Source organism: Dendrobates tinctorius, unplaced genomic scaffold (genome assembly GCF_039654945.1).
Source record: "Dendrobates tinctorius isolate UK_male_01 unplaced genomic scaffold, ASM3965494v1 ptg000116l, whole genome shotgun sequence".
NCBI lineage: Eukaryota > Metazoa > Chordata > Amphibia > Anura > Dendrobatidae > Dendrobates > Dendrobates tinctorius.
In genome coordinates, this window is record NW_027361784.1 from 25,777,078 (window position 1) to 25,838,025 (window position 60,948).

The 60,948-nt window shown below is 46.1% G+C and overlaps 1 protein-coding gene across 2 annotated transcripts; it reads left to right on the forward strand.

The window, feature by feature from the left end:
- The first annotated feature begins 5,657 nt into the window (after positions 1-5,657).
- Positions 5,658-60,549, forward strand: ZHX2 (zinc fingers and homeoboxes 2). 2 transcript variants are annotated; one of them, XM_073590278.1, is made up of 4 exons: positions 5,658-5,934; positions 36,093-36,169; positions 55,171-57,702; positions 59,479-60,549. In XM_073590278.1, the coding sequence occupies exon 3, from the start codon at positions 55,359-55,361 to the stop codon at positions 57,696-57,698; it is 2,340 nt and encodes a 779-aa protein (XP_073446379.1). In that variant the 5' UTR covers positions 5,658-5,934; positions 36,093-36,169; positions 55,171-55,358; the 3' UTR covers positions 57,699-57,702; positions 59,479-60,549. The 2 variants fall into 2 exon arrangements, with proteins under 2 accessions (XP_073446379.1, XP_073446380.1); XM_073590279.1 differs by lacking the exon at positions 36,093-36,169.
- Positions 60,550-60,948: the final 399 nt, after the last annotated feature.

A 60,948-nucleotide genomic window follows, 5' to 3' on the forward strand; every position in this document is an offset into this window, starting at 1 on the left:
TTCACCTTTCTTGGCGTTGTGGAATAATTCCCCTCCCCCCATGAGCTTCTCTTCCTGGAAACCCCTCAGTGCCATTACTTGACTGAAAGTGTCCGTGTAGGGCGAGCAGCCCCGAGGTGCCCATATTACATACATAATACATGTGCAGCACTCTGCCGGGGAAGTGATGAACAATACGTGTGTCCGCTACAGGAACATAAGAATATGAGGGGCGGGGACAGTGCTCCCTAAATTCACTGCTACCCTGACCCCCCCTAATACAACAGTCATTGCTCGGGGGTCTGTTAGGGAGAGTGTGACTGGCGCTGTTAGTGGGTATATGGTTGGCACCTTATCAGAGAATTTGTGGTTTCCATTGTCAGTGGCATATGGGTGGCACTGTTATTGGGATCCATGACTTGTGCTGATGATTGTCATGTGGTTGGCACCATTGGTTGGTAGCATTTGGCTTGTACTGCTAGTGGGCACTTGAATGATATTGTTAAGGGAGTGAGACTGACACTATTAAGGGGCGTGTGGCTGATACTATTAGGGGGCGTGTGACTGACACTATTAGGGGGCATGAGGATGTCTCTACTAGGGGGCGTGTGGCTGGCACTATTAGGGGGCGTGTGGCTGGCACTATTAGGGGGCGTGTGGCTGGCACTACAAGGGGGCATGAGGATGACACTACAAGGGGGGCATGAGGATGACACTACAAGGGGGCATGTGACTGATACTATAAGGGGCGTGTGACTGATACTATTAGGGGGCGTGTGGCTGGCACTATTAGGGGGCATGAGGATGACACTACAAGGGGGCATGTGACTGATACTATTAGGGGGCATGTGGGTGACACAATTAGGGGGCATGAGGCTAACACTACTAGGGGGCATGAGGCTAACACTACTAGGGGGCATGTGACTGATACTATTAGGGGGTGTGTGGCTGGCACTACTAGGGGGCATGTGGGTGACACTACAAGGGGGCATGTGGCTGACACTACAAGGGGGCATGTGACTGATAATATTAGGGGGCGTGTGGCAGGCACTACTAGGGGGCATGTGGGTGACACAATTAGGGGGCATGTGGCTGACACTACTAGGGGGCATGTGACTGATACTATTAGGGGGCGTGTGACTGATACTATTAGGGAGCGTGTGGCTGGCACTACTAGGGGGCATGTGACTGATACTATTAGGGGGCGTGTGACTGATACTATTAGGGGGCGTGTGACTGATACTATTAGGGAGCGTGTGGCTGGCACTATTAGGGGGCATGTGACTGATACTATTAGGGGGCGTGTGACTGATACTATTAGGGAGCGTGTGACTGATACTATTAGGGGGCGTGTGGCTGGCACTACTAGGGGGCATGTGACTGATACTATTAGGGAGCGTGTGACTGATACTATTAGGGAGCGTGTGGCTGGCACTACTAGGGGGCATGTGACTGATACTATTAGGGGGCGTGTGACTGATACTATTAGGGGGCGTGTGACTGATACTATTAGGGAGCGTGTGGCTGGCACTACTAGGGGGCATGTGACTGATACTATTAGGGGGCGTGTGACTGATACTATTAGGGGGCGTGTGACTGATACTATTAGGGAGCGTGTGGCTGGCACTACTAGGGGGCATGTGACTGATACTATTAGGGGGCGTGTGACTGATACTATTAGGGAGCGTGTGACTGATACTATTAGGGGGCGTGTGGCTGGCACTACTAGGGGGCATGTGGCTGACACTATTAGGGGGCATGTGACTGATACTAATAGGGGGCATGTGACTGATACTATTAGGGGGCGTGTGGCTGACACTACTAGGGGGCATGTGACTGATACTATTAGGGGGCGTGTGGCTGACACTACTAGGGGGCATGTGACTGATACTATTAGGGGGCGTGTGGCACGCACTACTAGGGGGGATGTGGGTGACACAATAAGGGGGCATGTGGCTGACACTACTAGGGGGCATGAGGCTGACACTACTAGGGGGCATGTGGCTGACACTACTAGGGGGCATGTGACTAACTATTTGGGGGCATGTGGTTGTCACTGATTAGTGGACACCGAAGCTGACATCTTTATGGACACACAGACTGCGACTGATGGGTGTATAATGTGTACAGTCATGTCTTTGTCCTCCACCACCTCAATACATCTTATATACACCCCTGACGAATGTGGACATTTGTGTAACATTGTTATATCACATGAGCGCTGCAGCCTATCAGCAGCCACTGATGGGCTGCAGCGCTCACACTTCTCTCAAACAAAATTGTTTTGGAGGTGAGTATATGATGTTTTTATTTTACATGGAGTTCTGTTTCATATAAGAAGGGGTTGTACAAGTAGCGGATAAACTCATTAATGAAATAAGTGTAAATAAGTGACGTCAGTGAGACCGCTGCAACCAGTCACTTGTGTTCTTCAGTATTGAGCCCAGCTAAAAAGACGGTAAGAAGTTTCTTGTTTTTTTGCCTAGTTGAAGTCACTGGCTCCATCCGTGGCACGTCTGAATGAGTCATGGGCGACGGCACATAGGTGGTCTGCATCCTGCCTTATATTGGGGGGGTACCCCTTGCTTATTATTGATGCCCCCTGATGTGGGTCTAGGCCCACGTGATACGGCGACTGCATGGCAGAATTATGACACTTTTAGCTCCTAACCATATAACGCATCGAGGGTCCGCGTGGCACAAGGGCACAACGTCACGGCGGCAGAAGAAACTTGACATCATTTTTGGATATTTGCAGGCGGCGCTGGGTTCTTTGTGTTCGCCATGAAGTCGGTGGCATGAACTGTGCCACTGGCGCTTCTGCGATGTGGTGGCAGGGACGGGCGCCGGGACTGAGCACTGACTTATTTATCAAGCAGTTGTTTGAAATGCCACCGGTGAGTGACAGCTCAGAACCGCCGTCCGTAAAAAATTGATGCCGCACTGGCACCTACTTCACAGCGCGGCGCCACTCGGGGGCAGTCGCAGTAATTAACGACGATACTCGCGCTGACATCTGCTGCGTCTAAATTAGTACATGCGCCTCATCGACGTCTCCACAAAGCGGGGGGCGCCAGGTAGGACCGCGTTTCACCAGCAATGTCAGGGGGTCAGCATCTCCTCTGCGCCCACCATGACTGTATTGATGATGTCATCACACCGTACCAGCGACTGCCCCCGCCCCTCCAGCCCGAGATCATGTGATCCGTCTGTGTGCCCCAAATCCAGTTAACCCCTTCACCACCAACTGGGCCAGGCGTCCTTTTTTAAGCCTTTCCGAATTTTCCATCCTCCCCGCATTGTGACCTAGAAGATTATTTAACCCCCGGCTGACCACGGCATTCTGGCTGCGACTCGCTCCGTGGGATCGCTTAACCATGTAACGAACGCGCAAAGCAAAATTGGTCATGTGGAAACGGAGAGCCCCAAATGTGATTAACCTCCTAAGCGCCAAATATTAAAGTCTGGTTACATTTTATACACAAGGCGCTCACAAGGTTAATCGCATTTCTGGGTCACAGTGGACATATTTTGTGATCAGGGGGATCCAATCAGCGTCTTGGGGGTTAAAAGGATGGTGAATCATCATCTTGGATCACTTAACCCCTAAGGAGATGACTGGATCCCCCATAATCACAAAATCGGTCCATTTTAACCCCTAAAAGCCCAGAGGGCCAACCAGAACCCGGATGCTGAACAGCCTTTAAGTGAGGGTTTTAACCCTCCGGTGACCAGGAAGAAGCTGATGGTCCGACGTCACGGATGCAGCACACGTGATTAAACCCTTAAACCCCTTGTGGGCCCACGTTCACGATCCAAGGATGGACCCCGATGTCCAGACCACCCGGGGGGTCTCCTGACCCAAACTCAACAGCATGGGATAAGCCAACGAGCCCAGGTTGAGTGACCCATGGCCGGTCCGGACATCGCGGCTCGTGAGTGTCGGACGTATGAAAGCTTGGAAAACAGCGGAAATTGTCAGCACGAAGCCCCCGGGTCTGGCCGAACGTGGACGCCATGAACCCCCGGTATCGGCCATCGCAGCGTGCTTCACTGACCCCCACGGAGCCCGCGGCCCCCAATGTTAGCTTTCACGTAGCCGCATCTTTCCTTGAAAACTTGTTAACCCCCCGATGACCACAGAGTCCGATCAATAAAAAAAAGTCCATGAGATCCAGTCTGTGTCACAAATTAATTTAACACCTTCACCACCAGCTCCGCTCCGGAAGGCAGCGAACATCCTGAAGACTCCTTCATATCAAGGAAGCCATAAAGCGGCGTCCATAAACAAGACGGTGCGAAGAGCAGGAGGGGGGATCCATCCGAACCCCAAGACCCCAGGAGGCCTCCACGGCGCTGAAATACCCCATTACGCTCAATAAAGAACCAGATAACGCTGCCATAATCATTTCGTTGTTTTTTTTTCGCAATTTGATTTCATCAAAAACTCGGCCCCGTAGCCGCTGTATTATTACACTGCCTAATGCTGGCTGCAGAGTGAGTCAACTGGGAATCTGACAGTGAGCTCGCTCTAACCGGAGCATTTGTAACTCTTCTCTGAGTGACTCCTGCCTGTTTAAGGCCGGATTCCCTCATTTGTGTTTCTTGGGGCAGGAGCAGAAGAGCCTATTTTGATCTGAGTGCGATCTGACAATACATCACGAATTTTGTTTCATGAAACCCGATCCGACTAAAGTCGCTCAACTCTATACATCACCAATGTTAGGCCGGGATCACACATGCGAGAAACTCGGCCGAGTCTCACACGTCAATACCGGGCACTTGGATCGGAGCGTGCGGCCGCAGAGCAATACACAGAGCCTGACGCTCCACTCCTGAGTGCGGGTATTAGCAGGCGAGACTCAGCCGTGCTTCTCACATGTGTGATCCCGGTCTTAGTCTATGGGGCTGTGAGCCGGTCCGGGGGGGGGGGAAATAAAATCGCTGCATGCCCAAGTTTGATCTGATATTTGGATGACACTTGGCCATGCTACTCAGTGAGTGCGTGGAAATCATTGGACTGCACTCGGATGACATCCGAGTGCAGTCTGATTCTCGCACGGTGACAGAATGGAGAAGACATTTTTTTTTCTCCTCATCTGAGAGAATCGGATCCCAGTCCCATAGCCCGAGTACAGACCACGACGCGTGGACCACCTGCCGCCCTGCGTCATGTCGCGATATACCCCAATCTTTGCCCACGTGATACATTTTTAACAAAAAAAACCCCTAACAGCAAAATGGATTTTTAGCCCTAAATACATGCATTTAACTAAAAGGGGGAGAAAAAAAAAAGAATGGACACCCCCTTTAATCCCCTCCACCAGTTAGTCCTCAATGAACCCGGATTGCAGGCGTTAACCCATTAGCTGCCTCAGAATGTATTCACTAACGATCAGCTCGGAAGGTTTTTTAACCCCCTGCCTCAGTATAAACACGCCGGGCGGGTCACGTGCTGCGCCCCGTCCCCCTCGTTAACCCCTCGCCTCCCGGAGCCGCTGAGCAGAGGGGCATTGTGTGCCATGTGCGCCCCCCACCCTCCCCTGCCGCCGCTCACACGTGCTCGGGATCAACAGTTTGTTGCTCGCACTTTGTTTTTTGTTGTTCTTCTTCTCCTTCCTCCGCGGCCGGTGACGCCCCGCGGGCCCGGCCCGCCCCCTCCTCGTCCTTCCCCGCCTCACAATGGGAGCTCAATGCAAATCACCAGTGCGCAACTTTGCGCAAGAACTGAGCCGCGATCCGGGGTGAAGTGCGGGTGGTATCGTATGCAAATGCGGCGCTGACGTCCCAGATCATGTGGGTTTCGGCGTAGATTCCCCGCTGATCGAGGGCTCTCTGCTCCGCTCCTGTGCAGTGTCCGGGGATCTATAGATCGCTGCGCCGCCTCCGATCCTTCCTGCCGCGCGGATACACTGTCGCCGCCGACGCCTCGGGATCCGCCCGCGGCCGCCGCAGGTAAGAAACTTCCCGGGCCGAGTGCGGCAGCGGCGGAGCCTCCGTGCGGTGTGTGCGGTGCCCGAGTCCACGTGAGAGCCGTGAGATCACCGACCGGCGCTGTAACTTCAGCGGCTCCCGCGTGTTCAGGGAGCGGGTCACGGCCGGAGGGGGCGGCGGCGCCCGGGGGGAGGGAGAGATGCGGGGGCTGCAGGCGGGGAGAGCCACCCCACACGGCGGCAACTTCGCCTCCGACCGCGGGGAGAGCACTTCTGAGCGGCAGCGAGCAGCGCTTCTCTACGGCGACATCAGCGGCAGAAAATATGGCGTCCGCTATCGCTAGGGCGTAACGTAGAGGGAGCTGCCGAGAGCCGAGCGCTCCTCACCGCGGCCTGCGCCGGCCTGCGAAAGTTACAGCGGGAGGGAGGGGGCGACGGGAGCCCCCAAATGTCCGGAGCGGGGGGTGCAGCTCCCCTCCTCCTCTACCCCCAACTGCAGGGAGGGAGCCGAGCACACCACGGGGGAGAGAGGAGCCGAGGCCACCACGGGGGAGAGAGGAGCCGAGGCCACCACGGGGGAGAGAGGAGCCGAGGCCACCACGGGGGAGAGAGGAGCCGAGCCCTCCACGGGGGAGAGAGGAGCCGAGGCCACCACGGGGGAGAGAGGAGCCGAGCCCTCCACGGGGGAGAGAGGAGCCGAGCCCTCCACGGGGGAGAGAGGAGCCGAGCCCTCCACGGGGGAGAGAGGAGCCGAGCCCACCACGGGGGAGAGAGGAGCCGAGCGCCACCACGGGGGAGAGAGGAGCCGAGCGCCACCACGGGGGAGAGAGGAGCCGAGCGCCACCACGGGGGAGAGAGGAGCCGAGCGCCACCACGGGGGAGAGAGGAGCCGAGCGCCACCACGGGGGAGAGAGGAGCCGAGCGCCACCACGGGGGAGAGAGGAGCCGAGCGCCACCACGGGGGAGAGAGGAGCCGAGCGCCACCACGGGGGAGAGAGGAGCCGAGGCTACCACGGGGGAGAGAGGAGCCGAGCGCCACCACGGGGGAGAGAGGAGCCGAGGCCACCACGGGGGAGAGAGGAGCCGAGCGCCACCACGGGGGAGAGAGGAGCCGAGCGCCACCACGGGGGAGAGAGGAGCCGAGCGCCACCACGGGGGAGAGAGGAGCCGAGCGCCACCACGGGGGAGAGAGGAGCCGAGCGCCACCACGGGGGAGAGAGGAGCCGAGCGCCACCACGGGGGAGAGAGGAGCCGAGCGCCACCACGGGGGAGAGAGGAGCCGAGCGCCACCACGGGGGAGAGAGGAGCCGAGCGCCACCACGGGGGAGAGAGGAGCCGAGCGCCACCACGGGGGAGAGAGGAGCCGAGCGCCACCACGGGGGAGAGAGGAGCCGAGCGCCACCACGGGGGAGAGAGGAGCCGAGCGCCACCACGGGGGAGAGGGGAGCCGAGGCCACCGCCACCATGGAGCAGGGCTCACCGGGGGGGGCAGAGAGGAGCCGCACAAGTCCTGGGGAGGGACCTGCAGCCTCCAAAACTTCCCCCGGACCCCCACAACTCTCATGGAGGTAGCAGAGCCCAGGCTGCACTTGACGCAACTCCCTGGTGCAGTTTCTCAGAGCTCCTTATTAACCCCTTCAGGAGGCAGCTACATTTTGTGCTCGCGTCTTTCTCTTTTTTTTTTTTTCATCTCTACTAAGATCCATAACTTTCTTTGTTGTTATTTTTCTTCCAACATAGGGCTAATTTTTTTTTTTTTTTATATCCTTCACTTTTTCATATAATTAAGCAAAGGAAAAAAAATGCAAATCTACCTTACCCTTAATAAAGATTATTATTATTTATATAGCGCCAACATATTCCGCAGCGCTGTACCATTCAAAGTTTTGGGGTTAGATTTTCAGACCGCTCATTGCAATGAAAAGTGACCCCGTGACCTTATTCTTCTCCAGGTCGGCACGCTTTACACAGAGACCAAACTTATTTTATTTATTTATTTTTATTTCTATTTTAGTGGCTTAATTTTGTATTGACGAGAAATTTCTTGCCGTTTTCTGAGGATGGAAGGAGATTAATTTTTCGGTCAATGCCCCGGTGTGAGGTTGTAGTTTTACTCGAGACGAGCTGTAGTTTTATCGGTATTATTTTGGGCTACAAATCTCGATCCCTTTAATTTTTTTTGGGAAGGGGGGGAGGTGCTGCAACCACAAACCTGTCAGTTTTTACTTAACTTTGATTGTATAGGTTAAATAACGTTTTTAGAGATCAGACCTTTATGGTTGCGGCCATCCCGAATGGGTTTTAATTTTTAAACTGTGTTCACTTGTTTGCACGTGGCGCCTGTACACACAGCCCGGCTCAGACCGGCCCATAGGGTAACGGAGGAATCTCCCGGGGGCCCCCAATCCCACTGTATGGGCAGTACTTGGCCTAATTCACTCTGTACAGACAATAAGCAATATATATATAATTTTATTGGGGCGGAATGACTATATATATATATATATATATATATATATATATATATATAAATTTTTATTTTTCTTGAGACCTCTTGGAAATGTTCCATATAAGTTGTAGACTTGTGCCCTACTACACGGCCACTCTTTTTTTTTTTTTTTTTTTTTATTGCATGCTCCTTGGTCACGGTCGGTCCCAATAATAACCCGCACCACTATAATATCAGTGCTTGACAAACAAGATGCTGGAGGAAACTTTGGGGCATCTTGTCACTCTGCCTCAGCCCCTTCCATGTGCTCTTCCTCCCCCCCCCCAGCTCCCATTGTTGCCCCTGTTTGATCAGCGGTCGGACCCCTGCTGCGAGCGCTGGGGGTAATGTATTTTAGTTTACCCTCTCTGCAGTGATGGATGAATGGGAGATGAGTGCAGCAGTGCTTTTCTGTAATGCTGCTCCACCTGATTGCATTGCTTCACAGTTGTTGGGGGGGCTGTGGTAGTCAAGTGTTTCCTGGGGGGCTTTTGTCTGCCGAGTGCTGAGCGGTGGGAATCCTGGGCTTGGATTTGTCACAGTTTAAATCAGTTAACTGGATGTAATAGGATAATGCAAATGTCTATAACGCGTCAGTCCTGTCTCTTTAGATGTCTATCCTTGCATCCTGATTAGAATATTAAGGGCGCCCCCCCCCCCCCCATCAATCAAAAATGGCGCAGTTTCATCCACACCTGTCTGTACTCCATCGCTCCCTATTTAAACGTTGCACCACAATGATACATTTGGAGCAGGTTACACCAGCGCGACTTTTCACACTTCCCGACGTCCCATAAAAGCCGGAGAGCGGAGTGTTAAATGTCTCGCGTCACCGCCGAATCTTCCCTCAGATTGTCTCTATGCATGTTAATTAGTGCACTTCCCAATATTAGAGAGCGAGACCAGTGCGCCAGATGCTGCACGTCGGTGTAGAATTCTGCGCAAATTGCGACACTTCCTGCCTGTTAACTATTTACGCCGTCGATGTGTTCCGTTTTCTTTAACACTGCCGAGACCTCTATAGAATAGGCAACTTTTTTTCCGCCTTCTAGTTAGGAATGCATTGGTATACTTCACACAATCCAATATTAAGTCCCTTGTTTTTTGTTTTTTTTGCTATGGTGTAAAATCCTCCTAAATATGGTGCGAGCATTTAGCAGGAAACTGCGCCAATGTTTGTGGGCACAATGATGGTGTGTCCGTAAGGTCATTTATTTCCCACTGATTCCTATTCGCACATGCTGCAAATCTGCGGCCGCAGAAAGGAAAAAAAAAAAAAATTTCCATACGTCCTCTGCTCACCGTCCATTGTGTAGTCCAATACCGGTTTTCCTCAGCTTCTCCAAGCTATCGGTCCTTTAAAAAAAAACTTTCTTTTTCATGGCCACATTCACTTGTATGAACGGGATTGGGCCAGAGTAGGACAGTCGTCTTGAGGTTTTAAATATTATTTTATTTTTTTTTTTACAATTTTGTGACCCATTGGTTCAAGTGAAAAAGCGGACTTATGAATAGGCCTTCAGACTATAAAAGGTACTTGTGCTTTCGAAAGCACATGGAAGCAAGGATGTGGAGTCGGTAAGCCACAGCTCCACAGCCCTGCATGGAAGTGTGAATAAGGTTGTGTTGACACTTCCGAAACGTGCGGTGAGTGGACGGCCCGTTATGTCCTGACCAGCATTGTCTCTTTGACCCCAATTTAACATCTTCGTCTACACCCAGGAGCCTGTCTGAGTTTGGGGGGAAGGACCTGCAGTGGGCCCGGACATCGTGGTCTGTACTTGGCCGTGCCTGTCGACAGTGTGAAACTGACCGAAGACCTACAATAATTTGGCCACCTAACTATACCGGACTTGTAAGAGGTAAATCTCTGTGGTTACACCGTGATCAGAGAAAGAAGGTTGTATTGAAGGTAGACGTAACATTCGGAGCTCGGTAAAGCTGGGTGATACTTGTGGACACTAGTTGTCACCGATTTTCCCTAGAAACAGACATGGACAAAATGAGAAAACACGTAGGCTGATACCGGGTTTGACAAATATTCTGCTGCGATTTGTGTCCCGGAATGAATTCTCCCATTATCTATGGAGGTGAACATCTATGACATCGTCACAACAGAATTGCTGGGTGAAGAATTAATTGGTGCTTCTGCTCGTGGATTTGTTAGTTGTGCTGCGTACCTTGGAAATTACAGTGCGTTAATGGGGTTGTTAGGGTTTGGGAAGAAAGATTCTGAATCCTTATAGTTGTGCGCATCGCACGCTGTCGGCATTCTCCGGTGGCGAGAGCGGACAGCCTAGTGACCGCAGTTATGTGATTTACATCTGGCCACATGCTGACTAGACGTGTGCAGCCTTGCTGAATGCAATTGAGTCGAGCAAGGCCGAGCACGTCTAGTCGGCACGTGACCGCGTATATGCAAATGGGAGAATCTTGACTGCACGCAGTGTGCACACTAAGGGTTCAGACTTTCATACGAAACCTGGGCAACCAAGTCTTTATGTAGAAGGCAGAGGTGGGAGGAAAGAACTGAAACAAAAATAAATACTTCCTGTCAAAACTTTAGCCCTTCCTTGTGTTGACCAGGCGGCAGTGCCTGCAATAAGACACATTCCTTTTTTTATTTTTTTATTTTTTTCTTCTTCTATGTGCATTTAACTTGTGCTGAACCTTTACTCTACTCCATCACTCCATGTTTGCCGAACCTTTAATGATAAATTTGGCTCAAATCATGCCGGCGAAAAATGTTTAAAGGGGTTGTCCAGGCTTGGTTCTTAAGTCTGTAGTCACTCATTGACCGCTCATGTTTAGTCTACATGTGACTGCATGTGTGCAAATCACATACTTGGGGGTCTTGTGCTCACCCGCTCCCAGCATGGACGAATCCTGACAGTGATTGCAGACTTAGACCCCAAGCCTGGACGACCCCTTTAAGCATATTTTAGTACTTTTCCCAATATTAGATAGAGCCTGAGACCAGTATATCAAATGTCGCACGTTAATGTAGAATTTCTCACTTAAGATGGTTGCAACCTAAATATATTTTGGTTTTGGGACGACTGCGACCTGTCAAGTTTATTTTAGTAGAGTTTTTGCGACTAATATCATGCGTCACCAAAAAGTTAACCACCTACTTTTTTAAAAAAAAATTAAGGTCCGAGTACGGACCAAAAAAAATTACATACGACTTTGATAAACTTGGAAAAGGAATTTATGACAGCAAAAAGATGCAAATTGTCTCAAATTTGGGGTTTAAATGCAAAGGTGAAGATTTTTTCTCATAACGTCTGATGACACAGAGATGGACGCTAATAATGGATTTCACTGTGAATAGCAAAACAAGTGGGGCCCGGTGGCTTTACAGTGGCAGCCATGGTGTACACATGGTGGTTACGGGAGGCTCCAGTCTGTCCAGCCTTGGGCCTTACTGTATATGTTCACGTTCAGACCTTTGCAGAACATCCTGTCCATGATGCAGGATGTGGTCAGTTTATGTATAACCGGTTCGTACCTTCTCGCCCTACAACGATGGACCCTATATAGACCATATACATAGTTGTAGGTCCCGGCCACACGATGCTGACCGCTATGGAGGCGCTGCTTTACATGCCTGGATCCGTTCTGTTATCGCACACTTGTAGACCAGGTTAGATTGCAGATATTTGCTGTGATAAGTCAGTCGTTAACTCATCGCCAAACTATTTTTGTGGTTAGTAAAGTTTTAGTTCCCAGTACAGAGACTCTGGCAGACAGCTCTAACCTCACGTGAAAGTCTTCCTGCTCGCGCCTTGGTCTGCCTTGCATGGGGTGAAGAAAAAAATAAAAGCAAATTTTCACTAGATCGGTGGAAATTTATATTGCTGTTGGAACAGTTCAGATTTCGGGTGGTTTACCTTTAAGCTTGACCGAGTTATGGAAAACTATAGTACGGAGGTCTTTTATAAACTGTGGAAAATCTGTACTGTGAAGCGGCATCTCAAGGTGGAGTGTCCCTACCAGTTTGGAAAATGTTATTTCGAGAGGTTGTAGAATCCAAATGTCCATTAGAAGTACCGTACCGTAGTTTCTTTTTCATCGAAAACTCTTCCAAAACGTTGAGAAACGGAAACCTCCCCAAAACAGTTTCTATTAGAAAAATTCTTTTTTTTTTTTTTTTTTTTTTTTACTACCACAAAACCTATACACCGTTTTATTTTTCTCTCTGTGTTTCAATTACTTTTTGAGTAGGAAATGCATGGATTGAAAATGAGGCCTCATTCACATATCAGTGTTTGTATGCTGAAACCAGGAGTGAAACTTGCGGAGAAAAATAATTGAATGATTGACACGTGTACTTTTTCTTGTAGACAGTCTCTTGGTTTTGGCATACAAATACTGATGTATGACTAAAGCATAAGATCCCTTTTCAATGACAGACTTGTATTGGTCCAGCTTCTTCTCAGATGAGCCTGTGCTGTTGGAAGTCCATGGACGTGGTTGGCCTTCAACACTTTGGACTTTTTCCGGTTGTATCCAGATGGCCGTGTTTGAACACCAGCTGTGAAGTTGTCTGTAGACTAAAGGTCCTCAAACACATCTAATGTTGGCTGAACATGCTGATAAAAGGGTTTGGCCGACTGACTGTTGGGGGAGAGGACTATCTCACACTTGTCCAGTTTCACACTGCTGATCATATTGTCGTCTTTAAGATAAGCCATTGGCCAACCTGTCAGTGTTTTGGGTTTTTTTTCATAAAGAACACAGGAGCACTCAAACAGCGTTTCTACGTTTGGGCATGTTGGTTGAATGATCTGCCAAAACATAATTCGGCAGTCAGCTATCTGACGTGTATGGCCGGCCCAAGACCAGGAAGGATTTAGCTCTTGTCTGTTACTGTAGTCCAGAATCTTTCACTAAAAAAATAAAATCCAAGAAGCTTAGTCTTCAATACCTTTTGACTTGTTTTTGGGGGTTTTATTTATTTTTTTTTTTTTTTGGTCTTGCTTGTATTGTTTGGACTGCTAAAAAAAAATCACTCAATTTATACCAAGTCTTCCAACCCCAGAAGGTACAGATGGATGTAGTCAACAAGTCCTTAGCTAGTTGTTGAGGAAACTGTTTTTGGTTTGGTGAAAAGTTCAGGAGGTTGTAGAAGGTAGTCTGAGTCTTTTAGGGCCTTGTCAAGAGATGGCTTTTGTGGAAGCCCTTATGAAAAGGTAATCAGTCACAAAAAGTCCATCAATAGAGGGTGAAAGAGGTCAATTTAATCTTGCACCATCACAAATTTAGATGCTTCCGGTGTTTGAGGATCAATTGTGGAGTTGTCCTGAAGAAGAGGTCAAGAAGGTTAAAGTATTTTGAACTCAAGGGTCAAATCCTTCTGGTTGGTTCCCATTGAATTTGTGATTTTTGGAAAGTATCCAGTGTTTGTTTTTTATGTCCCTCAACCTAGTCCCTCCCTTTGCAATTTGTGCAGATTCTTTTAAGGGTCTTTAACCAACCAAAGTCTCTATGGATTGTGCTTAACTTTACAGTCCTGAGTTTAGAACCAATAATAACTTAGTTGCGTTCTCCTCGGGCTCTTTCTTACGTTAAATTACGAGGCTTCGGCACTGCAGTGACTTATTAGATTCTGGGCACATAGCAGAGTTGGAGCTGTGGGAAGTTGATGCTGCAGTGTTTGTCAGCGAATAGACATGACGGGCAACAGGGAGGCCGGGGGTTTAAAGTGATATTAAAAAGAAACCTGTTTGAAGCATTTTATGCTTCCTTTAAGAACGATATTATATGATTAACTCAAGATCATGTTTTAATTACTTTTTGGCCAACCATGTGTTTTATATGTCGCAACATTATTGGATTTTTCTCGTTGGGCATGCCCATACAGATTGGCAAGCGGGTTGCCCGTATTGCTGCAATTACTAAAGGCGTAAGGAAGCTTGTCAATGAGATCACTGATCCGGTCACACGCCAAAAAACAATGTATGATCAATAGCGTCAGCTATTTATTGACCATACTTTTATGGACTTCAGCTGTCCGCTTAAAGGCTGGACTGTCGCATGCCGAACCCAGCTGCCCACCATAAGTTACGGGGTCAGGTACATGTTGTCTTTCTAGGTCTATATGGACCGGATCTGACTATTGCATGGTCAGCCATCGTAAGCAGGGCTGTGGAGTCGGTAAGCCAAACCTGCGACTCCAGCTCCGACTCCTCAATTTCCCTTACACCGACTCCAACTCCGACTCCCACACAGATTGCTTATATTTAAGTGAAAAATTTATTGTAGTACAATGTGAACCTCAGACATTTAATCATTTTTATGATCCAATAATCAAGATATTTAGATAGAACAGAATATATATTGGTGTACTACCAGGTTTTCATTCTTTTTGGTACAGATACGATATGGATAGACAGATATGGATAGATAGAGCAAATTTCTAATCTGCTTTTGCTGTTGAAAACATTATCTATGAGCTCAAAAACCTTTCAGGTGATGCAGTTTTTTAAAAAGCTGATCGGCTTTTGCAGCTGAAAAACGTATCCTCAAAAAACACAGGAAAAACGCTGTGTGTGATTGTAGCCTTAGATCAGGAATATAACAGCCATTTATAGGACATTTCATAACTTTCCCAAACTCCTATGAAAAAATATTCAGCACATCCTGCATTGAATTACTGTACCCAATTTATTATATATTTTAGGAGTCGGAGTCGGTCCATTTTATAACGACTCCGACTCCACCAAAATGAGCACCGACTCCACGACTCCGACTCCACAGCCCTGATCGTAAGGGGGTATATTGAACCCTTTAGAGAGTTTTATATTACAGTGACCAACGTCTAAAGATCAACAAATGTTATAGGTCAAACCATAGATTATAGTTTTTAAAGGGGTTGTGCGTGATTGGAAAAGTGGCAAACCGGCTGCAATTCTTGGTTCGAGTCTTCTTCTCATGATCCAAACTGACAGCATTGATGCCTATTGAAGCTATTGGCTTGGAGGTGAACAAACAGGTGCAATACAGTCTTTGGTGTCACGGAGTAAGAGAAGATTCGCTTTGGAGTCCAGTCATGCATTTTAAATATCGGGACGAATGCTAGTTTGGCCCACTGTAGGGAAAGTTTACCCACAATGAGAATTCTGGAGATTGTATGGGTTTATGCATGAATTATCCTCAGTGGATTACATTTGGGCAAATCTCATCCACGTGCTTCACTCTTCATGGAAAATATGTTGCCGATTTGTTTTTTTTTAAGGTTTGCCGCTTATCAATTTTTGATACAGACCTTCTCCCCACCCCCTCCCCCAAGTTCTTGCAAGTTTGTTGTGTAGAATCTCAACAAATCCAACCTGTGTGAATTTACCCTAAACCTGCACCAGGCCGAGCATTATTTGAATTTTTCAATGTGGAAAGAGGAATAGGTTAGGCTTTTAATTTCTCATACGAAGCGATGGGTCATGTTGAAATCTAATATGTCCGATACTGTCCTCCCTCACATCTGCCCCGAAACGGACCAATACGCTTCTCCAAAATTGATGCGCGCGGTCTACCTTTTATCTATCATCTGAGGTTTAGACAGAGAGATGGATCCATCCGATGAAGGTGGGCGACTCGCTGACCATAAAGGGCTCCAAAATGTCCCAACGATGCTTGTGCAGACTCCTCACTAAAAAGTTATATGCCGCCCAAGTTGAGAGAAGATGAACATTTTGAGTTTTAGTTTTAATATTTCGCACAGAAGTTTTACGTTGGTCTTGAGTTTGAAAATAAAAGGAAAAATCCGAATTTTTCACGTTTTTTGACCCCTTTTTTTTTTACTTTGATTAAAATGGAATTACCGTAATATGTCTCTACGGTGGAATGGCTCGTGTATTACGGCCGGGATATTATATAAATGAAATCTGGGAATTCCGCGTTATTGTAGTGAAGGCGCCTGGAGTCCCTGACAGCTGAACCCGGTTTCGGCTATTATCTGCGCCCTCTGTGCTGTGGAAGGTGTGAATGGAAAGCAGCAGTTATTATGATTGTTGATACGTTGATTGTATCAGACGTCTCTATTTATTCTTATGTAAACTGGGTATTGCCGGAGACGCGATCCTGTAATCTGTTAAACAATTCCCGCCGTCGCTCGCCGTGAGTGGCTTTATGAAAAGCAATTTGCGCCGTAACATTTTAGAGGGGATGCCGCGCGCCCTTATCGGTCCTTAAAGTGTTTTTTAAGGCGTTTGTATCAAAGCGATGATTAAAGGGTAAAGTGGAGGGCTGAGACCACTTACTGTAAAATACACGTTATATTAACCCCTTCTCAGTCGGGTGGGGGGCAGATTCCATGTGCGAATATACACCTGGAAACCACGAAAGTGACTACTTGCTGGATGACTTGCTCAGGTCCTGAAGGTGGTGGAGGTTCTGATAACTACTGGCAAACCAGTTTGTAACAATTAAAAGGCACACACCCCTTAAAGAGGTAAAGAATTAGAAACACAAGGCTGACTTATTTATTTTTCTCCCAATTTTTCCCAACCTCCTTTTAAATTTCAGTCTGCGGCATTTTGTCTATCTTTTGTATATGGGACCAAGTAAGCTGTAATACCAGGAAGAGCTAATGGTTAAGTGGTGCTGTTTTAGCATACATGCAGAGTCTTTTTGGACTTCCCCTTTAAATCGTGACACTTGCCTTAAATATGTTGGTTTTTAAAATCTGATGTAAACGCCGCTGTTCTCCTGAATCCGGCGATGTTTTTCTTTTGTTCCTGCGCCTCTCTATTCCTTGGATACATTTTAGCCAAGTGGGTGTGGCTCTCTTCTGTGGGCATTTTTGGGTGCACACCCAGTTGGCTAATATGATTGGATTTATATACAGGGAAGAGGAGGCCATATCTCGAGAACGGTGAGGCGCAAGAACAACAACAAAAAGTCTCTGGATTCTGGAGGATAGTGGCGTTTATGCTAGGTAGAAAAAATTGTATGGCAAGTTACAGGTTCCACATAAAGGTTGCAGTATGTGATTCTATTGCCACAGTTGGGTCCCATAGCCACTCCCTCTGTCAAGCCACAGGTGGTTGTGGATCTGTGGTGGTCTTCTGCTAGGCCTCATCTTCCTCTCCACCATTTGGAGCAATCATTTTCATATTCTGTAGCTTAGAAACAAGTCTGAGCTAAGGCGACTTTCACACTAGCGGTTTTTAGCGCTGCTCTTTGTGCGCAATAGAAACGCATCATGCGTTTTGCATACATTTGCGTTTTTTTAGGCGCATGTGTTTTAACCAGTTTCTAGCCATGTTAACTCTTAAAACGCATGCGATTTCGAATGCAGGTGCGCACGCCTGCGTTCCCATAGGCTGTAATGTGTTATCTTGTCACATTCCGTGCGCAAGCGTGCGCATGCGGTTTTTTTACGCCGTTGGACGGACCCAAAAATGCAACAGGTTGTGTCGGGCGCGCCTAGGCGCACACTACAAAAAAAAACACATGCGCACGAAAACGCATACGAACACGTTCAAACGCTAGACCATGCGCCCGCCATGTTAAACATAGGGGCGCATGATGCGATGCGCTAAAAAACGCTAATGTGAAACCAGCCATGATTGGTACTACATGGTGCTTCTTTATAAAAATACTAGCTGAAGGGCCTGGCGTTGCCCGGGCATAGTAACTAATTCACTATAATATCCCACATCATCCCGTCAGCCAGAGCCACCGGACTACTACCCCTAATATCCCACATCATCCCGTCAGCCAGAGCCACCGGACTACTACCCCTAATATCCCACATCATCCCGTCAGCCAGAGCCACCGGACTACTACCCCTAATATCCCACATCATCCCGTCAGCCAGAGCCACCGGACTACTACCCCTAATATCCCACATCATCCCGTCAGCCAGAGCCACCGGACTACTACCCCTAATATCCCACATCATCCCGTCAGCCAGAGCCACCGGACTACTACCCCTAATATCCCACATCATCCCGTCAGCCAGAGCCACCGGACTACTACCCCTAATATCCCACATCATCCCGTCAGCCAGAGCCACCGGACTACTACCCCTAATATCCCACATCATCCCGTCAGCCAGAGCCACCGGACTACTCTCCTAATATCCCACATCATCCCGTCAGCCAGAGCCACCGAACTACAGCCACTAATATCCCACATCATCCCGTCAGCCAGAGCCACCGGACTACTACCCCTAATATCCCACATCATCCCGTCAGCCAGAGCCACCGAACTACAGCCACTAATATCCCACATCATCCCGTCAGCCAGAGCCACCGGACTACTACCCCTAATATCCCACATCATCCCGTCAGCCAGAGCCACCGAACTACAGCCACTAATATCCCACATCATCCCGTCAGCCAGAGCCACCGAACTACAGCCACTAATATCCCACATCATCCCGTCAGCCAGAGCCACCGGACTACTACCCCTAATATCCCACATCATCCCGTCAGCCAGAGCCACCGGACTACTACCTCTAATATCCCACATCATCCCGTCAGCCAGAGCCACCGAACTACATCCACTAATATCCCACATCATCCCGTCAGTCAGAGCCACCGAACTACATCCACTAATATCCCACATCATCCCGTCAGTCAGAGCCACCGGACTACTACCCCTAATATCCCACATCATCCCGTCAGCCAGAGCCACCGGACTACTCTCCTAATATCCCACATCATCCCGTCAGCCAGAGCCACCGAACTACAGCCACTAATATCCCACATCATCCCGTCAGCCAGAGCCACCGGACTACTACCACTAATATCCCACATCATCCCGTCAGCCAGAGCCACCGAACTACATCCACTAATATCCCACATCATCCCGTCAGCCAGAGCCACCGGACTACTACCCCTAATATCCCACATCATCCCGTCAGAGCCACCGGACTACTACCCCTAATATCCCACATCATCCTGTCAGCCAGAGCCACCGGACTACTACCCCTAATATCCCACATCGTCCCGTCAGCCAGAGCCACCGGACTGCTACCCCTAATATCCCACATCGTCCCGTCAGCCTGGGGTCAGAACCAGAGTGCTGAGTGGAATAGTCCTGACTTCCATACGAATGATCCCTTTAATAGAAGCCTGGGGTGAGAATCAGAGGACTGAGGGATGTGCCCTAACTGCCATACCGGAGAGAGATCCATTTAAGAGGGAAGATGTGCCTATGGGATGGAGGATGTGTGATGGGTATATGGCCAGGGAGGGGGGGATTCATTTCTGTCATGTGCTCTCTGCTCCTTTCTGGGGGGCAGACGATGGTTGGAGCTTATGTTCCCGGGGATGCTAGATTTCTCCTACCCGGTCAGTGTCTGCAGAGGAGTTGTAGTGGAGTAGGAAAACTTGCTCATAGCAACCAATCACAGCTCAGCTTCTTTTAAACAGCTCTGGTGAAATGAAAAATACTTTGTGATTGGTTGGTGATACACACATACACACCACATACATTCAATTTTATATATATATAGATGGTGGACGTTCATGTTTCTGTATGTAGAATCTCAGCCCAGTATGATGGTCCCTATCATAGTTTAGGTACGAATGGAGATTCTGTTTAAAAGGATTCCAGTGTTACTCATCTGATAATTTGGGATAGAAAAGACTAACGGGATATTCAGACCATTGCTTATCTGGTTAGTGGAGGAGGTTCGCGTTTTGTTGTGTGTTCTGTATACGGAATCTTAACAGAAATGCGCAGATGTGTAGGAAGCTGCTGGCAGTGAGGACACCTATGGAGCATGGACAACCTTTCCCCTCGGTGGGAGGCCTTCCTGTCTTGGAAGAGGCTCGGTTGAGCGCTCCTTCGAGGTCTGCTCAGTCTTGCGTGTCTCTGCAGCGCCATTAGGGAAAGGCTGGCCTGGAGCAAGGAGAGGCCTTGGGAGAAGTCGCTGTGAAGTAGTACAGTCGTGATAATTCTGGCCTTCGTGTTTACTCTGCTCATGGCAGAAGATGAGTGACAGAGAAATGAAGATAATATGCACACAGGCCACCAGGAGTCTGTACGGCTACATACATATATATATTTTAGGTGTGTGTGTATACAGTATATACATATATGCCCCCGAGTAAACAATCATTCGTTGGCGTTGGGCCCTAAACATATTCATCATCAGGCAGTGTTCATTTTTCTTTTCTCCCGATAATGGAGCCAGTGCAGATACTAATTGAGTGAAGAATCCTGATCCGACTGTTTTGTAAACCAATATGAACGTTCCGTCACTCGGTCATCTTTGTTCAAAACAAATGATCGTTCTTTTCTCCAAACCAGGCGACGATCGATCGTTATAGTCAAAATCTACCATTTCATGACTTTGTCTAATGTAGTACAAAAACTTGGCACTCAAAAAGAAAAATTGATTTGACAAACTGTCAAATCAATTTTTCTTTTTGAGTGCCAAGTTTTTATACTACATTGTTAGGTGGCTGGATACCCGACTTGTGCACCTCTCATTGAGTGCTGTGTTTTTCTATTTTGTCTAATGTATGTAACCTCCCTACGGCGGCCGGGCGCTCACACTTTCCGGCATTCAGTGGGGCCCGGCATGTTTCTGTTTGCCTCTGTGATTCCTGTACTGGCCCCATATACAGCTGTCTGCATGGGGCCTAATATTGGTTCTACAGAGCCAGAACCTTCAGTAATGTCCCTTTATGATGTGTCATAAATTGTCCACAGCCCTCTGTGATACTATTCCGATGCGGAGTCCGGCCGGGCGTTGCGCTCGGAGCGCTGCTGCTGGCTTATATGGTACATTTCTTTACTGGAATTCTTGGCCTCATCTGTGCTGAGGATGATTTTTTTTTTTTTTTGCTCAATATAGAGCAAGCCTGGCTTTGCGCGTCTTTGTGGGATGTTGTTGCTCCCCTGCCAGGACTGACGTCACGAGATCTTCATGAGTCATTACCTCATTTTTACATGCTGCCTCCGTTCTCCATGTGTCTAAGCTGGAGACCAACAAATATGGCTGCCGTCACCGCCTTCTCACAGCTTGACACTCAGCTTTCCCATAATCCAGAGTGACAACGTGGCCCGAAATCTGCAGGAGTGGACGAGGAGAGAGTGCGCGATAAAAACCATTACATATAAAATATACATCTTGCCTTGAAGCATTTTTTGACATGGGCCTTCCCTCATATGATGCTGCTGTAGGCATTGGCTTTCTAGGTGTGTGGCCCCATTTTCTACATCACAGACCTGTGTAAGAGCTGTATATTAAAAGCCCTTAAAGACTGTCTTTTTTTATTTTTTTTTTTTTTTTTTTTTTTTGTGGTGAAAATTCCGCTGTTCTCCTGAATCCGGCAATGTTTTTCCTTTGTTCCTGCGCCTCTCCGTTCCTTAGATATGGCCTCCTCCTTCCTGGTATATGAATCTAGTCTTGTTATCCAAGTGGGTGTGATTGGTAGTTCTTTGTGGGTGTGTTCATGAGGACCACACCCGATTGGCTAAAGAGACTAAAAATATATACAGAGATGATGGAGCCCTATCTCCGGAACGGAGAAGCAGAGGAACAAAAGAAAAACCACGTCGGACTCGGGAGACGCTTTTACACCAGATGAAACAATTCCTTACGGTGTTTGGTACGTGACAGATCCTGAACTGATAAAATGGAGTAGAATCCTGTCCTAAACTTTACTTCTGTGTACAGGGTCTAATTTCATTATATTAGATGGCTGTTGATAACTTCCCCTCTCCCCCCCCCCCCGACCGTGGAAAGGTTGGATTGTGACCACTAATGTTGGCGTCTCCATCACACGACCACGCTTTGCATCTGGCTATAGTGTCAGCAGGTGGCGGCACCAGTTTGTCTCCTCGCGCCTTCACTTAATTGACCATTTATGTGATGCTAATGACCAAGAGCCGTTCCCCCCCCCCCCCCCAGCCTCTCAACCTTCAGTATGCCGCTGCTTCCATGTTGGCAAAACTGTTAATCTTAAAAAAAAAAAAAAAAAAAAAAAAATTGAACATTTCCCTCAAATTTTGACAATTTATTAAAAGAAATGTCCTATTTGTCAGCAGAGCAAATGGACAGAGAGATCCCTGATGGAATAATCTATTCCGCCGCTGTGACTAATTATAGTCTCGGGAAATTTTTAGGCAACTGTTGTAAAAACAAAATGGCTGCTGTTTTCGTCGCGCGTCGTGGTCAGAGCAGATGCAGCTGAAGTTCTTCTTAACCCCTTCAGACCAGAGCTTGACCCGATGAAAACAAAGCCGGCGTATTAAAATGGCTTATAGTCAGGCCCGAGCCGAGATGGCGCAGCGATCAGGAGTTAATGAGCGGTGCCGTCAACGAGGCCCTAAAAAGAAAAACTAAAAGCGTTTTAATCAGTATTTTTCCACAGCCTTAAATGAAACTGCAGCATATGGCCGCGCCGTATTCTCTGGCAGAGAACGGATTTGTCATGTGGGACCTTGCTGGCATTCACTGCATGAAAGCGCAGTTCAATGGTCAAGTGATTTCCTGTGCAAAGCTCAGTTTCTCTTTGTCAAGTTTAGTGGGCCGGATCCTGTTTGTTAGACTCTCTGCTTGTCTTGTGTTTTTGGTTTTTGTATGTGTTGGGTTTTTTTTGTTTTTTTTTTACTCTTAAAAGCCCTTCTTTTTTTTTTTTTTTTTTTTTTATTTTATTCTTAATTCTGTTGGTGTTATTTTCTTTATAGATTTTTTTAAATTTTTCATACTATTTTTTTTGTTTTTGGAAGTTACGGCTGTGTGCACACGTTGCGGATTCTACTGTGGATCCGCAGCGGTTTTGGCCCTGCGGTTTCTGCTGCGGTGTACAGTACCATTTAAGTCAATGGAAAATGAAAACCGCTGTGCACATGCTGCGGATTTTTCCGTGGTTTTAAATCCGCAGCATGTCACTTCTTTGTGTGGATTCCGCAGCGGTTTGGCACCTGCTCCATGATCAGGTGTCAAACCGCAGGCTAATCCGCAGGTCTTTTGACCTGCGGATTTCTGGAAATCCGCACGGACAAATCCACAGCAGATTCTGCAACGTGTGCACACAGCCTAAATGTTTAGAAAATTTATAGAGCACTGTTTAGAGGTTTGCTTCTGTAAAAGCTACTAAAAAAAAAAAAACTATTTGGCATTAAAATGGCATAATCACCAAGAAGGAAAAATGGTTTACCGTAATAAATGTTAATCACAGTATGGACAGACATGATACTCATCTGTAAATGATGGAAAAATGGAAATAATAATTTCAAAACATCTCGATTTTATCCATTATGGAGTTTCGGTGCGACATGCAGAAATCTGGGCACTTGCAGCCTCGGCTGCTATCGGTGAAGTTATTAATGGTCGTCTGATGAGGGTTCTGCCACACTGAATGCAATTGGATACGAAAATCATCAAGTTCCACTGCTGGCAGCTCCTGTGTAATCACTGACCAATGACGTCTCATATGTGCTCGATGGGAGACAATACCGGAAACGCTGCAGACCATTGCATCCAAGACAATAGCGAGATTCATTGCTGATGAGGAAAGGCCTCCATTGATCTGTTCCAGCTTTCGGTCTCCCAACTAGAGACCATGTGGGCAATGCCACGAATAGGCCTTCAAAGGAAATGTCATACTAGTCCTACTTCTGGGATTATGGTAAGGGGTGGCATAATGTACAACAGCCGGACCCTCTAGTCTTGATTCCAGGTGCACTAACTGCTCGACTCTATATTAACCTTGGTGGTGGAACCAGTGGTGCATCCATTTTTCCAAAGAGTCCCAGGAGCAACACTATGGCTGGTCTCATGTTGCTAGTGCTACCATGGCCTGCAGAGTCTCTGGACTTGTCTCCTATCCCGTCGCAAACCTGCATAAGGAGCTGCCAGCAGCAGATCTTGATGGTTTTCCCCCAGTGCATTCAGCGCGGCAGAACCTTCCTTAGATGATCATTAATAACCTCACTGATAGCAGCCGAGATGTTTTGAAAATATTGTTTCCAATCTTATGTGCGGATAGATCAGTAACATGTCTATAAATCCTGTGATTTCCATAATTTCACAACTTTTCCTTGACACTGCAAGTTCGGTGTTGAGTGTATACAAGACACAATGGGAAAAAAAAAATGTAAAAAGGTTGAAGTTTGTATAGTAGGCATATTCCCTTTATGTTCCATTTTTACCGTAGTGTTTTTTTTTTCTTGGTGCATTTTTGGAGCTATGTGCAGTCTCCCAGACTTTTTCTAAGCTGAGTTTGCCCATAGGACCACTATCATGCAAACACTTGTTCAGTGTTTGAAAAATAAGGGAACAAAGATATTGGTTCTCTACTAATTATAACTTTGAAAAAAATAAAAATTCACCTAATATTCAATTATTTAAAAAAAAAACAAAAACCTCCCAAAACCATTAGGATATGTGCACACGTTGCGGATTTGTGTGCGGATTTTTCCGCTCGGAATCTGCAGAATCCACAGGTCAAAATGCCTGCGTTTTACCTGCAGATTTTGTGCGGATTTGGCCTGCGTTTTTACACCGGCGGATTCCTATAATGGAATAGTTGTAAAAACGCTGCGGAATCTGCACGAAGAATTGACATGCTGCAGAAAATAAACCTCTGCGTTTCCGCTCGGAATCTTCCGCAGCATGTGCACAGCGGTTTTTATTTTCCATTGCCTAACATTGTACTGTCAATCACTTGCGGATCCGCAGGGCCAAATCGGCAACGTGTGCACATACCCTTAATGTCGGGGCACCGGTTAGTCGTTTTCTGGAGTCATCTGCAATCTGTTCATTGTGGGAAACGGCCGTGATTCTAAACTAAAGGCGGATTGTGGGAATAGCTGCAATTTTATCCTCCCGTGAGTGTCTGCATAGGCGGGATGTCTCTGATTTGGAGGTAGGGAGACTGGCATCTCGGATGGGTGGAAATGTGTACTTTGTGGTTTTTTTGTTTTTTTTTTTTTGTGTGTGTATATATCAAATTTTTGTATTATCAGATCCCAGATCAAAGTGGTTTCATGGACGCAAACGAAACCTTAAGCAAATTAAAATATATAAAATTTTTATTTATTTTTTTTTTTTGTTTGTGACCATCAAACCACTTCGATCTGATGATTCAAAAAGTTCTGATCTTCTGAAATTTATTTGAAGCCACAGCTGAGAAGAGAAAAGATCAAATTTAGGAAAAATCCTGCTATTCTGTCTATGGATGACGGCTCTGTTCACACGTTGCGTTCTGTACTCAGTTTTGAGCCTGTTCAGCTGGAGGTTGGAAGTGTGATCCGAGACGGACTACCGTCTTGTACTGGATTGTTACTTGACAACTAGTTGCACCATGCCGTTGCCAGCTTTAGGCCTCTATCGAACGTCCTGTTTTTTGTTTTTTTTTTGTTGTGTTTTTTTTTTTTTTTTTTCATATAAAAAATGGTTGAGCATTTCTCAGCCTGCCGGAACAGATTAATTTTTTTTTTTTTTTTTTCTGACCCTTTCTATTTTTATCTTAACGCAAGAAAAAAAAAATTGTGAATGTCTCCTACCCGTAAAGTTTGAAAAGAGAAAACAAATTGCCACCTGTTGTTTTTTTTTGTTTTGTTTTTTTTGTGGCCAATTGGTCATGTAAATAGCAGACGATACCAGGTGCCTGTACCATCTGTGTGTGTGTGTGTTAAAAGAAAAAAAAATCAGCTAAAATACAGATGGAGCATGGACGTCTTAATAAGACCTTAATCAGAGAGGTTTGTCAGAATAAAAACTTAAATTTTTTTTTTTTTTTCTTTTCAGACTTCGTAAAACATGCATGACAAATAAGTGGGGGGCAAGTGACCAGATCAAAGACCACGAATGCCAAAAATGTATTTGTACTGCATTTCAGATCTTGTCTGGAAAATGGAGAGTACTGGTATACTCTCCTTCTTCCGAATGAGGCCTCAAGCAAATCCCTCTTGCGTTGGTTTCAGTGGAGAAAAATCTGAATATTTAGAACTTGTCGATTTTTTTATTTTTTTTTTTATTTTTTTTTCCTCAGCCGGATCTCGGGGCCACTTGTCAGTTGGGATTTGGTGTCTGTACAGATTGATGTAAGAGGAGATCCGAGGCCTTGTTCCCAGGCAGTGGAAAATGGCTGCTTCAGAGACTGCTTAAAATCCCCGTGAGCTACAGATGAGTTTCTGCTTCAGACCTCGAAATCGCGCTGCTGAAGACGCAGCAAAGGAATAAAAAACATAACAAATCTATAAAACTAGGCCTCTTTATTAAAAAGGAAAACCAAAAAAAGCTTGGACACTTAAGAGATCGCTAAACGGGGTTGGCCACCAGTTTAGGACATTTGGGCCTAGTTTTTCTTTTCAAAGGTATTGACTTGATTTGGGTTGGGGTCTGTGAGGGACATTTTTTTTTTTTTTTTTTTTTCTCCCCCTTAAGCTGATCTGAGTGTTACTGAATGGATTCACACTTGACTTCAGTGGGGATTTTCACCGGCTTTATAGTGCTAAGGAGTCTTGCGGCTAATTAACACATCAGAGACCAGACAAATGGCTGAATGTGGCGGAGACGTGGGGGAGGGATGGAGCCTCTGCTATCTAAATCTGAAGCATTCCAATCACCTGAGAAAAGCAAAACAAGTTTTGAAAAGTTGTTGCCTGTGTCAAATGGCAGTGCCTTGAAGGTAGATGTGAACAGGGCCTAAACGTTACACTCCATCTCTCAAATTAAAGTGTAAGGCTGGAGTCACACATAGCAACTCACCAGCGATCCTGACAGCGATATCAATGTGTCGGGATCGCTGGTGAGCTGTCACACAGACAGCTTCACCAGCGACACTCAGGGCCTGGCGTCGCTGTGCACGTTAGTAACCAGCTCCCTGCATCAGCGCGCTGGTATCTAAGGGACGCACGTCCCTTGGATACCCGATGTGTACATTAGTTACCAGCAGATCGCTGGTCTTCCGCCTGTCACGCAGCGATGTGTGGTGGCCAGCGGGAGACCAGCGACCAAAAAAAAAGTCCTGGCCTTTCCTGCAGCGATACCGACAGGGGGGCCGGTCGCTTATCGCTGTCACATATAGCGATCTCGCTGGTGAGTTCGCTGTTGTGTCATTAAAATTGTGACTCAGCAGCGATCTCGCTAGCGAGATCGCTATGTGTGACGGGGCCTTAAAGGCCCCATCACACATAGCGACTCACCAACGATATCAACTTGTCAGGATCGTTGGTGAGTCCCTACATGATTGCTGGTGAGCTGTCAGACAGCTTCACCAGCGATCAGCACCAGCGACGCCGAGCGCGCGGCGTTGCTGTGTACTTTAGTTACCAGCGCGCTGAAGCAGGGAGCTGGTAACTAAGGTACACATCAGGGTTTCTAAGGGGCATGCGTCACTTAGAAACCTGATGTGTACCTTGGTTACCAGCTCCCTGCATCAGCGCGCTGGTAACTAAGGTACACATCTGGTTTCTAAGCACCGCCCGGTGCTTAGAAACCCTGCGTTTGCCTTAGTCACCAGCGCGCAGATTGCTGGTCTCCTGCCTGTCACACGCAGCGATGCGTGCTGGCCAGCGGGAGACCAGCAATCAAAAAAATGCCCTGGCTATTCCAGGACGATCAGCAATAACCGGCAGGGGGGCTGGTCAGTGTCACACACAGTGATCTCGCTAGTGAGATCGCTGTTGTGTCACAAAACTTGTGACTCAGCAGCGCTATGTGTGACGGGGGCTTAAGGGTCTCCATATTTAATGTAAGGGTCCCCATACACAATAGATAGAGCCCATGGTTCGACCAGCAGCGAGCTTTCCTAATCTGTCCAAAACTCCAGTGATGTCACCTCTCCTCATTCTGTTTCTCGCGCTGTCCTAGTGTGACCTGGAGGCTGTGAACTGCGGTAACCTTACTGACGTCACCGCTCCTCATTCTGTTTCCCGCGCTGTCCTAGTGTGACCTGGAGGCTGTGAACTGCGGTAACCTTACTGACGTCACCGCTCATCATTCTGGCTCTCATGCTGTCCTAGTGTAACCTGGAGGCTGTGAACTGCGGTAACCTTACTGACGTCACCACTCCTCATTCTGTTTCCCGCGCTGTCCTAGTGTGACCTGGAGGCTGTGAAACTGCGGTAACCTTACTGACGTCACCGCTCCTCATTCTGTTTCCCGCGCTGTCCTAGTGTGACCTGGAGGCTGTGAACTGCGGTAACCTTACTGACGTCACCGCTCATCATTCTGGCTTTCATGCTGTCCTAGTGTAACCTGGAGGCTTTGAACTGCGGTAACTTTACTGACGTCACAACAGCCGGGTTCTTGAGCAGTGAGAACCGGCAGTGGCTGCTGCTCCAGTGTATGGAACTTCGCTCTCTGAACGGGGCTCCATACCCTGGGTGATGAAAGCGGGGATCATCTTGGGGCCTCCAAGTGGATTATTTGTATTTTAATAAATGGGTGAAAGAAAGTAGTTGTCAGTGATTTTTTACAAATAAAGGACTTGCGTGTTTTTCTTTTGACCATGAGGTTAATAATGGGGGTGTATGATAGATTAATATCAGCCTCCAGCTGTCTGCTTTCCCTTAGCTGGTTATTAAAAATAAGGGGAACCCCACACCATTATTATTTTTTTTTTTTTTTTTTTTTTTTTATAAATCTATTTACTTTTTAGCTTACTACATATACAGTTTACTACATAGGCCCGGTACTGGGTTTCTCACCGACCTCTTTCTATCTATTCAAGTGGATAGGACACAAATGGCTCTGGGACTGGTTTTTCCAGTACTGGAAATATCAGGGCTTGTGCAGGAGGCTTAAAGAAGACATCCGCCAATATTGGATTTACCAACTGAATGCGCATATGTATTGGGTGGTGTCTCCTTGCATATATCGGGGGTCGAATTATCGGTCATATTGCATTGCAGTGCTAGGTACTTTTTGTTCCTGAGGAGCGCTCGGCTGAGACGACCATGCATGTGTATGGATAGAACAGGAAAGGTGGCTGTTGGCTGGACGACTAAGTGTTGGGTGTATGGGCAACAAAAAGCCCTGTTCACACTGGTCCACTACTTTTCCATCAGACTTCATTTGCTTTTTGCTGGGCATAAGAGGTCATGGTGGTCCATGAATTACTTTTTTTCCTCTTAGAATGTTAATATAGAGCTTCAGACAAGCCGCCAGGGCAGCGCTGTGGTTAGCTTGGCGGCCCTGCAGCCGCGGAGCCCTGGGATTGAATCTGACCATGGATAGCATCTGCATAGGGTTTGTAAGTTCTATTTCAGTATAGATAACCGGATTACTTACCGGTAATACTCTTTTGTAGAGTCCACGACAGCACCCACTGAGAGAGGGGATCCGCCCCCGGAACAGGAAACCTACAGAGAGATAAATGGGGCGGTCCCCCTCGCTCCCTCAGTTTGTGTTACCGAGAACAACAGAGGAACCGCCATACATGTTTTAGTCAATTTATTTGGGCAATTCATCTATCTTACCCCTATGTAGTTTTATGTTTACTAAGTTTAATCACCTATCTAACTTAAATCACAATCTCCACCACCAAGGAGACTCATGTGTGAAAAATTCTTACTGGAGGGAAGTGAGCGGGTGCTGTCGTGGACTCTACAAAAGAGTATTACCGGTTAGTAATCCGGTTTTTCCTCTTCGCCACGACAGCACCCACTGAGAGATTTCCAGAGATAATCACTTGGGCGGGCACACCGTGTTAAGGACTGATCTACCAAAAGTTAGATCCTCGGTAGAGGACAAATCTAGTCTATAGTGACTATAAAAGGTAGACGGAGAAGACCAGGTTGCAGCCTTACATATTTGTTCAATTGGGACGTTCGCCCTCTCGGCCCAGGAGGATGATATGGCTCTAGTGGAGTGCGCCTTAATCCCCAGTGGAGGGTCTTCTCCTTTTGTCAGATACGCCATTGTGATCGCATCTCTAATCCATCTGGATATCGTGCCTGATGTAACTGCAGACCCCTTCCTGCTGCCCTGGAATGAGACAAAAAGAGACCTACTCTGCCTCCAGGGACTGGTCCTATCTAGATAGGCTAGCACGGCTCTTTTCACATCTAAGGTGTGATATTTCTCCTCGTCCTGTGTTGACGGGTTCTCATAGAATGAAGGTAGGCATATCTCTGGAGACCTATGAAATTTAGTTGCCCGTTTGGGCAGGTAGGACGGGTCCGTCTTTAAAATGAGACTGTCTCGTGTTGTTAACAGGAACGGTGGGTCTACTGATAGAGCATGAAGATCACTCACTCTCCTGGCCGATACTAAGGCCACCAGCATAGCCGTTTTTAATGAGAGGCACTTTGCTGATGCTGAGCTTATGGGCTCAAATGGTGCCTGAGTGAAGGCATCCAAAACTAGAGTAAGGTTCCACGCTGGTAGCCGAGGCACATGCACCGGTTCTGCTCGTTGACAAGCCGAGATAAACTGAGTCACCCATCTATTTGCTGCCACGTTATAGTTAAACAGGGCTCCTAGGGCTGACACGTGGACCTTAAGAGTGTTTACTGAGAGTCTCAGTTCTCGGCCTTTTTGTAGAAACTCTAGAATGGCTGTAATGGGTACTTCACCAGCTAGTTTTGTTGGGTGAAAGGCCAGGAACTTCCTCCACACCTTAGCATATATTTTTGTCGTGGACTCCTTCCTGCTTTGTAGCAGGGTATTGATTAGGTTCTTTGAGAAACCCTTCCGCCTCAGTAGCTCCCTTTCAAATTCCAGGCCGCTAGGTGCAGGGCTTTGGCCTGTGGATGGTAGCAGGGTCCCTGCGAGAGAAGATTCTGGTGCAGCGGCAGGATCCACGGGTCGGTTACCGACATGGCTCTCAGCCATGAAAACCACGGTCTTTTTGGCCAAAACGGGGCTATCAAGATGACCCTCGCCCTCTCCTGTCTTATTTTCCTGACTACTGTTGGTAGTAGCACCATTGGAGGGAAGGCATAGGCTAGTTGGAATGCCCAGGGTGCTTGGAGGACATCTAGAATGTCTGAGTTGTCCGACCTGTAGAGAGAAGCAAACCTTTTTACGCGCCTGTTGGCTCTGGTTGCGAATAGGTCTATCTCCGGTCTGCCCCATTCTGACGCTATCATTTCGAAGACGTCTCTGCTGAGGACCCACTCTCCCTGGTATAGGGCCTGGCGACTGAGATAGTCTGCTCGGGAGTTGTCCACTCCTCTTATATGGAGCGCTGACAAGGAGAGAAGATGGACCTCGGCCATCAACAGAATCTTTCCCGCGATAGACATCAGTGGCATTGACCGCGTGCCTCCTTGCCGGTTTATATAGGCCACTGCGGTGGTATTGTCTGTCTGGATCTTTACATGGGCGCCTCTTAACTGCGGGAGAAAGTAGGATATCGCGTAAAAAATCGCTGTTAGCTCCTTTACATTAGAGGAGGCCTCTATTTCATTCTCACGCCACCAGCCTTGTACCATGTGCTCCTCTAGGTGGGCTCCCCAACCTAAGGGGCTGGCATCCGTGGTGAGTATCTTGGAGGGAGTCACCCACCACTGTACTCCCTTCGATAGATTGGAAGGAATTAACCACCATTTTAGGGATTCCACCACCTCGGGCGATAGGGACATCTTCCCTTCCAGCCGCCCCTGCAGTCTATCTGTCTCCTGCAGAATAGCCCACTGTAGTTCTCTGGAGTGGAACTGAGCCCATTGCACCGCTGGAATGCACGATATCAGAGACCCCAGCAAGGACATGCCCTGTCTCAATGATATTACGGGTCCTCCTGTAGTATTCTGTACTTTATCGATTATGGCCATTACTTTGGCGTTTGGCAGAAAGCACTCCTCAGTTACGGAGTCCACTTGCAGGCCCAAAAACCTTTGACAGGTCACTGGCTCTAGTCTGGACTTCTCCCAGTTAATTAGCCAACCCAGTGTTTGTAGGGATGAGATAATCCTAGCTATTCTCGCTTCACACTGTGTAACAGAATTCCCCACTATGAGTAGGTCGTCTAAGTAAGGGACAACTAGGGTGTCATTCAGCCTTACATACGACATTACTTCCAGCATTAATTTGGTAAATACCCGAGGAGCCATGGATAGCCCGAATGGCATTGCCGCAAACTGGAAATGCTGAATTCGACCTCTGAACCAGACTGCTACCCGCAGGAACCTCTGGTGCCCTCGATATATGGGGAGATGGTAGTAGGCGTCCTTTAGGTCCAAGACTGCCATATAACACCTGGGAAACAAAAGCTTTATTGCAGACTTAATCGACTCCATTTTAAACGACCTTAGTCTTAGGAAGGTATTAAGTTTCTTTAAATTTATTATAGTCCTGTAAGAGCCATCTGGTTTTGGGACTAAAAATAGAGGAGCATAAAAGCCCATCCCTATCTCGTCGTCTGGGACCTCCACTAGGACCTGTTTAGTTAGCAGTACCGCAATCTCCATCTCCAGTGCTTCCTGCTGTGATCGGGACTTCATAGAAGTCAAAAAGAAGGAGTTCGGTGGATACCGAACGAATTCTAATTTTAGGCCTGATGATACAATATTTAGGGCCCACGGGTTTGATGTCACCTTCATCCATTGGCGGCTGAATCTTAATAGCCTGCCACCTACCGATGTAACGGTTTTATCGGGATCTGTCTCCCCTGAAGGGACGTTTCCCGAATAGGTTGCCTCTTTGCTTGGGGTCCCTATTTCCCCAGCGGTCCTGGGGTCTAAAGTCCTTCTTTTTACCGAACGGCGGCTTCCTGTAGGCCCTCCTGTTGAACGGAACATACGGGTTAGGGAACCCCTTCTTCCTCTCCCCCGCTTTTGTCAAAATCTCATCCAGTTCCGTACCAAACAGGTACTTACCCTGGCAGGGTATAGCACACAATCTAGTTTTTGTTTGTGTGTGTCTCCTTTCCACCCCTTCAACCATAAGGCCCGCCTGCCTGCATTGGTCAGTCCTGCCACTCTAGCCGACAACCGGAGAGAGTCCGCGGAGGAGTCGGAGAGGAAGGCCGCTGCTCCCTTAATGAGGGGTATAGAGGAAAGAAGTCTACTCTTAGCTACTCCATTCTTAATATTGTCCTCCAAGTCGTTCAGCCACACCAACATTGATCTTGCCGTACACGTGGCTGCTATTGCGGGCTTAAAGGCTGCCGTACAAGCTTCCCAAGATCTTTTGAGGAATGTATCGGAATCGGCCAAAGTTCCCGAATCCTCTACCGGCAAGGAGGATCTACGGGAGGTAGAGGCCACTTCCGCATCCACCTTTGGGGCTCTCGACCAGGCTGTTTTACGCTTTGACGTTAAGGGGAGGAAGGTTCTCTGACCTTGTTTCTCCCATTCCCTCTTAACTAGGTCTTTTACAGCTGGGACCACTGGGAATGCTCGGACCTTCTTACGGGAAATACCCGCAAACATGTCCTGAGGGGTCTTGGGGTCCTTACTCTCCGGCAACCCCATGGTATTTCGGACAGACTTCACAAGATTACTGACACTGTCCGTGGGGAAACACGTCTGATCCTCGTCCTCTGAGGAAAGGTATTCCTGGGACTTATCGGAATCTAGTTCTCCGGTATCTGAGGGCGACTTTGACGCCAGCGAGACTCCTCCTTTAGGCGAACGTAATTCTCTCACGGAGGAGTGACCCCCTAGACTACTGGAACCGCCTAAGGCCCGTAGTTCCTCTCTTATCATTGCCCGGATATCCTCCTTCTTTCGTGAGGATTCCTCCTGTAAGGCCTCCTCAATACATGATTGGCATAATCTCTTTGGGTGGCCATCCGGGAGGGGCTGCGAACATAAGGCACACTCTCTATGTTTCGCCTTCTCTGTTCTTTTAGCCTAAAGGGTGTATGGACCAGAAAGAGAAGGCTATCAATTATCTATCCTGACCAAAAAAAACACTCACCCGTGAATTTCGTCAGCAACTACCGGCTGCGGTGTCCGAGACCCAGGCTGAGGCGAGGCATGGGACGACTTCTTTTCCTTACGTTTCTTCTCTAACGGCTCATCTTGCCTGGAAGGTCCACTGGATTCCTTCCTAGAGCTGCCACTTTTTCTGGTGCTATTGGTTCTCCTTGTAGCACTGCTCTGTCTACTGCCAAGTGGGGATACCACTAGCTGACCTAATGGGAGCGAAGCTGGGTCATCTAAGGACGACATGACTGCGCACTAGCGCTGTGTCTGTGGCTTCCTTTTAAAGCCTTTGCCATAGCTGCTCCTCCTTCTCCTTTTTTTTTTTTTTTTTTTTTTTTTTTTTTTTTCTTCGTCCACCATTTTTTTTTTTTTTTTCTTTCTTTCTCCCCCTACTGCGCATGCGCGGGCGTTGTCCCGCGGTTTCTGCCTTCAGCCTGATCCCGGAAGTCCTCCTCCACTTCCGGGTTGCCTCTCCTGGAGCGCTGGGTCACCGCAAATAGTGATGCGGCCGGCGACACCGCGCGTCTGCGCCCCCCCTCCACGCACGGGGTCCTTCTCCTGCCGCAGGTATGACTCCCAGCGGCGCCGCTCAGCACACACGCTCAAGCCCTTCTGCCACTCAGGGGGGGGGCGCGCGGCCTCAGTACGCCCAGATGGCGCTAGTAATGCGTCTACCCCCTCGGGGGGGGGGGGGGAGTATAGCCATTCCCCCAGTGAGCTTTGGCACCACTGTCGCCTCCAGCCTCACCTGCATTACACCAGCTCTGGGGGGGGAATACACCTCTCCGCCCGACGCAGCCTCCGGTTCTGGGGCCCCTGCTGCTCATATTCTGCACGCAGGCGGCTACCAGACCAGGCATCCTCTTCTGCGGGTTCCTTTCCAGGAACAGGAATCCAAACTGAGGGAGCGAGGGGGACCGCCCCATTTATCTCTCTGTAGGTTTCCTGTTCCGGGGGCGGATCCCCTCTCTCAGTGGGTGCTGTCGTGGCGAAGAGGAAAATATATATTTTTTTTCGTTCAGGCTGCAGAACAGGATGGATAGGAATAGCCGCTGCACAGGTTAACAAGGTGTGTCGCTGGGGGAGAGCTAGAAGCCTTGTGGGATTTCCTGTTTAATTTCGAATGTGTGCGCAAAAACAATACACAACCCAAAATCTGTCAGGTTCTTTTCGTAAAAAAAAACAAACTTTATTACATTTTGTTATTTTACACTTAATTGAACTTCTTTATATATTTTACGAGTATATTTTTTATTTTTTTAGATTTGTGTCCAAGTACAATTTTTGAGGATCTCTGCAGAAAGTGGTGGATGGGACCCCCTCCCCGCCCTAATATAAAAAGTGAACCCCTAGCATAAATCAAAATTAACATGGTAATTTTATGCGCATGTTGCGTTTGGTTGACGCCTGGTTCTGGAGCGGGTGATGGGCTCTCTAGCCTCCGCAGCCGCTCATAATCTTTTGGGAGAAACCCTAGGGTTGGGTACATAGCGTCCTAAATAAAAAGGCCCAAGGCCCTGTTCACATGTTCTTTCTCACATTCAGTTTGTTCTGTTTTGGGTACAAATGGAATGTGATCCGCTATATCAGTTAAGAAAATAACCAGAGGGGGCCCTGTAGATTATTATTAGGTCCACTTTTTTTTCCCGAACCTAGATGGACACCTTAATCGATGGGGCTCCTCGGCTTCAGTTTGCAGCAGACCACTTATTCGGTTTGTCCATACCTACAAGGAAACGGGCAAACTGGATGTGAGAAGAGACATGTGAACAGAGCCCAAGCAATAGAATGGATCTCCGTTCCCATAGATGTGATTTGACGGGTAGGAGCCATCTTTATTTTAGGCATCGATGGTTTTTTGTATTGAGCGTTTCAAATCATGTACTTCTCTTTTTCAGGTTGTGATCGGGCTGTAGAATGTGGCTGGACATGTCTGAGAAGAGGCGTCCCTCGTAACCGAGGTGTCCTGTGCATGGTACGTTACGTGTTGTCCCTTCTATATAGGGGGAAACTTTTTGGAGTTTTGCGAAATACTTGGAATTTTGAGATTTATTCTGGAACTTTCCCCATAAAACCCTTTCTTGTCTGGGTGACTATAAATGGTGGCAATATCGAGATCCACCCCTCTCCATCAGGGAAGCAGTCTGATGTCATGGAGACTTCCCGGCAGAGTGACTAAGAAGCCGTGACCGGCAGGATGCAGCGGTGATGCGTCATCCCTGCACCTGGCGACAGATCTAACTTTTCAGCATGAGTGCTTTGGTTTTTTTTTTGTTGTTTGGTTTTTTTTTTTGGTTTTTTTTTTTTTAATTTATTTAGAGGTTTTTCTGACTAATCTGCTTTTAGATCGGTCAGACTGAGTATTCTAATATTATACGGGAGTAAATCTGCAGGGTCCGCTGCTGGCTGTTAACAATGGGGTCAAAAAATGCTCGTCTGAACATAGCCCTTAATAAATAAATAAAAAAAAAATATATATATAATTTGTGAGATTTTACTTCTTCCAGGCCGTTTAATTTTTTATTTTTCAATACGTTCTACATATAAGTGTTTTATGGCTTTTTTTTTTTTTTACACAAATGCTATAAAAGATTCTTGAAACTTGCGACGCTTTTTACAATTTTAGACCTTTTTTTTTACATAAAAATGTAATTTCACGTGTTTTTGGGGTTTTTTTTTTAGATGAGGGATAACACTTTCTGCCCATTTATGATTTGTGCTCCTGCATTTCGCACCACTGTTTATTTTCTGCCCCCGCCCCCCTCCCTTTTAGACTTTCTAGTTTACAGTTGTCTCTGAACTAGAGCAAGAAGATTAGCCACTGAATTTTATTTATTTTTCACACCACACACAACGACATTAGGGGATACCTGCTCCGCTGTGTGGATGACATTATACAGCAGTACTGAGCAGTGTTGCTATGAGTCCAGCATTGGGATAAGAGAAACTCTTACTAGAAAGCAGTATCAATCTATATTCCTGAGCCTCTCTCTGCTCTTCCCCTCTCCATAGAAATAGGAGCTATAATCTGATTCCTCAGTGAGATGGCCACCAGTCTTTCTCCATCTACACACGTGGTCAAAATTGTTGGTACCCCTCGTTTAATGTCAGAAAACCCACAATGGTCACAGAAAAAACTTGAATCTCACAAAAGTAATAAATCAAAAGGGACATGTTAAATCAAGGTGTGTCCACTAATTGGCATCACAGGTGTTTACAATCTTGGAATCAGTGAGTGGCCTGAATAGAGGCTACAGATACTCACCATGTCATCAAACACACAGTGAGTATCACATTCAACATAGACCAGAGGAAGCGAAGGAAAGAGTTGTCTCAGGAGATTAGAAAGAAAATTATAGACAAACATGTTAAAGGTAAAAGTTTTACGACCATCTCCAAGCAGCTTGATGATCCTGTGACTACAGTTGCACATATTATTCAGAAATGTAAGCTCCATGGGACTGTAGCCAACCTCCCTGGACGTGGCCGCAGGAGGAAAATTGATGACAAATCAAAGAGATGGATAATAAGAATGGTAACAAAAGAGCCCAGAAAAACTTCTAAACAGATTAAGGGTACGTGCACACGCTGCGGATTAATCCGCACGGATTTTGCAAAAACCGCAGATAATCCGCAGGTCCAAAGACCTGCGGATTATCTGCGGTTTTGCCTGCGGTTTGGTCCTGCGGATTCACTATCTCCACAATGGTGGAGATAGGAACCCGCAGCGGTTTCCGCAGAAAGAATTGACATGCAATTCTTTCTGCGGATTCAAAACCGCAGCAAATCCGCGCTGTTTTTTCCACAGCGTCGGCACAGCGTTTTTTTTTTCCCATTCAAATGAATGGTACTGTACACCGCAGCTAAAACTGCTGCGTGTCCGCAGCGGCCAAAACCGCTGCGGAAACGCAGCGGAATCCGCAGCGTGTGCACACAGCCTAAAGGTGAACTTCAAGCTCAAGGAACATCAGTGTCAGATTGCACCATCAATCATTGTCAAAGTGGACTTCATGGGAGACGACCAAGGAGGACACCATTGTTGGAAAATGAAATCCTAAAAAAGCCAGACTGGCATTTGCCAAACTACATGTTGACAAGCCACAAAGCTTATGGGAGAATGTCCTATGGACAGATGAGACAAAATGGTACTTTTTGGCAAGACACATCAGCTCTATGTTCACAGACGGAAAAATGAAGCATATCAAGAAAAGAGCACTGTCCCTACTGTGAAACATGGAGGAGGCTCTGTCATGTTCTGGGGCTGATTTGCTACATCTGGCACAGGGTGTCTAGAATCTGTGCAGGGTACAATGAAATCTCAAGACTATCAAGGGATTCTAGAGAGAAATGTTCTGCCCTGTTTCAGAAAGCTTCGTCTGAGTCACAGGTCATGGGTCTGGCAACAGTATAATGACCTAAAACACACAGTAAAAAAACACCCAAGAATGGCTAAGAGGAAAACATTGGACTATTCTGAAGTGGCCTTCTATGAGACCTGACCTAAATTCTATTGAGCATCTCTGGAAAGAGGTGAAACATGCCGTCTGGAAAAGGCAACCTTCAAACACGAGACAACTGGAGCAGTTTACTCTTGAGGAGTGGGCCAAAATACCTGTCGAGAGGTGCAGAAGTCTCATTGACCGTTAAGGTACCATTACATTTAGCGATACACCAGCGATCCCAACAACGATACGACCCAGTCAGGATCTCTGGTGCATCGCTAAATGGTCGCTAGTGAGCTGCCAAACAGGCAGATCTCACCAGCGATGCGTCGGCGGTCGTTACTTACCTGTCACACGCAGCTCTGATTACGACTTCTGCCCGCGTCCATGCTTCGCTCGTCGGCGCCAGCAGGAAGCCGGCGATGAGAAATGGACCAGGACGATCTCGCGCGATCAGTGATATCCGGGGGGGCCGGGTCGCAGGTATGTGTCACATGTAGCGAGATCGCTATGTGTGAAGGGGGCTTTACAGGAATCGTTTGATCGCAGTGATTGCCTCAAAAGGTTGTGCAACAAAATAGTAAGTTAAGGGAACCATCATTTCTGTCCAGGCCTATTTCATGAGTTTTTTAAAATTCTGTGGCAGCATGGTGGAAAAGCAATGTCTGACTTTCATTTGTTCATTTTCATAAATTTTTGATTTATTACTTTTGTCAGATTCAAGTTATTTCTGTCACCATTGTGGGTTTTTCGGTCATTAAACGAGGGGTACCGACAATTCTGACCACATGTGTAAGACCGCTTTACGTAGCTTTCTAGAGTAGAGTTTCTATGATCGAGTAGATGGAGCGGGGGGGAAGAAGTGGCTGATAAGTGGAGAAAGAAGCTTATTTCTCTGATAACAGATATATTACAGAGCTTCTTCTGTTGTGCAATTGATTTATGCATGGCTGATAAGTGGAGAAAGAAGCTTCTTTCTCCACTTAACATATATTACAGAGCTGCTTCTATTCACTTATGCAAAGTTTGAAACAATAGTGACCATTTTAGCCTAAATTGTGGTGGAGTAAAATACACCAGATTGATAGGCGCAAGCTTTGAATACTGTTCTGATCACCGGCTGTTGTTTGCCAAATAACAGTCTGGAAACACTGGCGCTGCACCCATGTCCTCAGGCTGTTATTGTAATTAAAAACATTTTTTATTTTACATACATAGTATCATAGTTTTGAAGGCTGAAGGAAGACCTTATGTCCATCTAGTTCAGCCTATTTTTAGTGCAGCTGTTCTGCATTGTTTATCCTGGGGAAGGCAAAAAACCCACAGAGTAGAAGCCAATTTTCTCCATAGGGAAAAAAATTCCTTCTCCTAAGCTGGGTCACCCATCTACCTATAATATTATGTTATTCGTAACCTTCTATACTGTTACTCACAAGAAAAGCATCCATTCCTTTCTTAAATTCATTCAGTGAGTTGGCCATCACCACTTCCTCAGGAAGAGAATTCCAGAGCCTCACTGCTCTTACCGTGAAGAACCCTCTTCTATGCTGGTGCAGAAATTGTCTTTCCTCCAAACGAAGAGAATGCCCCCTTGTTCTTGTCACAGTCCTTGGTACAAACAGTTCATTGGAGAGATCTCTGTATTGCCCTCTGATATACTTGTACATATATATTAGGTCTCCCCTAAGTCTTCTCTTTTCTAGAGTAAATAGACCTAATTTTGATAACCTTTCTGGGTATTGTAGTGAACCAACTCCATTTATCATTTTAGTAGCCCGCCTTTGAACCCTTTCAAGTTCAGTAATGTCTTTCTTGAGCACCGGCGTCCAAAATTGCACACAATACTCCAAGTGTGGTCTGACGAGTGATTTGTACAAAGGGAGAATTATGTTTTCATCTCGTGTCCCCAGACCCCTTCTAATGCATCCCATGACCCTATTTGCTTTGGTGGCAGCTGCCTGACACTGGGCACTCCAATTTAGCTTCTCATTGACTAAGATGCCTAAGTCTTTTTCCATGTCTGATTTCCCCAGCATTTTGTCCAGCAACAGCGCCACACCTGTTAATGGGTCGTGTCTGGTATTGCAGCAAACCTCCATTAAAGTGGATGGGAGTGTGCTGCACACAATCTGTGGCCTGTGCAAAAATCCAATCCTGAACCCCATTTTTATTTTTTTTTCAATCTGAAAAAGTAATGTAAATGTATTTATTTATTTTTTTTTTTTAAACTTTGCTCACTCATCTTCTGGAGTAGTGTGGCCTCGTTAATTGCTCTCCTGGTGTTCCAGCAAGGGTCTTCCTCGTTTTCTGGGCACTGCGATGGCGGCAGCGCTGCCGGTGGTCTCCTTACACCAGTACGGGCGGATCACTGTTGCGCACATCTGACAGGAGTAGATGGGAACATCCTCCAGACTGGACTGGAGGCAGATTATATCAGTCACTGTACTGTGGACCTGTCAGGACCTATAAAACGCTCCTCAAGTCACTCGCTCAGGCCGTGGCCTACTTTCTCGGCTTAATTCTGCTTCATTAAATATTGCTGCTGCGGCAGAAGGCGACGGAGCTCATCCTGCAATTAACAGTCGCTCACTGCCCTGCTAGACATAAGGACTTTGTTAGCACAGCGTGGTGTGGTGCGGGGTTTTTTTCTTTCCCGCCACTCTGTTGGTACTTCTAGTATTTAAAAAAAAAAAAAAAAAAAAAAAAAAAAGCTGTTTTCTGGGCCCAGCTGAAGTGTTGCTCTTCTCCCGCTCCCTGCCGTGACCATCGGTGCCAGTCTACAAGTATAACTTGCACGGAGTTTACTTTTCAGCTTTTTCTCTTGTAGTTTGACAGGTAATTCACTGAAAAAAGGACAAAAAAAAATCAATAAAAACCTCACTGAATGAGAGAGAAAGCCACCATATTTGCAATACCATGTCCAGACACAAATGCACAAACAGGATGAAGCAGGCCCCCATGTTAAAGGTGGGGGCAGACAGGGGCAAAATGCTTAAAAACACCACTTACTAAACCACCAAATGCCCCTCTGTGGGCCTCGTTTGGCTCCCCTCTGTGGGCCTCGTTTGGCTCCCCTCTGTGGGCCTCGTTTGGCTCCCCTCTGTGGGCCTCGTTTGGCTCCCCTCTGTGGGCCTCGTTTGGCTCCCCTCTGTGGGCCTCGTTTGGCTCCCCTCTGTGGGCCTCGTTTGGCTCCCCTCTGTGGGCCTCGTTTGGCTCCCCTCTGTGGGCCTCGTTTGGCTCCCCTCTGTGGGCCTCGTTTGGCTCCCCTCTGTGGGCCTCGTTTGGCTCCCCTCTGTGGGCCTCGTTTGGCTCCCCTCTGTGGGCCTCGTTTGGCTCCCCTCTGTGGGCCTCGTTTGGCTCCCCTCTGTGGGCCTCGTTTGGCTCCCCTCTGTGGGCCTCGTTTGGCTCCCCTCTGTGGGCCTCGTTTGGCTCCCCTCTGTGGGCCTCGTTTGGCTCCCCTCTGTGGGCCTCGTTTGGCTCCCCTCTGTGGGCCTCGTTTGGCTCCCCTCTGTGGGCCTCGTTTGGCTCCCCTCTGTGGGCCTCGTTTGGCTCCCCTCTGTGGGCCTCGTTTGGCTCCCCTCTGTGGGCCTCGTTTGGCTCCCCTCTGTGGGCCTCGTTTGGCTCCCCTCTGTGGGCCTCGTTTGGCTCCCCTCTGTGGGCCTCGTTTGGCTCCCCTCTGTGGGCCTCGTTTGGCTCCCCTCTGTGGGCCTCGTTTGGCTCCCCTCTGTGGGCCTCGTTTGGCTCCCCTCTGTGGGCCTCGTTTGGCTCCCCTCTGTGGGCCTCGTTTGGCTCCCCTCTGTGGGCCTCGTTTGGCTCCCCTCTGTGGGCCTCGTTTGGCTCCCCTCTGTGGGCCTCGTTTGGCTCCCCTCTGTGGGCCTCGTTTGGCTCCCCTCTGTGGGCCTCGTTTGGCTCCCCTCTGTGGGCCTCGTTTGGCTCCCCTCTGTGGGCCTCGTTTGGCTCCCCTCTGTGGGCCTCGTTTGGCTCCCCTCTGTGGGCCTCGTTTGGCTCCCCTCTGTGGGCCTCGTTTGGCTCCCCTCTGTGGGCCTCGTTTGGCTCCCCTCTGTGGGCCTCGTTTGGCTCCCCTCTGTGGGCCTCGTTTGGCTCCCCTCTGTGGGCCTCGTTTGGCTCCCCTCTGTGGGCCTCGTTTGGCTCCCCTCTGTGGGCCTCGTTTGGCTCCCCTCTGTGGGCCTCGTTTGGCTCCCCTCTGTGGGCCTCGTTTGGCTCCCCTCTGTGGGCCTCGTTTGGCTCCCCTCGTTCGGCCTCGTTTGGCTCCCCTCGTTCGGCCTCGTTTGGCTCCCCTCGTTCGGCCTCGTTTGGCTCCCCTCGTTCGGCCTCGTTTGGCTCCCCTCGTTCGGCCTCGTTTGGCACCCCTCTTTGCAGTCGCATGGGCTCCTAAAAATTAGTTAGACACCAGGCCAGCCTCAACCCTCCCATTTACAGACCCTTGTTCTGTGACTTCCAATAATCCAGACTGTCTAGAGATCTCCCGATTATCCCGAATTACAGGAATTTTACTGGGTGACCAAAATTGTCTCCATTAGATTTCTCTGGAAACTCTGCCGTTCCTCTCGTTAACGCTCCTTTTGTAATGAACATGACAGATGTCGTGATCGGCTCCCCGCTGATGGTGTGTGGCCACGCCTTATTGACAATTCTGATTTAGTTGCTCATTTTCAGGAGGAAAGGTCTGATTCGTTCCTCAGGATATCGGGAGACGTGTCCTAATGTCTGTGTCTAGTCATTTTTATCTACTGTCTTTACCTTGCAAAAATTAAAAAATAAAAAATCCAGTTTTGCACACACTAACCACTCACTGCTGCAAGTGAAATTTCACAGGTTTGTGTGAACAGTGCTGCATCACGTCATGGAAATACAAGCACTGGTCGATGTGCACTCATCAGCGCCCATGGACGTGTAGGGTGTGTGCAGACAGTGCGCCGATGTTTCCATGTTGTGAATGCCTTAAACCTGTGAGGATTGGGCATGTACAACATACCTCCACCATCTTGGCTCTGTCATCTGCTTTCAGGGAAAAGTCTGGAAAGTACCTGAAGTTTAGCTCTAAAGCCAGCAGAATAGTGAGTGCAGCTCTGGAGTATAATACAGGATGTAACTCAGGAACAGTAATGTAATGTCTGTACACAGTAACTGCACCAGCAGAATAGTGAGTGCAGCTCTGGAGTATAATACAGGATGTAACTCAGGATCAGTAATGTATGTACACAGTGACTGCACCAGCAGAACAGCGAGTGCAGCTCTGGAGTATAATACAGGATGTAACTCAGGATCAGTAATGTATGTACACAGTGACTGCACCTGCAGAATAGTGAGTGCAGCTCTGGAGTATAATACAGGATGTAACTCAGGATCAGTAATGTATGTACACAGTGACTGCACCAGCAGAATAGTGAGTGCAGCTCTGGAGTATAATACAGGATGTAACTCAGGATCAGTACAGGATCAGTAATGTATGTACACAGTGACTGCTCCAGCAGAATAGTGAGTGCAGCTCTGGAGTATAATACAGGATGTAACTCAGGATCAGTAATGTACTGTATGTACACAGTGGCTGCACCAGCAGAATAGTGAGTGCAGCTCTGGAGTATAATACAGGATGTAACTCAGGATCAGTAATGTATGTACACAGTGATTGCACCAGCAGAATAGTGAGTGCAGCTCTGGAGTACAATACAGGATGTAACTCAGGATCAGTACAGGATCCGTAATGTATGGACACAGTGACTGCATCAGCAGAATAGTGAGTGCAGCTCTGGAGTATAATACAGGATGTAACTCAGGATCAGTACAGGATCTATAATGTATGTACACAGTGACTGCACCAGCAGAACAGCGAGTGCAGCTCTGGAGTATAATACAGGATGTAACTCAGGATCAGTAATGTATGTACACAGTGACTGCACCTGCAGAATAGTGAGTGCAGCTCTGGAGTATAATACAGGATGTAACTCAGGATCAGTAATGTATGTACACAGTGACTGCACCAGCAGAATAGTGAGTGCAGCTCTGGAGTATAATACAGGATGTAACTCAGGATCAGTACAGGATCAGTAATGTATGTACACAGTGACTGCACCAGCAGAACAGCGAGTGCAGCTCTGGAGTATAATACAGGATGTAACTCAGGATCAGTAATGTATGTACACAGTGACTGCACCTGCAGAATAGTGAGTGCAGCTCTGGAGTATAATACAGGATGTAACTCAGGATCAGTAATGTATGTACACAGTGACTGCACCAGCAGAATAGTGAGTGCAGCTCTGGAGTATAATACAGGATGTAACTCAGGATCAGTACAGGATCTGTAATGTATGTACACAGTGGCTGCACCAGCAGAATAGTGAGTGCAGCTCTGGAGTATAATACAGGATGTAACTCAGGATCAGTAATGTATGTACACAGTGATTGCACCAGCAGAATAGTGAGTGCAGCTCTGGAGTACAATACAGGATGTAACTCAGGATCAGTACAGGATCCGTAATGTATGGACACAGTGACTGCATCAGCAGAATAGTGAGTGCAGCTCTGGAGTATAATACAGGATGTAACTCAGGATCAGTACAGGATCTATAATGTATGTACACAGTGACTGCACCAGCAGGATAGTGAGTGCAGCTCTGGAGTATAATACAGGATGTAACTCAGGATCAGTAATGTATGTACACAGTGACTGCACCAGCAGAATAGTGAGTGCAGCTCTGGAGTATAATACAGGATGTAACTCAGGATCAGTAATGTATGTACACAGTGACTGCACCAGCAGAATAGTGAGTGCAGCTCTGGAGTATAATACAGGATGTAACTCAGGATCAGTAATGTAATGTATGTACACAGTGACTGCACCAGCAGAATAGTGAGTGCAGCTCTGGAGTATAATACAGGATGTAACTCAGGATCAGTAATGTAATGTATGTACACAGTGACTGCACCAGCAGAATAGTGAGCGCAGCTCTGGGGTATAATACAGGATGTAACTCAGGATCAGTAATGTAATGTATGTACACAGTGACTGCACCAGCAGAATAGTGAGTGCAGCTCTGGGGTATAATACAGGATGTAACTCAGGATCAGTAATGTAATGTATGTACACAGTGACTGCACCAGCAGAATAGTGAGTGCAGCTCTGGGGTATAACACAGAATGTAACTCAGGATCAGTAATGTATGTACACAGTGACTGCACCAGCAGAATAGTGAGTGCAGCTCTGGAGTATAATACAGGATGTAACTCAGGATCAGTAATGTATGTACACAGTGACTGCACCAGCAGAATAGTGAGTGCAGCTCTGGAGTATAATACAGGATGTAACTCAGGATCAGTAATGTAATGTATGTACACAGTGACTGCACCAGCAGAATAGTGAGTGCAGCTCTGGAGTATAATACAGGATGTAACTCAGGATCAGTAATGTAATGTATGTACACAGTGACTGCACCAGCAGAATAGTGAGCGCAGCTCTGGGGTATAATACAGGATGTAACTCAGGATCAGTAATGTAATGTATGTACACAGTGACTGCACCAGCAGAATAGTGAGTGCAGCTCTGGGGTATAATACAGGATGTAACTCAGGATCAGTAATGTAATGTATGTACACAGTGACTGCACCAGCAGAATAGTGAGTGCAGCTCTGGGGTATAACACAGAATGTTACTCAGGATCAGTAATGTATGTACACAGTGACTGCACCAGCAGAATAGTGAGTGCAGCTCTGGAGTATAATACAGGATGTAACTCAGGATCAGTAATGTATGTACACAGTGACTGCACCAGCAGAATAGTGAGTGCAGCTCTGGAGTATAATACAGGATGTAACTCAGGATCAGTAATGTAATGTATGTACACAGTGACTGCACCAGCAGAATAGTGAGTGCAGCTCTCGAGTATAATACAGGATGTAACTCAGGATCAGTAATGTAATGTATGTACACAGTGACTGCACCAGCAGAATAGTGAGTGCAGCTCTGGAGTATAATACAGGATGTAACTCAGGATCAGTAATGTAATGTATGTACACAGTGACTGCACCAGCAGAATAGTGAGCACAGCTCTGGGGTATAATACAGGATGTAACTCAGGATCAGTAATGTAATGTATGTACACAGTGACTGCACCAGCAGAATAGTGAGTGCAGCTCTGGGGTATAATACAGGATGTAACTCAGGATCAGTAATGTAATGTATGTACACAGTGACTGCACCAGCAGAATAGTGAGTGCAGCTCTGGGGTATAACACAGAATGTAACTCAGGATCAGTAATGTATGTACACAGTGACTGCACCAGCAGAATAGTGAGTGCAGCTCTGGAGTATAATACAGGATGTAACTCAGGATCAGTAATGTATGTACACAGTGACTGCACCAGCAGAATAGTGAGTGCAGCTCTGGAGTATAATACAGGATGTAACTCAGGATCAGTAATGTATGTACACAGTGACTGCACCAGCAGAATAGTGAGTGCAGCTCTGGAGTATGTTGCACATTTTTGGTTAAAATCTGTAACTTTTTTTTTTTCATTCAGATAACTCCCCTGTATCCTGGGGAATTGGCTCACAATAGACAAGGAATATATTACAAGGTGACTCCTTTTCTTAAGACGGCAGAGCCTTCTCTTTCCCTCGTCTACCTGGCTGTGTAAGCTTTTGTCCTCTGGAAATGACTGCTGGGGCCGGGTCTTCATGAAAATTGCTGACCTGTTACAGGAATGTGCAGCCGTGTGCGCTGAAGAAAGTTCATTAGCTGCAGTAACTGATTAGCATTCACTCCACACAGATCGCCTCATTAGCGCGCCATCATTGAGCCCCCTCCATGGTGATCAGATTCCGCCCGGATGACAGTGCTGCAGTTACGATCCCTGCAGGGTTTTTTTTTTTTTTGTCTTGTGGCAGCAGAGCCTCCACATTCATTAAAAAACCTGTTTTTTTTTTTAATTTTATTTCATTGTTTTATCAGTCCCTGGAAAAGCTGGGTAATTGCCAAAATAGCTGCCAGCTAGACACCTCTGTGGCAGATCAATCGGTTATAATATCCTTTGTCTAGTATCTTTGCAGTGTTTGTTTTAGGGGCCCAGGAAACTTCTGTGACAACCATTGTGAGTATTACGGTGGCAGCAAAGTTGTCACCACTTTTACGCTGCCCATATTTGCCAAATTTTGCCACAACACTATGATCCAGGCTGTACAGTGAGGATAACTGTCCATTCAGGAGCATGGGAAAGCTGGGTGAGATTCCCAGTGACCAGCATAAAGTGGTTGTCCAGGACCAAAATATTGAAGATCTTTCCTATTTTTTTTTTTTTTTGTTCCAACACCTAGTTCCTCCATCAGCTGTTTGTAGATGTGCACTGAGTATGGAGGCGGAACCGCACGGCTTCATACACCATGTAGTGGCCGTTCTTGAGTACTGCAGCCCATTTTTTTTTTTTTTTTTTTGTTCCTTATTGAAAACACATTCAAGCTCCTGTGAGACATAAAGGGGAACGGTTTTGCATGGGAGAGTTCAGTAAATTTGGTTTGTGGTAAGAAGCGTGAAATTTTCAAAGTGGCTCCCACCAGGCATCCTAGAGACGAATCTGTAGATTGTACGTTCTCTACTGGTTAGTCTGCTCTTCAAAGAGAGGTGTGTGTTTGGTGAACACGTTTACTACAAGTGTGAGCTGCTGCTGGAAATTCCGAGGTTGGTGATGCTACATTGGCCTTTCATTCTGCCTGGGGAAAAAGGACTGTTTGTCATCCATTGATACTGAATGAAGGTTGTTACATTTTATGATGGACTAGATGGAGGCCCGATGCTTTTGCAGCGGGAGGGCGGTAATGTCACAACGGGGGCAGGCTTTGCAGCGTTGAGAATCTCTTTCCCCAGGTGCTGTCTTCTCCCGTCTGTGCTCTCTTCTTTGACCTGTCTACCCCATGTGCTATTCCCCTTATCTGCTGTCTCTCTCCTTCCTGTGCTGTGTTCTCCCCTCATGTGCTGTTCAGTTTGTGCTGTCTCCCCCCTGTGCTCTGTCTCTCTCACCCCTGTGTCTGACCGTGTACAGAACATACCACATCTCCTGGGCAGGGGAGGAAGCAAAAGACAATACTGACATTACAGCAGGAGATCACAGAGGATACATTTTGTGAGGTAAAATATTGTTTAAAGACAGTCAGTGAAATATTTTACCTCACAAAATGAATCCTCTGTGATCTCCTGCTGTAATGTCAGCATTGTGTTTTGCTTCCTCCCCTGCCTAGGAGATGTGGTATGCTCCATACACGGTCAGACACAGACAATTTTTAATATGAACTTTCGTTCATGGGAAAAACCCCTTTAACCCCTTCATGACCGAGCCTATTTTGACCTTAATGACCAGGCCATTTTCTGCAATTCTGACCAGTGTCCCTTTATGAGGTAATAACTCTGGAACGCTTCAACGGATCCTAGCGATTCTGAGACTGTTTTTTTCGTGACATATTGGGCTTCATGTTAGTGGTAAATTTTGGTCGATAATTTTTGCGTTTATTTGTGAAAAAATCAGAAACTTGGCGAAAATTTAGAAAATTTCGCAATTTTCAAATTTTGAATTTTTATTCTGTTAAACCAGAGAGTTATGCGACACAAAATAGTTACTAAATAACATTTCCCACATGTCTACTTTACATCAGCACAATTTTGGAAACAAAATATTTTTTTGTTAGGAAGTTATAAGGGTTAAAAGTTGACCAGCGATTTTCTAATTTTTACAACAAAATTTACAAAACCATTTTTTTATGGACCACCTCACACTTGAAGTCACTTTGAGGGGTCTATATGGCAGAAAATACCCAAAAGTGACACCATTCTAAAAACAGCACCCCTCAAGCTACTCAAAACTACATTCAAGAAGATTATTAACCCTTCAGGTGTTTCACAGGAACTAAAGCAACGTGGAAAGAAAAAATGGACATTTTAATTTTTCCAACAAAAATTTTCTCTTGGCATCAATTTTTTGCATTTTCACATGGGTAACAGGATAAAATGGATCCTAAAATTTGTTGGGCAATTTCCCCTGAGTACACCGATACCTCATATGTGGTCATAAACCACTGTTTGGGCGTACGGCAGGGCTCAGAAGGGAAGGAGCGCCATTTGACTTTTTGAATGGAAAATATGCTGGAATATTTAGCGCTTGCCATGTCGCGTTTGGAAAGCCCCTGTGTGCCTAAACATTGGAGCTCCCCCACAAGTGACCCCATTTTGGAAACTAGACCCTCCAAGGAACTTATCTAGATGCATAGTGATCACTTTGAACCCCCAGGTACTTCAAAAATTGATCTGAAAAAAATAAGTACCTTTTTTCACACACATTTTCTTTTAGCCTCAGTTTCTTCATTTTCACATGGGCAACAGGATAAAATGGATCCTAAAATTTGTTGGACAATTTTTCCTGAGTACTCCAATACCTCATATGTGGTCATAAACCACTGTTTGGGCGCACAGCAGGGTCCGGAAGGGAAGGAGCACCATTTGACTTTTTGAATGGAAAATTAGCTCCAATCGTTATCGGACACCATGTCGCGTTTGGAGAGCCCCTGGGCACCTAAACATTGGAGCTCCCTTACAAGTGACCCCATTTTGGAAACTAGACCCCCTAAGGAACTTATCTAGATGCATAGTGAGCACTTTGAACCCCCAAGTGCTTCACAAAAGTTTATAACACAGAGCAGTGAAAATAAAAAAATCTTTGTTTTTCCTCAAAAATGATTTTTTAGCACGCTATTTTTAATTTTCACAAGGGTAACAGGAGAAATTGGACCACAAAAGTTGTTGTCCAGTTTGTCTTGAGTACGCTGGTACCCCATATGTGGGGGGGAACCACTGTTTGGGCGCACGGCAGGGCTCAGAAGGGAAGGAGCGCCATTTGACTTATTGAAATGCAAATTAACTCTAATCGTTAGCGGACACCATGTCGTGTTTGGAGAGCCCCTGTGTGCCTAAACATTGGAGCGCCCCCACAAATGACCCCATTTTGGAAACTAGACCCCCTATGGAAATTATCTAGATGCATAGTGAGCACTTTGAACCCCCAAGTGCTTCACAAAACTTTATAACGCAGAGCCGTGAAAATAAAAAATATTTTTTTATCCTCAAATTATTTTTCAGTGCGCAATTTTTTTTATTTTCACAAGGGTACCAGGAGAAACTGGACCCCAAAAGTTGTCCAGTTTGTTCTGAGTACGCTGGTACCCCATATGTGGGGGGGAACCACTGTATGGGCACACGTCGGGGCTCAGAAGAGAAGTAGTGACATTTTGAAATGCAGACTTTGATGGAATGGTCTGCGGTCGTCGTTATGTTTGCAGAGCCCCTGATGTGCCTAAACAGTAGAAACTCCCCACAAGTGACCCCATTTTGGAAACTAGACCCCCCAAGGAACTTATCTAGATCCCTGGTGAGCACTTTGAACCCCCAAGGGCTTCACAGAAGTTTATCTTTTCTTTAAACTTCTTTTTATTAGTTTTAAACAAGAAGGAAATGCAGTACATGCGACATACAATATACATTGTCCACCGTAGCATCGCTTTCCTGGATCATCTTCCTGGCCAAATTACTAGTATAATTTTATTACTCACAAATATCATTTATCACACGGTTTAACAAGAAGCCGCGTTTCTTCATGGCCTTCAAGAAAAAGGCAATCGCTGGTACTTTGACATACATTTCCAGTAATATGCCTAGATTTGTCGCAGTGTAGAATAAAATTTTAACTGAAGAAACAGTAAAGAAGGGAGTAGTGTGGAAATCTAGAGAGAAAAAAGGGTGTGGGGGTAGGTTGGGGTGTAGAGAACAATGGGGGTAAGTGTCCAGTCAGCAGTAAGTATCCCTTGTCCGCGTGAAGAGGCAACCTATTTTACCTTTCCTTATGATTGACTATCAGGTAACTTAAATACATTCTACTGTGCATTTAGAAGATTCAAATACTCATCTGATTCTCTAAAGAGTATCCAAGGCACCCAGATCAAGTTGAATTTACTTGTTCCAAAGGTCATGCTGGCTATTATCTCTTCAATATGATAAATTTGGCTAACTTTGTGTAGCCATTCGGCCACAGAAGGGCAGGTCTGAGACAGCCAGTATAAAGGAATTAACATTTTGGCTGCTGCCAACAAATACATTAGAAGTTTTTTGTGTTTAGATTGTGCTGTTTCACCTGACCAATTCAAAAAGATCAATCTCAGGGATGGAGGGTCTGGGAGCTGACAAAGTTTTGTCGAAATTTTAAGCAATTTACTCCAGAATGGCTGAATTTTATCGCACTGCCACCAAATATGTATAGAAGATCCCTTCTCTCTAAGGCATCTCCAGCTCTCCGAGGACGCCTCAGGTTGCCATTTCTTTTTTATGTCCGGAGTGGCGTACCACCTAGTAAGGACTTTGTAGGAGTTTTTTTGGATCTTTACACATCCAGAAGGACCATGCAAGTTTTTATAAATCTTGTCAACCTCCCATTCCTTTCACAGAAGTTTATAACACAGAGATGTGAAAATAAAAAAACAAACAAATTCCACAAAAATAATTTTTTAGCCCCCAATATTTTTCCTGAGTACATTGATACCCCATATGTTGGGGTAAACCACTGTTTGAGCACACTTCAGGGCTTGGAAGGGAGGGAGCACCGTTTATCTTTTTGAACGCAAAATTGGCAGGAATCAATGGTTGCACCATGTCGCGTTTGGAGACCCGCTGATGTGCCTAAACAGTGGAAATCCCACAATTCTAACTTCAACCCTAACCCCAACACATCCCTAACCCTAACCACAAGCCTAACCCTAATTCCAACCCTAACCCTAATTCTAACCCTCTTTCCAACCCTAACCCTCTTTCCAACCCTAACCTTAATGGAAAAATAATTTCTTTATTTTATTAGTTGTTCCTGCCTATGGGGGTGATAAACGGGGGGTTTATTTACTTTTCATTCTATTTTGATCACTGTGAGAGTTTATCACAGGGATCAAAATGAATGAAAGGAAATTGCAGGCGCACTGCGCATGCGCCCGCCATTTTCCAATATGGCGGCGCCCATGGTCCGGGACATCGGGAGCAAAAGCGGCTCTCGGTGAGTACCGGGGGGTGGGAGGGGGGCGATCGGAAGGCGGGGGGGCAGATGACAGTGGCGGGGGGCAGATCGCCACCGTTAACCGGTGGGGGGGGTCGGATCGGTGTCACCAGCCATGTCCGATGCTACAGCAGCGTCGGACATGGCTGGATTGTAATATTTCATCAATTTTCATTGATGAAATATTACTATCGCTCAGATTGGCTGTTTCACTTTTAACAGCCAATCGGAGCGATCGTAGCCACGTGGGGGTGAAGTACAAAGCTCCCTGTATCTGCGGGTCGGGTGACCTTTCAGTGACCTAGGAGGGGCTTTAAAGTCATGACGCCACATAGGTGTCGCTGGTCAGATTGGTACCAGTTTTCATGACGCCTATGTGGAGTCATTGGTCGTGAAGGGGTTAATTAATGTGACCGGCTTCCTCTGCCTGTAGACACGTCGCGCATCTGCCGCCGGGATCAGCAGAATGATTCCACACAGGCGCAGTGCGACGGTGTTCCGCTGCTGGTACCGCGCAATAGGTTTGTACCAGCAGCAGTTTCCATATTGAGTCACCCATTACTTGGGTGTCCCAATATGGCAGTCGGTGGACTTCCTCCGCTTGGAATTCTGGGATACGGTGACATCTGGACAGAACAGGAAATGAAAACGTTACAGGGCAATTATATAAATAGATAACAAACTACATGCTGTTTTAATATACGTGTTTCCAAGCGCCTGCCCAAGAGTGTAAACGCTTACGCATTTCGACAACTTACTTTTCAAGGGGCCCGTGACTTTTCTCCCAAGAGTTGTCAACTGGGAAAATTAAAAAGAATTTAGACCAAAATCTAAAGATATCCTCTACAAAGCAGACTCCTGTCCGTCACTCCATGTTATCAGCCCTTCAGGCTGGGTGGAGGGGGGTTAGTTGGGATCATTAAATTTGGTCCTGAAAAAATTCCTGGTTCTTTTGTCGCTCTATTATGTCACGTTCTATGTCTATTATGATGCGTTCTTTTTATCATCCCTTGTTTTTTACGTTTAGCGCCCCTTTAAGAGTTTGCAGCTGTAATTTGACATCGCAGTCTGTGTCTGGAAGCTCTGCGGCACGGCGCCCAGGACTCCTCTGAATCATGATCTATCTTAAAGCCTTGTGGTTGCATTGACTTTCAGAGAGTGTCTCTCAAGTGACGCATACATGGTTAACTGCAGAATTCCGGGAGGGAGCTGCATACCAAATTCTGCGCTAAGCCATGTTGGGCTTTCTATAAGGTTTATCGATGGGGAATCCCACAAGGACACTGTTTAACAGTAAATATCCCTTTAAGTAAAATATCAAAAGCTGCAGTATTAGTCATCTTCTGTTTCTTCGCACATTTGCAAAAAATTTAGCGCCCCCTTCTACCACGCCACAATGGGTAGGCTAAATCAGTATGTGCATGGCTGCTATATAGGTCAATAAAACCAGGGCCGTGATGTCAAGCTTGTGGGCATTTGCAAAAATCTCTCTCAATGATGATTTTATTCTTCCAGGAGACATAAAATTATTTTTTTTTTTACGGACATTCGTTTTACAATATAATGAGCTAAAGAACAGGAAAAATTTGGGGGGTTTATTTATTTTATTTTTTTACTTTATTTTTTCCAGTATAGATAACCTGTTAACCTGATTCTTCAGGTCAGTATGATTTTCTGACTGTACCAAGCTTACGAAGGAACATAGATTGAATATATTTTTCACTTCGTTAATATGTTTGTCGTGATTTTCTAAGATATGTAACAATTTTTCAGTGGATGGCGTTTTTTTTTTTTTTGGTTTTTTTTATCACTTGTGTTTATGGGGGAGAAATGCAGCGACCAAAAAAAAAAATAAAGAAAAACATCTGTTCTAATTTTGACTAAGAGACTTAAATCTGCTTTCATTTGTTCACTTGCCCTATGAACTAAGAGATGACAATATTGCAGTGTGTGTATAGCAGGTGCCAGCTGTGTTTTACAGTAAGCACCTACCATTAACAGCAGTGACCAGAGCTAGCCCTGATCGCTGCCGTGCTCACTGTGCAAAGATGCCTTTAATATGCTGCGGTCAGATTGACGGCAGCATTTAAATGGTTGAAGAGCAACGATCAGGGCAAGCTCTGGTCGCTGCTGTTAATGGTAGGTGCTTGCTGTAAAACGCAGCTGGCACCGGCCCAGTATGGAGTTGACTCCACTTCTTATCCCACTCCATGCACTAGTACGTCCTATTTGAGGAAAGGGGTAAATATAATTGGTCTTCTCATATGGAGCAAAGAGACCTTTTAGGTACTCCAAGCTGACGGTACCATTGTACCCCATGTAGTTACTTCCCTGTATAAAAGTTGATAGGATCTCAACTATATCAGTGGTAGAAGTGGGACATGAAAATCTTGGTCCTGATTGTAGACCTGATGTTCATTAATCCCATCTCTTTGTTTTTCAGGTGTGTCAAACAGATCCTAACTCTATGCCGATTCAAAGAAATTCCGAAAGTTCACGCTGGCTAGTGTGTGGAGTAGAAGACTCCACTGCTTGAACGAAACCACGCCTAAACACCTCCGCACCTAATATTTTGGGTTAAATCCACTTTGAATTCATTTACATCTAATAATTTTATAACCCAGCTTCAACATGGCCAGTAAAAGAAAGTCCACAACGCCTTGCATGGTACGGGCATCTGAGCTCGTAGATCAGGAAGATGAAGATGTTGATATTTTGCCTAAAACCCCTGCTACTGCTTTAGAGACTAAAAATGACTGGCTAGCTGAGGACCACAATGTGGCGGAAGAAAAGCCACCTACCGAGACTCAATCCAAAAAGTTGCAAGGTGGATACGAATGCAAATACTGTCCTTACGTAACACAGTATCTCAATGACTTTACAGAACATGTTGACATGCAACACCCGAACGTCATCCTTAATCCTCTTTACGTTTGTGCTGAATGTAACTTTACCACCAAAAAATATGACTCTCTATCTGACCACAATTCCAAACATCACCCAGGTGAGAGCAACTTCAAGTTAAAGTTGATGAAACGTAATAACCAGACCATTCTAGAGCAGTCCATCGAAGGTGGTGGTGATGTATCCAGCTCTCACGAAAACATGGATAACGATTACAATCTGTCTGGCGTATCCCTAAATAAGCTATCCGTCGGTAGACTGGGAAAAAGTAAAAAATTGCGAAAGGCAGAAGAGTTTCTGTATGATGGCCAGTACGGACTCTCGGAAACTAATGGCATTTTGGGAGATGGTTCAACTCACGTGATGCCATCTGTTCAACTTCCACCTAACGTCCACCTTCTTCCAAAAATCCCTGTACCTCTAAATAGCAACAAGTACAATTCTGCTCTTGACACTAACGCAACATTAATCAGCTCCTTTAATAAATTTCCTTACCCAACGCAAGCGGAATTGTCTTGGCTGACTGCAGCCTCAAAACATCCAGAGGAGCAAATAAGAATTTGGTTTGCTACCCAGAGGTTGAAGCATGGTATAAGCTGGTCTCCAGAAGAGGTGGAAGAAGCTAGAAAGAAAATGTTCAATGGGACTATCCAGTCTGTTCCACAGACCTTTACTGTTGTGCCATCTCCATTAACAACTACTGCTAAGATTGCTCAACCGATTATCCAGACAGCCGTGCCATGTCAAATTCTTGGGCAAACAGGTCTAGTCTTAACACAAGTGACAAATGCCCCCACTGTAAGCGTTTCTTCATTATCTCGAAACGCATCTGTAGCTCCAAGTCCAAGCAGGAAACGTTCCTTACTAATCTCACAAACTTCAGAGCCCAAGAGGCCGCATACAGTAAAAGCTTCATCTCCATCTACTCCCCGATTAAGAATGGTGTCCTCATCTCGGTATGAACGTAAAAAGACCAACGAGCAGATTGCCCTTTTGAAGGCCAGTTTTGTAACTAATCACTTTCCTGATGATGTGGAGATATACAAGTTAATAGATCTCACTGGGCTTTCTAGGAGTGAAATTAAGAAGTGGTTCAGTGACTATAGGTACAGGAGCCAGAGAGGCATTTGTAACATCACTAGTGAAACTCTAATGAGGGACCGAATGTCTTCCAGGAATCGACGGCCCTATCACTACAGAGACATTACCCCCACAAAGATTGCTGAACTCTCGGAAGAACAGCTCCAGTGCCTCAAAAACAGCTTTCAGAAGAACTGCTATCCAACACATTCTGATTTGGATGTACTACGCTCGGAGACAAAACTGTCAAGGCGGCAGATAGATTATTGGTTTACGGACAGGAGGAAAGTTAGAGATTCCATGGAACAAGCAGTGTTGGACTCTATGGGTTCGGACAGCAATGATGGACTTGTGAACGGAGTAGCTACCCAATCTGGTAACATCTCAAGCTCATGGTCTTCGGAACCGTACAAATCTAAACCAGAGCAGCTCCATCTATTAAAGAGCACCTTTGCAAGGACCCAATGGCCCACTCCACATGAGTATGATCAACTGGCGACACAAACTGGACTCGTAAGGACTGAAATTGTAAAGTGGTTTAAGGACAACAGATGTGTCCTCCGGAATGGGACTTTAAGGTGGATGGAGCAGTACCGGAAAATGTATGAGCGCTCTCTTGTAGAGCGTAAAAAGTTTATCAAGATTGTGTCAGCCACTAATACCGGCAAAGATATTCTCGCCAAGTATTTTGAGGAATACGGGCAATTGCATGAGGAGGACGTCGATCTTCTTATGATCAAGGCTAAAGTAAATGTTGACGAACTGAGAACGTATTTTTCGGAAATGCGGGAACAAGCATCTTTAGATCAGATGAGTTACGAACAAGATGACGATAAACTTGATTTGGAGAGTGAAGCAAAATCGCATGGAGATGATGAAATGGTATCAGATGGTGGAGATAGCTGGAGTCAGACTGGACAAGACACCCAAGATGATGTGGGCGATTGTGACTATGGAAGTACACCTAAAGATGATTCCTGTGTCTAACCAGGTGATGGGACTCATTAGGTTTTTCTTTGCTTTGCTTAGAAAATGTTCGAAGCAGCCAGCCAATGGAGGATACCAAAACTGTGCTTTATTGTGGTTAAGCAGTACAGAGATGATCGTAGTGAGCATTATTATGTGTTAAAAGGTTTGTCAGTCTTTTTTAACTTTTTGGCCTGATGAACCAAGTCTTGGGCCAATTAGTGTGGATCACAAATTGCCAACTGTCCAGAAATTTCAGGACAGTTTGGGAAAAATAGGGCACTTTTTTTGCTATGTCCTTAAAACAAATTTAAGGCTTCCGTGATCTTTTTGAAGCTGAAGAAACTTCTGCAGGTTATTTTGACTGTAATTGTCCTAATGTTACCGTGAATTCACCGATTAGTGATGAGCAAGCGTGCGCGATACTCGATCAAGCATCAGGGTGTTTTGGCCACATACAATTACAGTGGGTGCTCGAGGTCCTGCATGTTTCACGGTTGTTAAGATGGCCAATAAACATACAGGGATTGCCTGCGATGCACGATAATGCCATAGGCTGGGTTCACATAGCATTATGGCAGTCCATTTAACGGATTGCATTATGTAACGCATCTGATAACGCACCCATAGACTGCCATAACGTAGCGCATCGCTAACGCATGTCAAAATCTGCATGCGTTAACGATGTGCCGTCATGCTGAGACGGACCCTCGGATGCGGTCTGCAGCATTCGAGGGTCTGTCACGGTTAGCGCAGATGGAGCAACTGCGCTAACGCAATCATAAAAAAGAGTAGCGTTAGCGCAGTCCATTTAACGGACAGCCATAACGCTATGTGAACCTGGCCATAGCCATGTTGGTTGCTGACACTACTGTGATTGGCTCGCCACATTTCGTCATCTGGTTTTTTACTCTATCGATTATTGAGCATGCGAGAGTATCGAGCAATGGCGAGCACGTACGCTCGCTCATCACTAAACCTGTTGTCTTCATATCAGAATTATGGACTGCAGTCAAATATTACTTATTAGAAAGCGATAAATCACTAATATTATATGCCCTTAAATATTTTCCATGTTGTTTTTTTTTTTTTTTTTGTTTTTTTTTGAGAAGCTATCCAGAAAAAATAAAAAGCCAAATTGTCAAACTTGCTCCCGTGGACCACAATATATTTACTATAACACTGTGGGAACTGTGGGCAGGCATCTGCAAGCTCCTAGATCTTCAGAACTTGGTCAAAAAAGAGCGCTCCCAACCCAGTAGATTCTGCAGCAATTTGTGTCGCAGGATAGCCTTCTCTAGTTTTTTAAAAACCCTCTTCCTTATGTAGCGGCAGAAAAGGAGTGCGCTGCGGACTTTGAATTTTGCAGCATACTCCTTCTTTGTGGATTTTACTTTTTCCCATGAGATCAGGAAATAAATCGGGCTGCAGTACATGTGCATTTATTGGAAGTCCATTGCAAAATGGTGTAAAGGGTAGAGTTTAGCGTCTGCTGGGCACTCCTCTGTTCTCGGAGCCGCTGCTAGACGTTTCTGGAGGACGGAAGGATCGGCGGTCGGAAATCTGACATGCCGTATTCTTGTCCCCCCCCCCCCCCCCCCAACAATTCTCCATCAGTGGCCCCCATACACATTAGACTGTCGGCCGAAGTTGTCAATATCTGTGAGTTCGCCTGACGTTAGCCCAATGAGTATGGGAGGCATTTCGGAACCCTGTTGTCAAAAGTGGTGGGGATGCCAACGATGAGTCTTTATGAAGTACTACAAACTTTTTTTTTTTTGTTTGTTTGTTTTTCTTTTAGGTGTAAAGACTTTGGGAGAGTGCGGACTCGTTTCACTTTTCAAGATAATATATATATTTTCCTACTGTTAATTTTGAAAATGTGCTGGTTTCTGCTCAGCCTGGACTATGTCCATAGCCTTCTCGCAAATTGTGAAAGTAAAAAGTTCTTTCCTTGCCAAAGAACGAAACTTCAAAGACTTTGTACATTTCCCGCCCATTTACTCTGTACTGGAATCAAGTAGAGTGCATGAAAGATGTTGGTTACGTTTTTTTTTTTTTTTTCCCTAATTTTGGCAAAAGATGCAATTCATATATATATTTTTTTTAATTAAACTTTGCATTGTTTAGTATTAGTAACCACTAAGTTGAATTATTATTTTTTTAATGTATATAGAAAATCATATTTCCTAGTGGTAGAGCCATTTAAATATTGGGAACACTGGGGTCGAAGAGTGAGGGAAGGGATACAAAAATTCAGAACAAATTCAAAATGAAAGAGAAAGAAATGACTGATGCATTCCACCAGAATGGACTGCATTGCCAAAATTTGGGCATTATTTTTTTTTTTTTTTTTTTTTTTTTTTTTTGAGAGCCCATCTCAAAAATGGACAATATTATGGTGGATATTAAACTTTAAGGGCTTCCTGGTGTGTTTTAGGTTTACACGAGTGTTTCACTATACTGAAAAAACATTGCTAATGATATATATGTGTGCGCAAGAAATAGGTTGGTTTGTTTTTTTTCTGAAATATTTAGACTTTTTTTTTTTGTTTTTGTTTTTTAATATATGTATAAAGTTATTTGAAAGCCGCAAACACAACAACTATTCGTCAGTTTTTAGGCGTAGTCGAGCCTACCCAGTGAGTGCACTTTTTTGGGGGAAAATTTTGAGGTTTTTTTTTTTTTTTTTTTGTTTTATTTCTGCTTTATATATTGTATATGAGAAAAGAATAGTTGTGTTTTGAAGACCTAATAACGGAGTTGATCCCATGTCACTGCACTGCACAAATTATACTAGGACGTTTGATGAAAACATTTTTTTTTTATAAGAAAAAGTGAAAAAAAAATTAAAGCGTTTTTATTGCTTGAATGCGAGCGACTTTTTCCACTTCTATTTTTCTCTCTATTTTGATTCACTGCAAAAATTGCTAAATATCAGAATTGGACTTTTAAAAAAAAAATGCTTTTTGTTCCTGTTATTTCTAAGGCTTCATTTAGATGGTGGTTTGTTTTATTTTCATTGTTTGTTTTTATTGGCACATACCAGAAATCACTCGTGGTAAAATCAAAGGGAAAAAAAACTCTTACCCAATACAATGTGGTAAAAAAAAAAAAAAAAGTGAGAGCACATGGATCAACAGTTCATGTCTGCAGGGGTACATGGAGATTTTTACTGATCCATAGACCTGAGATTTCCAAGTGTTTGGGGAGTGCTATTTCGATCTCCTGAATAAAATCCTTACGGACAGACATAGCCAAAATAGTTTAA

Excerpts from the sequence above, each read along its gene's own strand:
- ZHX2 (XM_073590278.1), top strand. The coding sequence starts at position 55,359 with ATGGCCAGTAAAAGAAAGTCCACAACGCCTTGCATGGTACGGGCATCT.